The sequence below is a fragment of the Antechinus flavipes genome, chromosome 2 (assembly GCF_016432865.1).
Source record: "Antechinus flavipes isolate AdamAnt ecotype Samford, QLD, Australia chromosome 2, AdamAnt_v2, whole genome shotgun sequence".
NCBI lineage: Eukaryota > Metazoa > Chordata > Mammalia > Dasyuromorphia > Dasyuridae > Antechinus > Antechinus flavipes.
The window spans coordinates 453,355,522-453,427,610 of record NC_067399.1 but is presented as its reverse complement, the minus strand read 5'-3'; the positions used below and the strand labels follow the sequence as shown (position 1 = coordinate 453,427,610).

General features: G+C 40.3%; 1 protein-coding gene across 1 annotated transcript; it reads left to right on the top strand.

Moving 5' to 3' along the window:
- Positions 1-26,217: 26,217 nt before the first annotated feature.
- Positions 26,218-49,173, top strand: RSPO4 (R-spondin 4). The gene is made up of 5 exons (XM_051973723.1): positions 26,218-26,257; positions 33,335-33,523; positions 34,507-34,647; positions 36,374-36,562; positions 47,346-49,173. Exons 1-5 carry the CDS (start codon positions 26,218-26,220, stop codon positions 47,420-47,422), a joined length of 636 nt encoding a protein of 211 aa, XP_051829683.1. The 3' UTR covers positions 47,423-49,173.
- The last annotated feature ends 22,916 nt before the right edge of the window (positions 49,174-72,089 follow it).

The following is a 72,089-nucleotide window of genomic DNA, read 5'->3' as shown; positions in this document are numbered from 1 at the left end:
ACCCAATGCCCTTCCAACTGCATTCAATTTTATTCTCCCCTAGTCTCCCCCTAAGTCCCCCCTACATACACACCCAGAGCCTCTCTGTCAGCCATGAAGTGATGAGATTGATTTCTCAGCCCATGGGGGATTTACAATCCCCCAGCCTCAATCTTTGCCATTCATCTTTCCAGCCCTTCCCCTGGTCAGTTACTGAGGGATTGGCTTGATTATGAACATGTTTTGGAAATATTTTCACTGTTGTTTTTAAATTTTTTCCTTTGTTTGAAAGAGTGTTACAATGCTGACCACAAAGAAAAAAAAATAAGAAAAGAAAGCAAGGAAGAAACCGAAAATTCTAAACGTAAACCCAGAAATGGCCGGACTTGGTCATCAGGGTTGGAAAATGTCCCGCCGCAGTTTGAGGCCCTCAAAGGCCTGGCACAGGCGAGGGACTTGGGCAGCCAACACCAGGTCCATTGACATATCCTGGCTCCAAACATGCCTCAGTTTCATAGGATGTTGGCCTGGGGTCTCCACTCTCATACTTGTGTACAAATCCTCCTCCTCCCAGAGGTTCCAAATGTTTAAGCAGCCATAACACAGTGATTCATTCCCTTCCTATCCATTTAATGGATGGATGTAATGAGGTCCAGAGAGATTCTAAAACTGAATCTCTATCATAGAGCAAGTTAAAGATAGATTTGGGGATGGAAGCCTGGCATTAGAACTCAGCCTTTGGTCATTGTCAAGGTCAGTCTGGGATCAAGGTCTGGGTCTAGTCTAAAGCTAGAACCGGGACTCAGTGCAGGACCAAGAAATCATTAGATCAGCCTAAGATGAGCTGGAAAAAGATACCTCTTAGGACCCTCTTATATTATAATAGAATTATAGCATCTTGACACTAGAAGGGCCCCAAAGAGATCATCTGATCCATACCCCTGCCTCTGTACTTTCATTCCAGAAAGATGAGATTTCTCTACAATTTTTTAATGATTAGAACCCTCACTCTATAGAAAATTCTTCTAAATATTAAGCCTAATTATTTCCTATTATAATGCCTGAGCTACTCACTACATTTCTTTTACTCTCCCCATCCTGCTTTATGGAAACAGGCAAATTGTGATGTTAGCCACAGTTTTGTCTTCCATAAAACAAGTGAGCTGACCTAGATCTAAACCTTTTCTTTTCTTTTCAAGTCATGGACCCTTTGGCAATTTGGTAGAATCTATAGAACCCTTTCTCAGAACAATGTTTTTGAACAATTGAAGAAAATGCTAATTTCAGTTAGAAGTTCATGAAAAAAAAATTGTTATCCATCCAAGTTCATGGATTCTTTTAAATTTATCACTGGACTCCTTGGAAGTCCATGGATCCCAACTTAATAACACTTTGTCTACATGCTCATTATGTCCCCTTCCAGCCTTAATAGTCATCTGTGACCCTATGGCATCAAAGTGGGAGAATTTCTAAGAGCAAATGTATTTGGTCCAAGACAGAGGGATGCACTCACTGACCTACAGGAGTCTGCATCTGCTCCAGGCATCTCTGATTTCTTTCTCCCTCCCCTCGCAAAAAAGAAATGCCCTCCAAGACCATTCCTTCCCTCTCCGCCCACACAGGGATGCGAATGACTGGGGGATGAAAGCATATTAAGGCATTTCTTTAAACTTGTTTGTTTATGGAAAGAAGTTTCAAGCCAGCCGCTGAAAACCTGCATTTTACGGGTAATTTTTCAATTTATTTCACACTGGTATTAAAAAGGAAAAAAAATGCCAGCCATTATTCCAAGGAGGTATTGTATGTAGGGGTGGGGTGGGGAGCATTGACTGCTATGAAACAGTTCTCTTGACCAGATCAAACTTTCTGGAGACAAGTTGAAGTATTGTCTCTAGAGAAGACCAAATGAGGTGAAAAAATAAAGAGAACAGAGTGGCCAGAGAGAGAATTAGAACAGGACAGTGAGAATAGAAAGAGAAATTTGGGAGAAGTCTGAGAATATCAGGTCCAGAAGGTCCCTAAGAATATAGATTGTTAGACTGTTAAATCTAGCCAGAATCTTAAAGTGGAAAGGGCCATCTTGTCCCAACCTATACTTACCAAGAATCCCTTCTCCAACATATCCAACAAATGGCCAATGAGATTAATATGAGACCAGTCTCCTGCCTCCTATTCAATTGCTGTTTCTACTATTTTTCACTTTTTCAGAAACTATGATCCAATTCCCTCCTTTTTTTCTTTTTCTTTTTCATTTTGTCACACTACTCCCATTACTAGCTGCATGGCCTTAAGCATGTCATTTCCTTTCTTTAAGCTTTAGTTTCCTCATATGTCAAAGGAAGATAACAATTATTTTCCTGCCTATTATGGGGCTTATTGAAGGATTAAATGAGATGATGTGATTTGCTAGACACAGTCACAATTTCTGAATCTCTATAAAAATAGGAGTTGTTACTACTATTTTTATTATGATCTCCCTAGAAGTGCTGTTTGACATGTATCCATTTAGAAAATTAAATTAAAGAGTCCAATATCTACCTCTTGAAATAAAGTCTTTGAACTTCATGATTACTAAGATCACCCAGCTGGAACATTCTGTTTCTACTTTCTAAGAGCTCTTTCATTTCTGATATTGCATATTCTGTCATCTAAGGTTCTTTCTAGTTTTAACATCCCAGCATTAGAATGTGTGATAATTTTAGTTGGAAGAAGCATAGAAAACTTTTTAAAAGAACTTAGAACATAGAACATACAATTATAGAATTGTAAAGAGCCTTAGAACACAAAATGCTGCCATTCCTATAGTCTTGGGCACTAGAGAGGCTGAGTGAAAGCCTTGAGATACAGAGTTCTGAGTTGCAGTGGGTTTAGGTGTCCATTCTAAGTCTAGCAACAAAAAAATGAGCTTCTCTGGAGATGAGTGCACTAGGAGGGATGAACCTGCTCAAGTCAGAAATGGAGCAGGTCTAAGCTCCCAGGGTGATCAGTAGTGGGACTGTATCCTGCACTTCCAACCTGGGCCATATAGGGAGACTTGATCTTCAGAGACAGAGACAGAGACAGAGACAGAGACAGAGACAGAGACAGAGACAGAAAGATAGAGACAGACAGAGGAACAGAGAGAGTCAGAGAGAGAGAAACAGAGAGATAGAGTCAGAGAGAGACAGAGAGAGAGAGAGAGAGAGAGAGAGAGAGAAAGAGAGAGAGAGAGAAGAGAGAGAGAGAGAGAAAGAGAGAGAGAGAGAAAGAGAGAGAGAGAGAGAGAGACAGACAGACAGACAGAAGAAGAAGGAAAGGAGAAAAGAAGGGAGAAAGGGGAGAGAAAGGGAGAGAGAGGGAGACAAGAGAGACAGAGAAAAACAGAAAAAGAAACACAGAATATTAAACCACAGAACATTAGACTATTGAATTAGAGACTGGGACTTGCCCAGACTACACATGTATTATGTACTATGTGCTGGAGGCACTCTTTCCTTGACAGTGGGATCCTTATTATTATAGATTTATTGACAATGTACAATAATCAGAGGCTTGGACACATCTACATTTTGAAGACTTGCCTAAAGTCATGGAGCTGAGAAGAAACAGGGCCAGGACTAGATAATAATATGACAGATCTGGAGCTTATAAGTCATTTTGTAACAATTTGTAATTGTAATGATTAGAATGTGTGATAATTTTAGTCTAGTAGAATCATAGAAAACTTTGAAAAAGAATTTAGAATATAGAACATATGTTCTAAGGACCTCACAAATCATTTATCTCTATCCCTTCATTTTACAGATGAAGACACTGAGACTCAGAAAGATTAAGGGACTTGCCCTATTTCACACAGGTCCTGTGGTTCTTGTTACTATTCCTTTATGACTAAAATCTTGGTAGTTTTGCAGTCCAGAACTCAGGAATTTGAGTTTCTTGTCAAAAAGGACAATTTTCTGTTCTAGGTAAGGCCCTCATGATCTGCTGGACATCAGCTGGGTTACTGACCAGTCTGTTGGATGAGCAAGAAGTCAACTTTTAAAGAGCAAATAAAAAAGAAATAAGTAAAGAAAATAAAAATAAACCCCCTGGAGATAAGTTTGGAAAAAACAAATGCCAGGTTGGCATGAATCACACTGATTCACATGGGGCTGAAAGAAGCTTTTTTGGTAAGAGTCTGCCATTTTGTACACACACACTCACACACACACACACACACACACACACACCCAGCAGAGCCATGGAGGGACACCCCTGCAAAGAAAAATAGAGATACAGATGAATATAAAAGGTAGGAAGGCTAAAAGAGATAGACATATGCAAAGAGAAGCAGATACAGAAGAAGAGAGACACACAGAGAAAAAAAGACAAACGTACAGAGGGATAGAAAAGCAGGAGAAAAGCAGACATAGAAACAGACAGGTGGGAGAGGACCTGAGAAAAAGAAACAGGTCAAGGATAGCAAGGTAAGAGAGACAGAGACAACTTAAGCACAGAGCCAGAGAGAGATGAACAGACTGAAAGCTAGACAGAGTAAAGCACAAAAAGATGGGGAAAACGGGGAGAGGGAGCAGCCTACCCAGAGAACAGAGCACTGGGCTAGATGTCAGATCTGAGCGTGAGTCCTAGCTCTGCCATCAATTGTCTGTGGGACTTGATGAAAGTCATTTCCTCCCTCTATATATTGATTCCATCCTCTGTCAAAGTAACATGTGTAGGAATTAGAAGAGGTAATGAAATGGTATATGAGATTGAGATATAGAAGAGACAAAGTCACAGGCAGAAAGAAAAGAGAGAGGAAGGAGAGGCAGAAGAGGGACAAATAGAGACAGAGACACAAAGACAGAGACATAGAAAGAGACAAGAGAGACAGAGTCAGAGACAGGGATAGAGAGAGACAGTGAGACAGAGAGAAGAGAGAAAAGAGGAACAGAAAAGAGAAGAGAAGAGAAGAGAGAGAAGAGAAAGAAGAAAAAGAAGAGAAGAGAGGGACAGAGCTATAGAGGGAGGAAGAAGAGAGAGGGAGAGACAGAGACAAAGAGAGGTAAAGTGGAGGAGAGACAGAGAAGAGAAATAGAGCCAGAGAGAGTAAAACAGAGAGACAGAGAGAGAGAGAGAGAGAGAGAGAGAGAGAGAGAGAGGAAGAGGAAGAGAAGAGAGTGAAAGAGAAGAGAAAGAGAGGCAGAGAGAGAATGGAAAGAGCAGAAAAGAGAAAGAAAAAAGGAGCAGAGACTGAGAGAGGAGAGAGGAACGAAAGACAGATGAGGTGAAGAAAGGAGAGAAAGGAGAAAGAGAGAAGAGAGAAGAGAAACAGAGGCAGAGATAGACAAGAGACAGAGACACAGAGAGAGGGGGAGAGGGAGGGAGTGCTCACAGTTAGACTGTGACTAACAGGCACAAACTGCTCTGGGGCCAAGGCTCGGGAGCTGGGGAGGAGACTTCTAATTCAGTTGAGAGAGAGTTAAATCCCCAATTCCTTGACTCCACCCCATCATTTGAGTTCAGTGGTCTCCTTACACTCCTACTGTTAACCTGGCTCCCGCCTCAGGCGGGCAGGCAGCAGGACGGGGGGCTCAGGCCAAGCCTGACTGAAGAGCAGCCAACAGCAGCCAGTCTGGTCCCAGGTTTGCCCTCCTGAGGGGTGGCTGGGAGCCGGGTGGGTGGCTCAGCTTCTCCCCTTGGGAAGTGGACTGGAGGAAGGCTTGGCTTATAAAGCCAGGGGATGTGGAGAACAGACTGACCATAGCCTTTCTAGGGCCCTGCAGGCCATGCCTCCCAGAGGTGCTTGATAGCTAGCTGCCCGTGGCCACCCCACCCTCCATGCCACCCTGAGCTCTGGGTCCCTCAGAGTCCCCTCCAGAGTCAGACCCACCCTCTGGTGCCGAGGGCTTCGTGAGAGCCCCCTGGGCGAGCCACTCACATTAAAGCTCCCTTTTCTACTGCCACCTCTCCCTCCCTCTGGCCCTCTGTCAGCATCTGGCAAGAGCCCTCCCACCCCTCCGCCCGCCGACTGGATGATCTGACTCTTCCCCTGCCCACCACGATTGCTGTCCAGATGCCCTGGATCCTGCTCACACTGCTGCTATTCGGGGACGCTGTGGAAATGTTCGCCCTAAACCACAGCAAGAAACAAGGTATGGTCCCTGGTCTCGGGACAACTGGGAAGGGGGTCCAGGACCTGTTCTCTTTTCACATCCTCACTCCTTCCCTCACCTCAACCCTGCCCATCCCTTCTCCCACCCCATCAGGGAAACGTGGAACACAAATCTGCTGAAGGCTATATGCCGTAAGCGGGGGCCAAGGTCAAGGGAGCTGGTCCCAGCATCCAGTGTAAGACATAAGCAGGGTGGCTCAAAGGAGAGAGTCCTAAGTTGGGGGACAGGAGCCTGAGCGCCTGTACCAGGTGAGCTAATTCACTCTGTGATCTTGGGGGAGGACTTCCCTCTCTCTGGGTCTCGATTTTCTCCTATGGAAAAGAAGGGAGATGTACTAAACCAGATCTTTAAGGTCCATTCTAGCTCTGATATTCTGTTTTAAGGTTTCTTATGATACTAACTTCTATGTTCCAAGGGCCCTCTGGGCTCCGATATTCTGTACTTTATGTTTCTTTATGACATTGATATTTTATGTTCTAAGGTCCCTTCAAGCTCTGACATTCTACATTCTTTGAATGTGGATTCTAAATATTGCAAATGAGTTAGAAGTCAGTGGGGTCAGTAATAATCCTTAACGTTTGTATAGCACTTTATGGTTATAAATATTCTTAAATTCAGCATTCTCTTTACTTCTCTTCAGATGAGCAAGACAGATACAATTATTTTTATTTTATAGAAGAAAAAACTAAAGAAGAGAAGTGGCTAAGATCACTTTTATGTCAATGAAATAATGGAGCCAGGTTTGGAACCCAAATGTTCTGAGTCCTCATTCAGAACTTTTTCTACTGTGTTAGCTGGGCTGAATTGAGGAGAGGTAACTGGAGCAAGAGAATGCATATATATATATATGTGTGTGTGTGTGTGTGTGTGTGTGTGTGTGTGTGTGTGTGTGTGTATTACTGATTCCAAGAATGACCCTTGAAAGAAATGAGGAAGGTGGTTCCTTTTTTAAAATTTTCTGTTGAGAATCTGGGATCAGCAGGGGGACGGAGTTGCCAAGGTGCCTGAGACAGGAGAAAATACTTGGTGTGTCTGATCTTAATTAGTTTCGGGTGTGAAAGATTAGATACATATACAAGATGCCTATATATAATGTGCAGCCTTATTTCAAGTAAACTGATCAAAGAATTGTGAAGCTGCTGCATCACAAGTACCTGGTACAGAGGGGTGGAAGATTAATTAATGTGCTATAATATAGCATCATGGTGCGGTAGAAAGCCTATTGCTACTTAGAGTTAGGATCATTTACAATGATAGACTTAGATCCAATTATCCCTCTGCTATCTAGTCACTGAATGATTCTGGTGAAGTCAGAGGGTCATGGATTTGATGCTAGAAAGGGTTCCTGAGGTTAATTAGTTCAACTTTTTCATTTTCTAGAGGATGCCCATTAAGTTTAAGGGACTTGTCCAAAGTCAGGCAGTTTTTCCTGATTCTAGATTCATTACTTCTCCCACTAGACCTACAAATCTTTGCGTGTCTTTGAGAGTCTCTATAATGGGGGTAATACTCGCGTCAGTGTCCTCCTTACAGGGGTGAGGTGAGGAAGTCGATATGGAATTTTTAAAGTACTTATAGAAATGAATACAATTATTAATAATGACTAAGCATCCTGTTATGCATAAGGTATTGTGGCAGTTGTCTTTCTTATGACTTTGTCTGATGGATAAGATAAAATATATATGATTCCCAGCTTTCACAAAGCCCAGAGTCCACTTGGAAAGAGAAAGCTAACACTCAAGAAATTGTCATAAACCACCCAAAATTATGCATAGTAGTACATAGTGGGTCCTGAGTGAATGTGTATTGTTGACTTTGCAGGACCATAGGAATCTAATGGGGAGAGTAGTCACTAGGGAAGAGAGTGATTAGGGAAGACTTCCTGGAGTGCACCTTGAGAGTCAGGAGATGATAGATAGCATCATGCAGTGGAACTGCAAGGGAACTCAGAGACCATCCATTCTTACCCCTTCATTTTACAGATGAGGAAATTGAGACCCAGAGAGTTCAGGTGACATAGTCACACAGGTAGTAAATCTCATACCAAGATTTGAACCCCGGTCTGTGATTGTGATTTCACTCCAAATCCAGTTTTGCTCTTTTTCATTGTATCATGGCAGCCTTGGAATCAGAAGACTTGGATTCATATCCTGGTGCTGACATTTGCCATCAGTGTAATCCTTCAAGCCCAAATTAGTCTTTGTAAAATACAAGATTGTTGGGGGGAAAAATGCTATGGAAAGGGCAGTACTTATTACAGTCAGTGATGGATAAGGATGGAAAAGAAGAAGGGAGGGCTTGAGGCAGGCCAGAATGATAATAGATCACATTTCTTTAGCACTTTTAGTTTTATGAAGTACCAGGGATTACCTCATCTTTTGTACTTACATCCCCAGAGCCTAGCACAGTGCCTGGCACATGGCAAGTGTCTAATAAAAACTCATTGCTTGATTTCCTCACTCATCCCTCATCAGAGATAATGGAATTGGATTGTTCCAAAGACAGCCATAAATTTGGTTAGGAGACCTGTCTGGCTGCAGCACAGGGTGTGTTTTGAACAGGAGATTAGATTAGATTGGAACCCAACAGGGCTAAGTCTGGAATTACATAGAGATAGAGATAGAGACAGAGATAAAGATATATAGATATAGTGTGGAATAGGCAGCCTAGGGAAGAAATATTGGTATCCTAGGTAAGGACATTGCAAAGTAATGGAAAATTAGGCAAAGTTTCCTGAAAAATACATGGCCCAAGGAAAAGAGCCAGAGGCTGAGAGACAGAAGACCTGAATTCTATCACTATCACTGACCTATGTAACCTTAAACAGGTTACATAAACAGGTTCTCCTCATGATCTTCATTTTCCTATCTGTAAAATGAAGAGGATATCCTCGATTATCTCTAATATCTTTTCTCGCTTTGATGTTCTATGCTCTAATTATCTCTTCTATCTCTGAGATCTATCAAAAAGAATAAAAGAATTCTATTCCACTTTCCTTAGAGTTCTCTGGGGATTATGGCATGATCAATATTTCTAGTCTCATCCTTTTGGAGGGGGAGTTAAGCTGTCTCTCATTCAACTGATATATTGTCCCCAAGAATGTTTCATGAATCCACCCCCACACACACACACAGTCCTAAGCACTTTTAAAAATGTTATGTAATTTTTTCCTCACAACAGCTCTAAGAGGATAGTTCTATTATTATCCCCATTTTATAATAAAGGAAAACCGAGGCACAGAGGTTAAGTAGCCTGCCTAGAATTACACAGGTCACATTTGAACTTAAAACTTCCCAACTGGAGGTCCAGCAAGTGCTCTATCCACTGCACCAGCTAGCTGCCTCTAATAAAAAAAGATTTTGTTGAGGTTAATACTTATTATGGATACTACTTCCCCTAAATTTTGTGGCCTGATCATCTGATGGAATGTCAGAGCTGGAAGAAATCTTTAGATTACAGAACTTGGAGCCATGAGAATTCTTAGATGTCATTTAGTAGCTGAGTAAATGGACACAAGTAAAGCAAAGCTGGGATTATGAATCCCCACCATCTGATCCCAAACCTGCAACATGCCCCCCACTGCCAATATCATCTAACCCCAGATCCCCCTCCCTTTTTTAGTAACAATGGGGAAATAATGCAGAGGTTCCGTCACTAGATGAAGTTTATGTCGCTAAGTTGTTAGTAGCATTGGAACTTGAATACAGGTCTCCTGACTCTGAATCCAAGGCTTTTTCCACTCTCCCACTCCCCACTTCCCTTCATCACATGGGCATTAGCCCCCAAATGTCACTGTGGTTCGATCTGGTTAGAAACCAACCCAAATTCGGAAGGAATGACTTGTGTGTGCCTTATGCAAGAGACTAGGATGACGCCAAACCCATACCCATAGAAGCCTCCTGGGTCCCTGATTCCGGGTCAGACGTGAGACTCCTCGGCTCAGGAGTCATTAGTAGCTGGCAAAATGAAATTTTCTGTTTCGAAGACAAAAAGACTTGAGAAAGGCTGCTTGGAACTCAAGTGTCTCTTACAAAACAACATTTTGATGACTTAAGTGTGAGTTAATGAGAAGCAGATGGATCCATTTCCCTTGAAATATGCTGGGGCTTCCCAGGGATGGGAAGTCAAGCCTGGGTGTAAAATGGGGTCTTGTTTGCCTTCAAACCTGATTGTTTGAAGGCTAATTGAGGGGATGGAAGAGCCCCAGCTGGGGTTTCCCCCCAAGCCCTGGGGCAAAGCCAACGTTGTCACAAGGGAATAGCATCTGGGAAAGGGGATTTGGCAGTGATTGGCGTGGTCCCTCCGGTGTCAGTTGATTTGAAATGCTCCAGAGGGTTTCCGAATCTCATCACATCCCACCACAGCCCTGTGGGGTAGGAAAAGAAAGGGAATCATGCTGATGGGGAAATGAGTCCTAGGAAAGGGAAGTGACTTGCTTGCAGTCACATGAGTAAAGTATTTGACAAAGCCCAGAATAAACACTCAGGTGTCCTAACTCCTAGACAGATTAAGAACCAGAAGCCATAAATCATCAGATCATAGAATTTAAATTTGTTTGCTGCTTATGGGCCGTCAAATCCAACCCTCTTATTTTATAGATAAAGAATATTAAATAGAAAACGCAGAAGTCACTTGGCCAGGTCACATACTATGGTATCCTCAATTCCATATGCCTGACGTCACAGGGGTAATAAGAAAGATAGCTTAGGAAGCCAAGCTTTCTGATAAAAGATCTAATCTGACAAAAGATCTGATAAAAGATCTAATGCTCTTTCTAATGTACCACACTGTCTCTGTGTTCCTTCCATGTCAATTTGTATCTAACACAATCTTTAACAAATAGGTACAATGTATGTTCATGAATTTGGAAGGATCACAAAGGCATAGAATTTAGACCTAGAATAGACCTTAGAGATCATCTACTCCAATGCTTTCATTTTATAGCTTGGGAAAACTGAGGTCAAAAGGGGTAAATTACTTGTCCAAGATTATCCAAGTTTATTTTTATTTATAGGACTTAAACCTCAGATCTCTGAGTGCCTGACTTTTTCTCATGGGTTGTGGGGAGGAGGAATGAGATAAGACAACTTCTGTTGTACTTCCACTTCTATATCAATGATCTTGTGAACCCAAGACCTCCCTGTTGGGGAGACATGCACTCAACCTGACAATGAGATGATCTTCTCCAGAAAGGATTTGCATTTGAACCTATCTCTAACTCTTTCTGTGGTCCCTCCTGTTTATCAGGGTGATATGGTAGGAAGATTGTTAATCCTGGAATAAGAGAACTGGATGCAATTTCTGGCTCTAAGTCTTCTAGTTATCATGGAGAAGTTATTTAAGCTTTTAAGGCTCAGATTTCTCATCTGCAAAATGGGAACAATTAGGGGCAGCCATGTGGTATGGTAGGATAGAACACTAGATAGGTAGGATAGGCCCTAGAGTTAGAAGGAACAGAGTTCAAATATGGCCTCAGAAACTTACTAGCTATGTAATCCTAGGCAAGTCATTCAACCCGATTGCCTCCAAAAAAAAATTATTATACTTGTTCTGTTTACTTTAAATGGTGAGTAAAAAAAAGCACTCTGTAAATTTTAAAGAGATAAAGATGTTGTTGTTATTGTTCTATGTGGGATAGAAACCAGAAACTGCTTGATTTTCTTCTCCCAGATGGAATAAGCTTTCATACCTGGAATGGCTCTCATGAAATTCACCTTTCCATTTTCTATTCATAATAAAACTCCTTGATTCCCTACTGCCTTTTTTCCCAGAGACTTTTTTCCAGACTCCTAACATTTCCATGGCCATCACTGCCTAATTTCTTTTAAATCAGAGGTTTCTGGGGAACGACCCAGCAATGTGGTAGCAGAGGAAAAACACTAGACTAGAAGTCAGGGTGCGTATGCTTTTGTCTCAGATTCACCACTTATTATTCTATGTCACTTATCCTCTCTGGGTTTCAGTCCTCTGTAAAATGGGACCCCAGTATGAATTACATGATCTCCGAGTCTCTTCCAGTTCTAGCATTCTCTTTTCTAAGATTTCTACTAGCTCTGACACTTGTGTTTGAAATCCTTCTAGCTCTAACATTTATTAACAATAATTGCAAAAAACAAGAACAACACAATATTAATGAAATATTGTCCCCAAGACAGCTATAGAAAGATGAATAATTCTCCATCAAAAAAGAGAAAGAAAACTGATATAGTAGCAGAAATACTTGGACTTAGAGTTAGGAAGACCCAGGGTCAAATCCTGTCTCAGAGACCTACTTGTTATGTGATCTTGGTCAAGTCAATTAACTACTCTGTGCCTCAATTTCCTCATATGAGGGGGTTTATCTCAATGACCTCTAAGGTTCCTTCCAGGCATAAATCTTTGATCTTATGTTCTCAGAACATCTGACAAACTGATGAACAACTTACATAATACTTCTGAAATTAATAGACAACTCACCAAGTAAGGTAAGGTGAGCAATCAGTGCGTACTGTTGGATTTGTTGAATGGAACCTGAAATGATCTACCTCTGGATGAAGCATACTAAGTGACCAACATCCAAGAGTGAAATCAAAAGCCCTCTTTGAGCAGCATCTACCATGAATGGACAAAGAGGCATTGAATGAATGGCTGAGTAATGCAGACTTGTTTATAGAAAGGAAGGAGTTTGTGATAGTGATTAAGCATCAGATCATTGCCATCAGAGATTACATTATCATTAAGGAGCCCAGCTTTATTTATTGACACAGATTGTTCAAGGAAAGAAAAAATCGTGCAACTTGTCACTGCAGGATACAAAAATAAATACTATCTACCGAGTAATTAGAAAGACCCATTCAGGGAGCCAGCAGAAGCTTTTTATCTTTCATAAACTACCAAATATGCTACATCCCTATGCTACAAATGCAGACCCCAAAATTGCTTGAAAATTCAACAAATAAACTGGACTGGAAATGAACATATAAACTGTTGCTGATAATTGCCTGAACATAATGTTAATCTGTAAAAATTTAAGAAGATTTTTTAAAACTGATGTCACCATGATGAATACTCATTATCTCCAGACTACAAGGAATGAAAAGTATTCAAGTTATAGAGAACTAAGGGAAGAAATCAAAATCATGTAAAAGTTGGATGAGAAAACACACATCATCCCTGTCATCCAAGTAGCTGGCAATGCAATGAATAGAGATCAGGGTTTAGAGTCAGGAAGACCTAAATTCAAATCTGGTCTGAGATGTACCAGCTTTGTGATCCTGGGCATATCACTTAATCTTCTTCCACATCAGTTTCATCATCTGTATGTAGAGATTGTAATATCACCTACATCCCAGGATTGTTGTGAGGACAAAATTATATATTATTTTAAAGCACTTTGCAAATCTTAAAAACTATGTAAATGCTAGTTATTCTGTCATTCAGTTTATCCTAAATTTGAGGTTTTTCAGTGAACCTTACCACAGTGATTTTATACCCTAATCCATTTGATCAATTAAGAAATAATCATTTTATTTACATGTGAACTAATTTGCAGAATACGAAAGGATAATATCAAGAAACATATTGAGTGTCTTGAAAGGTGAGCACTAGATGATAATAATAAGAATAAAAAGGAAGAGAAGAAAAAAGGAAGAAGAAAAGGGGGAATAGAAGAAATTATATAGCTTTATAAGGCTTGTTAAATTTACATTATTTCACTGATCCTCACAAAACCCTGTAATGAAGGTATTACAGTTATTATTGTCCCCATTTCACTGAGATTCAGAAATACTAAATAACTTATCTGGAGGCAACATGACATAATAAATAAGGTAGTGAAATTGGAGTCAAGAATACTTTGGGTTCAACTTCCAAATCCCACCTCAGATACTAGCTAGGTCATCTTGAGCAAGTCATTTAGGCTCCATGTATTTCAGTTTCCTGAAATACCCTGAATATCTTGAAATACCCAGTTTAGTTAGACTAAAAGATCTCAGAAGTCCTTTCCAGCTCTGAATCTATGATCACATGACTTACCCTGCTCATACAGTTAATAAGTATCCAAGGTGGACTTGGACCCAGGGGTCCTGCCTTTCTGTATATTATGATCCCATTAGCCTCTGATGTCCTTCTAAGTTCCTTTCAGCTCTGACATACTATGTTCTCTTCTTCAAATATTTGTTAATTCATCTGTCGACAAATAGTTCAAGGTCCTTTCTAGTTCTGTGGCATCCTGTGGTCTGTGTTCTAAAGTCTCTTTTTTTAAGTATGAGATTCACATTCTGTGAATTGATAAATCTCTATCATGTTCTGCAGTACCTGAGCTGGGAGATTGGTAGAAGCACTCTGGGCAGAAAGTCATGCTGCAACATTGTTGCCACAGAATCCCAGTGTTGGAAGGACTTTAGAAAATATCTGGTCCAACATCTTTCTGAGCAGGAATCTCTTCTGCAACATCCTTGACAACCTGCTATCCAGCTTCTTCCTGAAGACTCTCAGTGATGGAAAATTCACTATCTGTTAAAGCATTGCATCCCTGACCAGCCCATTTATGGAGGCAGAAGTTCTTTCTATTATATTGAGGTTAAATTGACTTCCCTGTACTTCCCCAACATTGGTCCTGCTTCGCTCCTGTAGAACCAAACCTTACAAATCTAGAAACGCTGAGGTACTTCCCCTCTCAGACTGATTTTTTTATGCAAACTAGGTAATCTTTTGTCTCAATGCTTATCTAGTCCTTACTCACTGAATAGGGATTGCTTCAGACATAGTGAGATTTGAGAAAGACTTTAGTTTAAAAAGGGCAAAGTCACCCACTGAATCTTGGACCATCTCCAGTCATCTTGACTTTTGTCTTGCCACTGAACTACAGTGACTCTGAAGGAGAGAGTGAGGCTGACTTTGTGCAACTCTGACTCACTTAAATCCAATTTACATGCAACTCAAGACATCAGCCTTGTGATTTTATTGGTCGTTTTTTGAGAACAAAGGATGAACAACAGCACAAAAACAGTGGTCACATCTTAGAATCATGCACTCTTAGAGTGGGAGGGAGTCTTAGAGATCATCTAGTTCAACCCCTTATCCCTTCATTTTCCAGAGGAAGACATTAGACTTCAGAGGGGGAAAATAATTTGTCCAAGAGCATGCAGTGAATGAGAGACAGAGCCAGGACCAGTGGGCTCCCATGCATGCTATTGCTTTTCTCAGAACTTCAGACTTATCCAGTGAGTCATTCTTATAGTTAGGACAAGGCTGCCTGTAGGGCATCAGTTGACCAAGACACTCATTCTATCTAAATCTCCCTTCACCCTGAAATCATGAGTTCATGGCCCTTTCTCTTTCCACTGACCAGGCAGTCATGCCCAGCCCATCTCCCCACTTCCTCCCCTTGCAGAGAAATGCTCCAGGAGGGACATCAGATGACCATCCTAGCAACATCTGGACCATTCTGACCGTCCTTTGCCCTCTGTATTTCTTGAAGGATTAATCCAAAGGAAAACCAAGAGGCCCAGAAATGGCCTTCAGGCTCTTGATTTGTCCAGAAAAAGACTTGGATTAGGAAGCAGGAGACCTGGCTCTGAGTCCTAACTCAACTGTTAACTCATGGCATGACAAGCTATTTCCTCTCTCTACCTTAGTTTCCTTCCATAGGAAAATAGAAATAGTTGCACCTTCTGCCTTACAAGGCTGTTAGGAAGAATGTACTATTTAAGTTGAAAAGTGCTATGGAAATGAAAGAGAGATGTGAGTTAGAATCCTAGCCCTGCCTCTAGGTTATCACAGGGATAAGTTTCTTTCTCTCTAGGAATCTATGTGTCATTCTCTATAAAATGAAGGTGATGCATTAGGCAATTTCTAACATTCCTTCCAGCTCCGGAGTTCCAAAACTAAATCTTGCTAGGATTTCCCAATTCATTAGTTTTTTCATTTTGATTTCATAGAAAGAAATGGGCTTTTTCCTCTACCTTCCCTAGACAACTTCCAGACTTATTCTTGGGTCCCCCATTCAGAGTCATATGTCAAGAGAAAGAGGAAGAGAAAGAAGAGAAGAAGAAGGAGGAGGAAGAAGAGGAGAAGAAGAAGCAGAAGAAGAAAAAAAAGGAGGAGGAGAAGAAGAAGAAGAAGAAAAAGGAAGAAGAAGAAGAAGAAGAAGAAGAAGAAGAAGAAGAAAAGAAGAAGAAGAAGAAGAAGAAGAAGAAGTAGAAGAAGAAGAAGAAGAAGAAGAAGAAGAAGAAGAAGAAGAAGAAGAAGAAGAAGAAGAAAATGAAGAAGAAGAAGGAAGAGGAGGAGGAGGAGGAGGAGGAGGAGGAGGAGGAAAGGAAGGAAGGAAGGAAGGAAGGAAGGAAGGAAGGAAGGAAGGAAGGAAGGAAGGAAGGAAGGAAGGAAAAAAGGAAGGAAAGAAGAAAGGAAGGAAGGAAGGAAGAAAAAGGAGAAGGAGGAGGAGAAGAAAAAAAGAAAAAAGGAAAGAAGAAAGAAGACGTCTTTAGTTGAAGCTATGATGAAATAAAAGCACAACATAAGGGATGATTAAAGGGAAGTTATGGGGCATTAGAGCCTTCCAAGTATTCCAGAAATCACATTCTTCTCTAGTAAGTCTGGCTCATGTCCAGTTATACAGGAGATGGCTCCACAGGAGTCTCTTCACAGAGGTCAATTGATATTATCCCAATGGGTCCTAACTCTCAACAAGAGGAAACTTAAGTGATATGGACACACGACAGAGGTGTGAGAACATAGAGATAATTCCCACCTTGGCTGTCCACTCAGCTTGTGTGATCTTGAGTCAACAATTGGGAAGCCACTGGATTTGAATTTAAGAAGTTAGAATCCTGCCTCAACCATAAACAGATTAAGTCACTTAATCTGTCATAGTCTTAGCTACTTAGGTTGTAAAATGAGGAAGTTGTACTTAATGAACTTTAATGTCTTTTCCATATCTAAAGCTGATCTTGTGGACACATGTTAAATACCTAAGTGACAAGCACTGTATGACATGTTAGAAATAGAAAAAACAAATATGAGAGCTTTCATTCTATTTCTCTGTTATAAGAGGAAGTTGACTGGATGGATGATCTCTAAGGTCCTTTGTAGCTCCAACATTCTTTGTTTAATATTAGTAGTTGCTTTCCAGCTCTGGTTGTTAATTAATATTCTAACTGTTCTATTCAAAAACATCAAGTGCCTAGGTTTGGAGCACAACTAATTCTCTCTTCTAGAATTCCCTGTGCAGTGTGGGTATGGGAGAACATCAGTTGCTCTAATGAAAGGTCGATATGCGATGATGATGATAATAATAATAATCGACATGTTTGTAGCTTTTAAAGTCTGCAGGGAGTTTTGTGTATATTATCTCGTTTTATAGTGAACTGCTACTTAGGCAAAGAATCTTCTCCAGTTTGATCTTCAAGGGTTTAAGCACCAAATTAAAGACTTCCCTAATCTATTTTCCAAAGAAAGTACCAATGTATCATGTACCAGAAGCATGAAAAGGTCCATCCTTCCAAGAAGCTATCCCCACTGATCCTGGGCTATCATCAGTCATCTTGACCTTTGTCTTGCCAATGGATTCCAGTAACTGGAGAATAGAAGGAAGCTGTTCACTTTGTGCAGCTGCGCCTCACTTAAATCCAAATTCACTTGTAAGTCAAGCTATCACCTTTGTGATATCATTTTTGAGAATGAAGGTTGAACAAGAATTAGGAGCCATAGGAGGAAGCTGCAGAGACCAATCTCAGCTAAATACACAGAAAAATTTTCTAACAACTAGACCTGTCCCTAAAAGGCAGCTTTCCCACCAGAGAGATAGTGAGCTTCTTCCTCCATTAAGACTAAAAGACTTAATGAAAATTGAATGAGTGTTTATAAGTAATTTTATACAGAGAATTTCTGTTAAACTATAATTAGATTAGGTGTTTTTTATGTCGTCCATCTCTGAGAATCTGTGAATAAAAATGATAGCGTTAACAATGGTAATAATCACAACTAGCTTCTATATAGGTTTGCAGAGCATTTTATATGTATTATCTCATTTGTTCTTTACTTTGTAAAGTAGCTCATTATTATTATCTACATCAAACAGATGAGAAAATTGAGACTAAGTGACTTGAATAGAATCACACAGCGATCCTAAAGCAGGATTCAGACTCACTTCTTCCTACCTACAATGCCATTGTGCTTATCCACCTTGACACCTAAATCAGCTAGGATCAGCAGGCAAATGAGGGTCTGATGGGGTTCTAAAGGAAGGCCACACAAACAATGCTTAGGCAAAGCTCTTGGCCAAACCAGAAGCAAGATGGTTGCTGGGAAGGCTAATTGATAAGGAAGGAGTTAGCCAGAAGTAGTAGCAGCAAGGACCTGGCATCTCCTAGAGTCCCAGGACAGCTATGGGGCCACAGATATGTCTAGGAGAAGCCTTGAACTAAGCAGAGCACCCCTTCCTAACTCCCTGAGAGGCCACTCTAGGTCCTGCCCTCTGGGAATCCAGCAGGATAGACACTCCACGACACCATGTACCAATATGAGCCCCACCAAGGGCTCAGGGCAGAATCTCATCAAGCCATTTCTTCCCCCCCTTCCTCCTGCCACCTTCACTTTTGCTCATGTTGGAAAGATAGGTAGAGATTGGCCTGAAAGGGGCTAAAACTTACAGCTGGATATTAATTAGGGCTGTCTTTGTGGAAGATCAGCCTTGTCACCAACTGGCTGGTTAGCCTGGTTCTCATTTTTTTTTAAAGGAGACTGGACACTGGTCACTTCCAGTTTTACAATTCTTTCAGTTTGATATTTAAAGCTTTTCACAGCATGGTCCCTTCCTATTTTTCCAATCTTTTTACTCTTTAATATAGTTTCACAAGGGCTTGTTTCTGGTTCTAGCACTTGTCACTGTATCTCCCAGCTCCATTCCTTTTCACTGACTGTCCAATAGACCTGTAATGTTCTCCTTTCTCACCTCGCTACCTTCCTTCAAGACCGAGCTCAAAATCCCATCTTTTGCAGGAGGTTTTTGCTGCTCTCATTATCTCCTGATCAATCCCTCCCTGAGTGTTTCCCTCTGGAATTTTCTTTTCTTTCTTTCCTTTCCTTTCTTTTGCTCTTTCTTTCTTTCTCTCTTTCTTTCTTTCTTTCTCTCTTTTTTCCTTTTTTCTCTCCCTTCCTTCCTTTTCTATCCTTTCCCTTTCTCTTTCTTTCTCTCTTTTCTTTTTTTCTTTCTTTCTTTCCTTCTTTCCATGTTTTCTCCCTGTTAGAATGGGAGCTCCTTAAGAGCAGGGACCACACTATTGTTATACAGTCTTAGACACCTTGCCGCTGCTGTTCAATCATTTCAATTGTGTCTGATTCCTTATGAACCCATTTGGGGTTTTCTTGGCAAAGACACTAGAGTGGTTATCCATTTCTTCTTCAGCTCATTTTACAGATGGAAAGTGACTTAGCCAGTGTCAGACAGCTCGGAAGTGTTTGAGACTTCCTGATTCCAACACTGTAATAAGCACCATTAATATAAAACCAAGCTTTAATATGGGGATTGGAAGCTCTTAATAAATGCTTTTTCACTAACTGATTTCACAGAATCTTAAGAGTTGGAAGGGTCTTCTACTTGTTGAGGGTTTGGACCCTTTGGGATAATGTTGACCATCTTTAATACAGAAAGTTGTGTAGGCCCACTTCCTAGGCCTGAACAAGGATTCCTCTCAAGAATACAATGAAAAAGTGGTCATTCAGTCTTTGCTTGAATCAATCATCAAGGAACATTTATTAGGTTCTATATATGCAAGGCACTGTGTTAAGTGGTGAAGACCTCCCAAGAAGAGAAACTTGTCACTTCCCCAGGCAGCTGATTTCATGCAGGGACAATTTAATTATTTGAAAGTTTATCCTAACATCGAGCTGAAATTTGCTGCTTCTTCTGAAGTCTGCTCTCAAGGGACATACAAAATAGGTCTAATTCTTTTCCAACATCAAATCCTATCAAATACCTGAAATGAACTGTCAGGTGGCTTAATAAATGCTTTTATCCTTCCCCTTTTTAATCTGTCTTGATATAACATCATCTCAAGGTCTCCTATGATCCTGCTTACCTATCTCTGGGTATTTTCTAGCTGATCTATGGCCTTCTCAATAGAATAGAATATTCTAGAGATAGTTTGGTTAAAGAGTGCAGTGAAATCATTAGCTACCTTGTCTTAAACTCTATATTCTTCCTAATGCAATCTTGGATCAAGTTATCACATTGCTAGCTCATATTGAGTTTACAATCCATTAAAAATTCCTAATCTTTATAGACAAACTACTTGCCCATCTATTCCTCTCCCCATTGTCATGTCATCATCCTTTTCATCTTCCTTGTCTTCTTCTTCCTTCTTCTTCTTTGACTTCTGGTATTAAAATTTTTAATTATTTTAATAAGATCACATTTATTGCTGTTAAATACCATCTCATTAGATTCAACCCAAAGTTTTAACCTAGTAAGAGCATTTGTGATCCTGAAGGTGTCATCTAATGTGTTAACTACCCTTTCTAGCTTTGTGTCAACTGCATTATTTGACTGCATTCTCAAAATAGGATTCATGAGTTTTCATCTTTCTAGGTGTGTTCAAATTAAAAGTAAGAGTAGAGAAGACTGGGAGTTTATGTCTTAAGGAGAATAACTGAGAATACCCAGCTGAAGCCCAGCTAAATCAGACACAGAATAAAGTCAGGGCCTAGGAGAAGGAGGCTAATTTTTTAATGGAGCCTCTTTTTTAAAAACAATTTTTGACCTTATTGAAACAAAACAGCAAACAAATGCTATAATTGTTTTCATGAAGTAATATTATTAACAATTCAGATCAATTTCTTTTTAAAATAAAATTATGTTTTTACATGTAAGTTGCATGTAAAAACTTTTTTTTTTTTAACATTTCTGGTTGTGGAGTTTCTTTTTTTGTTGCTGTTGTTTTGAGTTCCAAATTCTACTTCTGCATCTTTCCTGTTTTCTCTCTCCCTGAGATAGTAACTAATCTAACACATATTATATTTGCAATCATGTAAACCATTTCCATATTAGTTATTTTATAATAGGAAAGAGAAAGAAGAGAGAGAGAGAGAAAGAGAGAGAGAGAGAAAGGGAGGGAGGGAGGAAGGGAGGGAAGAAGGAAGGGAGAAGGAAAGAAGGGAGGGAAGGAGGAAGGGAAGAGAAAATACAGCTCATGTCTGTATTCAGATGCCATCAATTCTTTCTCTGGAGGCTAATAGCATTTTTTTATCATGAGTCATTTGGAATTAGCTTGGACCATCATATTACTGAGAACAGCTAAGTCTGTTGAAATTGATCATTCCACAATATTGCTGTTACTGTATATAATGTTCTCCTGGTTTTGCTCACTTTGTTCTGTATGAGTTCATATAATTCTTTCAGATCACTTTAAATTCTGAAGAAAAGGTATTGAGACAGCATGAGGGACCTAGATATCTGGTAAGGGTAAGGATAAAAGGGGCTCAGAAAAAAAGATGGGTTACTTCTTATTTTAATAATTTAATTTAATAATTAAGTTACTCTTTTATTTTACCCTTTCACCTCAGGACAGCTCTACATAATATACTTTTAAATATTTTTATTTAAATTTTTTTTAATTATCAAAAACCATTTTTATATTTCACCTCTCCCCACAGAAGGAAAAAAAAAAAGAAAATACTGGTAACAAGTATTCATAGTTTAACAAAACAAATTCCCGAATTTGTCATGTCCCAGAAAATATATGTTGCATTCAATATATGGAGTTCATCACCTCTCTGTCAGGAAGTGAGCAATATTCTTCTTCACTTGTCCTCTGTAATGTTGATCAGAGTTCTTTTTTCAGAGTTGTTTCTCTTTATCAATTGTTCAATTAATTCTTCTCACTTAACTCTACATCAATATTCATAAAAGTCTTCCAGGTTACTCTGAAACCATCTCTTTCACAGGAATATTCTATCACAATTATAGACCATTTTTTGTTGGGCCATCCCGGTGAATGAGCACCCCTTTTATTTATTTGTCACCAGAAAAAGAACTGCATTAAATCTTTTTGTACATTTGAGCTTTTCCCTCTTTCTTTAATTTCTTAGGAGTTTAAATCTAAAAATGATATTGCTGGGTCAAAGAATATGCACAATTCAATTGTTTAGGGTACATAGATTCAAAACCCCTATGAGAATAATTCATAACTCTACCAACAGGATATTAATGTAATATAATATGTAATGTAATAATCATTTCCCCAGAGCTCTTTCAGCATGTCATTTTCCTTTTTTTGTTATCTTTGCCAGCCTAATGGGTGTGAGGAAAAACATCATAGTTGCTTCAATTTGCATTTTTCTGTTATTAAGAGTTATGAAAGATGCTAAGGTGTTAACAGAAAACAGTTGTCTTAATTTCAACAAGTGTTTATTAGGTATTTATTGTGTATGGCACATTTTGTGAAATGTCAGAAAAGATAGAACTACAACTAAAACTCTATTCCTTTTGTGAGCTTACAATCTAAGGGGTACGGTGGAAAGACCACCACACTGACCTACTTCAATTAGAAAGCCTGGATTCCATCTTGGTTCTGATATCAATTATATAACATTGTGTTGTTCACTTGTTTAAATCATGTTCTGACCCTTTGAAACCTCATTTGGGATTTTCTTCGCAAAGATACTGGAGCAGTTGGCCATTTCCTTTCCTAGCTCATTTTATGGATGAAGAAACTGAGGCAAACAGCTTAAGTGACTTGCCCAGAATCATATAACTAGTGTTTAAGATCAGATTTGAACACAGGAAGATGAATCTTTCTGACTTGGACCTGGCACTCTATCCACTATGCCATATAGCCTTAGAGAAGGCATGTAACTTCTCAGAACCTCAGTCCCTACCTATGAAATGAGAATTTCCAACTTGCTACTAACCATAAGAGTATTATAGGAAGCTGAGTATAATGGGAATTGTGATAATCCCAAAGAGGTAGCCTTGAAACTGAGCCTTTGGGAATTGGAAGAATGTCAACAGATGGGATGGGGATAGAATAGGGTGAGAATTAGGAATGATGTGTGCAGAGACACAAAGATATGGGCTATGTCCATAGATAGTATGAATGGTGAATCGTCCAGATTAAGACATCAATCCTTCTCTCTGGGCTCTGGCTTCAGTCTAAGGATGTAGTACTACCAAAATTTCTTTTCCCCATGACTCTAGGTTCTAGAAGAATGCCTGTTTCTTCCACCACCACCCCCAAACAAGAACCAATTTGCCATCTGGCCTCCTGCACCTGACACCATATGTCTCTTTGGACTTGACCTCCTCAATCCTTCCTGCCCCCTCCCTATTCCTATTTCCTGGGATGGATAAACTTGCTTTGAGGTCTAGACCTAGAAAGACATCTCTGTGACTCATCCCTGAAGTTTGAAGAGTGACTCAGGGCCACCCCAGAGAGAGAACCATGATGGAGACCATTCCTGAACAAGACCTTCAATCTGGAGCCCATTGGATTTTTTAAGAACTAAAATGCATCAAAAGGACCTTCAAATGTAATCCCTTCATTTTAGAAAGAAAAAAACTGGGGATTACATAGGAAAAATCATTTGATCAAGTTTATGCATGTAGTTAACAGAGCCAAGACCTGAACTTGGGGCCTCTGACTCCAAATTCCATGATCTTTCTACTATGCAAGAATTATCTTCTGGGACAGCTAGGTAGAGCAGTGGATAGAGCACCAGCCCAGGAAGATCTGAATTTAAATTGGGCCTCAGACACAACACTTCCTAACTGTGTGACCCTGGGAAAGTCACTTAACCCCAATTGCCTCAGGGGAAAAAAATTATCTTCAAGTGACTGAGATCTCAATTTCTCTCATCTTTAAAAGAGAGAGAGAGAGAGAGAGAGAGAGAGAGAGAGAGAGAGAGAGAGAGAGAGAGAGAGAGAGAGAGAGAGAGAGAGAGAGAGAGAGAGAGAGAGAGAGAGAGAGAGAGAGAGAGAGAGAGAGAGAGCCCTCAAATAAAAATAGAGAATACTCCCAGAAACAAGAATATGTGTGGTCATAGGAGATGGGGCCTTGGACTGGAAGAAAAGAGGCCTGGTTTTTAGTCTCACATCCATCTGCAACTCACTATGTAACCTTATAACCTTATTTCTCTGTTACGCATTTACTTTCTCTGTACAGTGAGAATTACAAAACCTGTCTTGCTTTCCAAACAGGACCATCACATGTCTCAAATTAGACTCAAAATTACAAAGCACTATACAAACTAGAGAGGCAACAACAAATCAGAAAGATCTGAATTCAAATCCAGCCTCAAACACTTACTAGCTTGTGACCCTGAACGAATCATTTAAGCTCTGTTTGTAGAAAGAAATGGCAAAACGCTCAAGTTATCTTTGCCAAGAAAAATCTCATGGGCATTATTGGCATGCTATGGTTCATGGAGCCCACTATGATACGCAGGATCATAAAGAGTGAATGCAACTGACTGAATAACAACATACAAATATAAAGTAATGTGTATAAATTATATTATATGTGGTACAACACATCCAGTACACATGTAACATACACACACACACACACACACACACACACAAGTACGATATAGAAATTAAGTAACATAAAAATGTAAGTGATTATTATTTCCTGAATAATAAAAAAAACCTTAATACTTTTATTCAATTATAAAACTGTTATTTTGTTCACATGTTCTATTTCTCCCAAATAGAAGAATAACAATTATATCCCAGGACTTTAAAAATGGTTTGAACGCGATCAAAAGATGAGAATGAGACAATCATGAAGATGAAATACTCAACAATATATCTACAGAAGTGTCAAACAAATAACTAGATCATGAAGGTTTATTCACAGAAGTGGAGGAGATTATTGGTACCAATTTAGTAATTAATAAAGAGTGCTAAACTAAAACCAGGAAGACCTCAAATGGGACTTCAGATACTTTATATGTGATTATGGGCAAGTAATTTAAGCTATGTTTGTCTCATCTATGTCTAAGCTATGTCCATCATTTGTAAAAATCAGTATTATAATAGACCTTACTTCCCTGAGTTGTTGTAGGAATCAAGTAAGATAGTGGTAGAGTATGTATCACAGTAGGTAAAAGCTTGCTATTCTTATTATTGTCATTGCCACCAGAAATTCCAGAAGAGCTATCCTTTCAGATCCAGGACTTAGTGGTCATTACAAATTATGTAAGAAAATGGTAGAAACCATGCAACGTCATTGCAAGCTGCTAAAATTTAACACTTTTTGAATCCCTAGCAAGCCAATCTTTTGGCAAAAATTTTACAGTAGAAGCACCATATCTTTTGCAAAATATTAGGTTATAAATGCCCATATTATAAATATAGATTTCAAAATAATCTTGAGAATTCCACAAATAAACTATATTGAAATCTTATGACTTTTACAGACAAGATTGTTACCCACAGTCACGCTGATATAACACTGATCTTAAACATTTAATAATGTTTTAATTGATGTTGCTATGTAAAATATTTATAATCTCCAAGCTATGCAGAATTAAAAGTTTCAAAATACAAAGGTGAGTTGAAGAAATCAAAATCACACAGAAACAGGATTAGATGCATATTATCTGTCTCCTCCTCTCTTATGGGAGTTGTACCAGGGATATTTTCTCTACATGTACAGAAAAGCCAACACTTTTATTCAACTACAAAAAGTAATCATTTTATTGCCAGAAAACATTAAATGTAAAAGATCTAGGACTGTTTTGATCTGAACTCTATTTTAAAAATATGAGAAAAATGAAATTATTATTAATAACAACAATAATAAATTCATGACAAAAATAAAATATTATGATGATTAAGAGTTAATGTAGAACATAGAATAACAGAGTTGAAAGGGACCTTAGAGAACATCCACATACTCCATTTACAAATAGGGAAATTGAGGACCAGGGAGAGGAAGTGATTGTCCAAAATCACCCAGAGAGTCTTTCTCCCATCTCCAGCTGGTGCTACAATGAGGAATCAAAAAAGAATGTTTATTTTTATTGTAGCTCTTTTTTTTTTTTATTAAGACACAGCTGGTAAAGCCTTTGGGATGCAAAGGTTGCAAGCATTAAACCAATGTGTAATTGAGTCCAGAGCAATCTAATGGGTCCAAGGTGGATTGTTAATGAGAGGGAAAAGCAAAGTCTTGAGAGAAAAGAGGAAGGACTGAGGCTCCCAGACACAGAAGGACACCCTTCCAGACTGTAAATGTTACCCCAAGACTCTGGAGAAGAATGGACTAGAGGGTTGATAAGAGATGGGTCACTGAGCTACTGTTTCTGCCCCTAAATAACTCCTTGCCAACCACCTCCCCTAAGATGCTTATTTCTTTTTTATGTAATCTCACACACATTCCTTCACATGATCATTCTCCCCCCCTTTTTGTCCCCCACAGAGCCTGGATGAGCTCAACCACCCGGGTGATTCTCCCCCCACCCTAACTCCTCAACTACCTCTCATTCCAACCATGCTAAGGGGCAAGGATGTGGAGGAAGAATCTGAGCTTGTGTGTCAGCTTTACATGCTACCCTTAGGATATGATTTGAGGGGACCCCAACTAGGGGTCCTCCCTAAAAAGTCCATCCAACTGCCTTTTCTTCCCCAATTGCTCCATTTCATTCTACTAGATATCTGGTAGGATCACAAATGTGGTGAAAGAACCCTCAGCAGAGATTCAGGAAGGCTGAGTTTGAGTGCTGCCTCTGCCATTAACCTGATGTGTGAGTCATTGACTCTTGCAGTACCTCAGTTTCTTCCTCTGTAAATTGAAAAAATTGGGCTAAGACATTTATAAGATCCTTTCATGTTCTAACAAACTTAATTCCTAAGTTCTTTCTACAGTTTGTGTTCTGTGTTCTAGAGTCTTTTTTCCCTGTGACATTCTTTGGTTTTTTTGTTGTTGTTGTTCAAGGTCCCTTCCAATTTAAATAATTTTGTATTTTAAGGTTATTTTCATCTTGAATATTGGCCTGCATTTTAGGTTACCTGTCTGCAAATTCTGACTTTCTTTCCTGTAAAAGTTCTTTCTACTATTTTGCTTTCTATATTCAAATGGCCCTTCCAGTTCCCTAAAAGTAAGATTCCTTTTACTTCTCAAAGTCACCAGTCACAGCCTGCTTAGGATTATTAGTCACTTTTTGCGTGTAAGTGAATTCTGTTCTCCCAGCTAAATTGTAAATGGGCTCCTGGAGGTTGGGTTCATCTTTATTTCTTTTTTAGCCCAAAGCAAAGGACTCAACTCTCTGAAGACATGAAAGTAGTGATTTGATTGAAAGGTTTTTGTTGTTGTTGGTAGTGAATTTTTCTTCTCAAATCAGACTTTAAATGTCTGCGTCCCATGAAAAGTTCCCTTGGATGGAATGAGGACCTAACTTTGACTATATGATCCTTTGCAATCATTTAACCTCTGCTTGCCACAGTTTCCTCATCAGTAAAGTGGTGATAATAACAACACATCACCTCCCAGGGTTTTTGTGAGCATAAAACAAGATAATATTTGTAAATAATTGTAAGTTTTATAAATAAATAAAAATATATCTCTATATAAATGTTAGCTCTAATTCATATCAAATAGACTTTGAATAAAACAATCCCAACCACTTAGTTCCCTTTCTGGGGACACAGTCACCCACTGGCATGGAAGTGCAAGAGGCATTCAGTGTCACCATGCCAAAAGATCCCTCCTTAGCACTCCAAAATATTTCCCCCAAAAAACTTTGACATTGGATTATTCAATATCAGGGTTGGAAGAGACCTTAGGAAGAAGAATACATAATATTAGTCTTAGAAGACTATTGGTCAGTGAAGGTGATTCAATCCAACTTCCTCATTTTAAAGACAAAGATATTGGCTCCTTCTGAGAGAAAAAGGGAGTTCAGAATTACACAGCAAGTCAGGGGCAGAGCCAAGAACAAATTCTAAGTCTCCACAACCTCTCTCAGGCTGAATCCCTCTGTTCCACCCTCCTAATTCTCTCTTTTCTGTGAGTCGCTTTCTCCCTGACCTGCAGGTCTGCAGTTCTATTTCTGCTCTCCCTCCCTTAACTCCTCCTGCTTCCTTCTCTCTCTAGCCATTGGGGTCATTTTTGGCTCCCTCTTCCTCTTTTTCTGAGGTTCCTCTTCCTCCTGTGCTCCCTGGATTCTTCAGATTCCATTTAACCTAAGATGTTGAATCTTATCTTTGACACCCTCTCATCTCTTTTTAAACTCTTATCCCCAACTCATCTCATTAGAGACTATCTTAGGGGACTTTGGGAGTCCTCTGCCCAAAGTTTGTTGATACATTGAAAAAAACAAGCTCTTGGGTTTTATATCAGCTATCTCTCCAATGGAGCTATTAAAAATAGATGGTATTTTGCTCCCAGGACCATTTGTACTTTCAAACAGTCTTGAAGACCAAAAGGATGAAACACTGATGATAGAATTTCAAATAATGGGACATTTGGTTGGGGAGATATTTGGGGACAGGTACTCTCTCTTTGTTGTTCCTTTTTTAATCATGACTACTATTACTCCTTACTTATAAATTTTTTTTTAGTTATAATTAGATAGCTAATCTATCTTTTTTGATCCTTGCCACAGGCTCATGAGATTGGCGGGGCAGGGATTTTCTCCTTATTTTATAAAGGAAAAACCAGAGATTCAGAGAGAAAAGTAACTAAACCAAATCCTCACAACTAATAAGTGACATATTTAGGGCTTTCATCCAAGATTGTTACTTCCAGGTTTTGTTTTTACCAGATGATGTAGCATGGTGACAAAGTGTTCTATTTGCTTCTGGCATCACTTAAAGAGCTGGGCATGGAATGGAAGAAGGAGATCTTCCGCTTTCTCTGACCTTATTTCTGTTTGAATTTTTTTTTTTTTTTGCAAGGCAATTGTGGTTAATGACCTGTCCAGGGTCACATAGTTAGCAAGTGTTAAGTTTCTGAGGTCAGATTTGAACTCAGGTCCTCCTCTCTTTAAGGCCAGTGATCTATCTGCTACTAGATGGTGAGGTAATATTTGTATATTTGTATATAAATGGTTGCTAGATGGTGCAGCCTGGTCGATCCTATTTTTTATGAACAGAAACTGATAGACAAGTAATGTTCTGGTCACCAATGTGCACACCTGGAAGCAGGATTACCCAATAGGTCTTCAATGCTGGTACCAGGGTTCTAGAGTTGAAACCCACTCTCCTTAGTTACAAGAACCTTCTACAAAGTGATTATATCAGCAAGGTAATAACAGAGGTGGGAACCATTTATATAACATCTACTATATTTCAGGCAGGTGGCTAGGTGATAATGTAGAAAGAACATTGGCTAGTGTCAAGAATATTCACATTCCTGAGTTTACTAGCTGTATGACCCTGGTCAAGTCACTTAATCTTGTTTGCCTCAATTTCTTCATCTGTAAAATGATCTGGAGAAGGAAATGACAAATCAATCCAGTATCTTTGCCAAGAAAACCTCAAGGGATCATAAAGAGTGGGACACGTTTAAAAAGTGATTAAATAACAAAAATAAGCCTGGCCATATGCTACGCATTTTTTTACAAATATTACTATTTTCAAATATTATAAATATTTACAAATATTACCTCATTTCATCCTTACAACAACTCCGTGAGATAGGTGCTATTTTTATCCCCATTTTATAGCTAAAGAAACTGAGGCATTAAATGATTTGCCTGTTTATAAAAAGTCCAGCTTATGAAGAATTGGTGTTCTGGAGGTTTGGAAGAGTTCCCATTGCCGTGTGAGACATCTTTCCAATGCAGTGTTATTGCTCTGGAAAATTCAGAGACAAATGGGAACAACATTTGTTTTTAGTGATTATGTCCTTTTAATCCTTTAAAATAAGTAAAGTTATTTTTATTGCCCCACCCAAATTTGCCTAAGGTTACATAGCTTGAACGTGTGTGAGGTTGAATTTGAATTCAGGTTTTCCTGATTCCAGCCCCAGCACTCTATCCATTGTACCACCCTGCTGCCTCCAAGAAAATTGTTAAGGGCTTTGGCAGCTTCAGAAAGAAATAGCCACTAAATGCCCCTGCTACCAGCTCTTCCTCTTCATGTCCTGGTCATCAACCAAGTTCAAACTCAGTAGCAGATAATGTCATCCACCAACCTCAGGAGCCGGGTAGTCTATTTAATTAATGCCATCTGGAGTTAACTTTAGCTGGCTCTTTTAACAAAGAGTTAAAATTCACCTCATCCCAGTCCTGGAACACAGCATTTACCTTAAGCATTGAGACGCTGATACTCTCACTTGGTATCTAGGTAACACTCTCCATGCTAGTGTACAGGAGACCGGGAAAGACAAGAGAGACCAAATGGAAGAAATGTTTCTGTGTGGGACTAATCTCTGAACCTTGTGTGCACATGGCTGTCCCAAGGAACAATTTCCTTGATACACCAATGCTTTATATTAAGCAAAGATGATTTGAACATAGCTCTTGGACTCCAGCAGATAAGAGTCCTGGCTTCCTGCTAGTATGAAATTCAATTCTCCTGGGAGATATATTTCACTTTCCCTAGGGCCATTTAGAAAATTCATTGTACTCTCCAGGAACTGGAATTACAAAAAAAAGGTAGATCTCTTTGGAGGCCTAGACAGAGAATTGGTCTAGATTTCTAGGTATTGCCTTATTGGTCACTCTTTTTTTAGAGGACACATGCGCTGTAGAAACTGGCCAAAGAACTAGGATATTGGGCCCATAAACCTAGAATTAGAAGGGATTTCAGAGGACAAATCATCCAACCCCTTCATTTTACAGAGGGGGTAAATGAGGTCAACAGGGATGTAAGCAAGGTATCCAAAATCACACAAGCACTAAGCATCAGAAATGGGATTTGAATCCGGGTCTTTTGTTTCTAGAGCCCCAAATCTAAAAAAATTAGGTTCTAAAGTGCTGCTATAAAATTCTATGAGTTTATATGAGTTTAAGTTTCTAAGATCCATGATCCAATGTCCTTGGGAATAGACCCGGCCATATTCCGAGAACTCTTTAAATTGTATTAAGACAAGAGGGTCAAATCAGTATTTTTCCTATCAAAAGATGGTATTGATTGAGAGACAGCAGAAGTTAGGGGAGTGAATGAATATCACAGATTAAGGGAAAGAGTCTCATGGGACCACAATCACATCTGTAGCTCTCAGAACACTCCGGGAGGTTGCAATCAAAGTTACAAGGCTGTTATTAAAAGCACACCTCACCAATGAGGAGCTGTCTGTGTGGGAGAACTTTCCAGCCTACATGAGAATAAAAACCATATTCTCTTGGCTTTTGAAAAAGTGATACAGAGACAAGAGCCATCATTACTCAGAGTCTACCCAGTCCAGGGGAGCTGGACAGGGGATAAGGGAAATAAATGTATGAAGGAAGAAAGATTTTCTGACAAATTTTTTGAGTCTGTGATTAAAAAAAGCAATATCATAAGCAATATTGTGACCTTAAAAACATAAAGTGATACTACAATGTAGAAACATATAAAGGCAATCCAATCAACAAGAGTTCATTGAATGGCCTGTCAGAGCAGTTAGGAATCTCAGGATGTAAAACACAGAATGAGAGATCTGGGAGGGATATTAAAACATAAAATTAATATTAGAGTTGGAAAGGCCTAGAACCATCAGCATGTTTGAAAAGAAAGGGATCTTAAAATGCCAGATCTGGAAGAAACATTAACATATAAAGTATTAGAACTAGAAGGAACCTCAGATAACATTTACTTCTACCTTTTCATTGAACAGATTTAGACATTAACTGAGTCTTCACATTGCCTGCTACATAATAGGTGCTTTAATAAATGCTTAACAACTAGATAGGTGAAATGATCTCAATATGATACAACGTTTTGGACAGGGAAATAAATCTATATTAGGAAATGAGCATTTCATCTATTATGTACCAGACACTATGCTAAATTCTTTCATCTTCATAACAATGGTAGGAATTCTGTTATCCTCATTTTACAGATGAGGAAACTGAGGCAGACAGAAGTTAAGTAGCAACTCAATCACCCCCTGGAGAATTCTAGACCTGTGGCGTAGTAGTTTGTATCCAAAGAAAATGTGCATCACACCAGATTTACCTTGAAAAAGGATTAGATCAGCTCTAAAAAGGTTATATAAAATCACAGCCTTTTGCTATTTGTAGAGCATCATGATAAATGAATTGGAATTATGATAATGTTGACAATTATTTCCTTTAGTTGTACTTCAGTATGTCTTAGACTTCTTTTCCTGCTGTACTTAAAATCTTCTCTGTTTTTTTCCTCCTTCCTTACTTGTTCATTTGATAAATGTTATAGGTAAAGAGATGGGGATACCTCAAAATTAATTTGCAACCATTCTCTCAGACAAGAACCAAAATGGTCTTGTCTAGACACAGGTTTTATCAATTAATGGCTGCTCTTTCTAATATGGCCAATTCAGACTCCCAACTTTCTTCCTACTGCTCAATAGCAAACACAAACCAACAAGTTCCTTCTAAGGAACCTCATTTCTTCCTAGGAAGCATGGTTGTTGTCCTTCATAGCTGAAAAGGAACAAAATTATATCACTATGTTGGGGTCAAGATAGAGTGTGTCCAACTATGGCTGATCAGACCAATGTGAGCTTGGAAAGCTCTACCACAGGTCGGGCACAAATCATCAATACAAACATTTGGAGTGGAGAAGTCTCTAAATTTGAACACCTCACATTACTTTTGAGCTACGACTATTCTGTCTTGCTTATAGATCCTTCTTTGTTGCAAGCATGGAACAATATGCCAGTCATGGCTCCATGCCCAAACGGGGACTTTCTGAGGGAGACATACCAGCTCATCTAAGTGAACAATCAGATCGGATACTCCAACACCGTGGATCCCACATAATGGCAATCTGTCATTCACAGAACCTAACAAGGTTTCTTTTCAAAAATAATTTGTCCTTCTCCTAAAGCTAAGGCTTGGTCATATCGAGGCGTGGCTATTGCTGGTGCTTAGAGGTTACTGCTTGGTGAGACAAGGAAAAACATCCTGTCCCATTGATGGGGCTATGTTTCTTTTCCTCCATTCCCATATAGTTGTTCTCTCTATATATTTTGATAAAAGATGCTTATATAATTCTGTATCCTTGCATGGCAGGGGAAGAAGAGTTGACGTGGCTTTTACTGGGCACATATGTTGCTATTGAGTCTGGACATCCCTGATTCTCTTTTCTCTCACCCACCCCTTTGTTCTCACTGCAGTGGGAGTTGGGCTGAAGGAGAATTGCACCGGCTGTTTGATCTGCTCCGAGGAGAATGGATGTTCCACCTGCCAGCCACGACTTTTTCTCCATATCCGTCGAGATGGCATCCGCCAATACGGGAAGTGCGTACACGACTGTCCCCACGGCTACTTTGGTGTACGTGGCCATGAGATCAACAGATGCAAAAGTATGTGGGGTTTGTGGCCAAGACCGTCTACTCTGTATCATCCTCCTTCTTCCCAGCCTAGGTCCCCAGAAAGATTCTTTTTCTCCTTTCTCCCTGATCCTTCCTGACATGACCCTGTTTACAAGAGTGAGTAGGAAGAAAAGTTACCTGGGAATCCAAAGATGGGTGTTTGAACCCAAGCTCATTTTGTCCTGCACTCAAATGAGAGCATTATCTTTGCTTCAAACAGCAGCTCATGGAGAATGGAGGATCAGTGTAACACTGTAACACTAACACTGTAACTGTAATGGAGGTGTCAGTGTAGCACACAGGAAAAAGCTACAGGCTGGATTTTCAAGTCCAAATTCATCTCCCACCCACAATGTGATTTGGGGGAAATCCTTTCCTTTCTATTGGACTGAGGTTCTCCTAGGAAATGAGACAGTTAAATTAGAGGATTCCTAAGGCTCCTTTCAGCTTGATAATTTTTGACTAGAAGTAATAATGAAGTACAATAGAAAGGACTTGTGGTCAGGCAGACTTGAATTCAAATCCTGTCTCATTCAGACACTTCAGAATTATACAACCCTGGCCAAATTACAGGATCATAGATTTAGAGCCTTGCAGAGATGCCATTGAGTACCATGCCCTAACTTTGCAGTACAGGCCAAGATCATAGAATCAGTTACTTAATCTGACAGCCTCAGTTCCTCAGCTAGAAAATAGAGATAAGGATCTGTACTTCACAGAATTGTTGTGACACTCAAAAAAGATAACATAGGTGAGGAACTTTGCAAACCTTATAGTGTTATATGAAAGTTAAATTATCATTATACTTTAATTTATGATAAGGATCATTTAGGACCAATCCTATTGTGTTTTGCCCACTTTTTCAAAGATCCTTGATGAATAGTATATCCCTCCTCTCCTCCTGCTGGCTACTGGATCAGGGTGAGGGAGCATCTACACTGTTCCTCATTGCAGAAATTGTTGCTATATTGCAGAATGTGGGTCCACCTGTGAAAGCTGTTTCAGTCAAGACTTTTGTATTCGGTGCAAAAAGAGATTTTTTTTGCACAAGGGGAAGTGTGCTACCACCTGCCCAGCAGGCACCATTGCCCACCAGAGCACATGGGAATGTCAAGGTAAGCCAGAAGTCAATAAGATTTCTGTCTCCCCCTTCTCTCCAAGTCTATTTTTGCTGAATGACATGAAACCGAGACTCAGCCCTACCATCTAAATCTCAGACAAATCACTTTTTTTCTAACCCTGTTTCCTTTTCTATAAATAAAGGGAAAATCATATTTGTGCTCTCTTCTTTCTAGAACTGTTGTGACAATTCAATGAGAAAATAAAAAGAAAAGTATTTTGAACCTAAAGAATAATGATTAATTCTTATGAATAGAAGTTATAATTATTATGATTATTAATAATGGTTATGAATTTTCTATTGGAGGAGCTAGGAGATAGTTTGCCCTAGAGAAGAAAAGACTTGGGGAACATGATAACTGACTTCAAATATTTGAATGTTAGGCAGACGCAGAAGAAATGGGTAGAAGTTAAGGAAACAAATTTAGGCCTAACATCAGGAAAAAGCATTATAGCTGCCCCAAAGTACAATGAATTACCTGGAGAGGTGATGAACTTTCTCTCCTTAATAGGAAAAACTTGGTAGATGACCCCTTGTGTATGTGTTAATGGGAATTCCTTTCATCTATGAGCTAGATTACATGACTATTGAAATCCCTTCCAAGTATCAAATTCTGGGATAAGTGATGGGAGAATATTATCCCCTACTCAACATAGTGTAATAGAAAAAGCATCAGACTCAAAGTTGAGAGGGACAAAGACTGGACTTGTAATTTCATTGGTATAGAGAATTTTCAGGTGAAGAAATTCTACTACTACTCTATTAATACAAGTTGATACCTTCTCCACAATTTGGCATCTTAGAGAAGATATATATAATCCCAGAGCACTGAAAGGTTCCCTTATGACATACAACCATTACATATCAGAGGTGAGATCTGAATAATAGTTAACATTTATATAGTACCTTTAGCATTATACTAAACACTTTACAATTATCTCATTTGATCCTTACAACAACTCTGGAAGGTAGGTGCTATTATTAGTCCCCATTTTACAGCTGAGGAAACTGAGGTAATCAGAGATTAAGTGATTTGCCCAGCATCATACAGCTGGGACTGTGCTGAAACTGGATTTAACTCAGATCTTCCTGACTCCAAGTCCAGCACTACAGATCTTCCTGACTTTCAACCTTATCCTCTATCTACTAAACTAATCCCAATTCTGAAATTTATTAGTTGTATATCTCAAGTCACTTAAATTCTCTTAGCTTCAATTTTCCTCTCTGTAAAATGGGTACAATAATATATATCCCATCTCACAGAACTATTACAAAAAACACTTTGGGAAGGCACAAAAGTCCAGTGGAAAGCAAGATGATTTTAGAATTAGCCTGATTTTGAATTCTGGATCCATGACTTATTGCCTTGTGTGACTTTAAATAATTCATTTAACATCTGTTGAGCTCATTTACAGAATCAGAGGACTGGGACAGCTAAATGGTGCAATGGGTAGAGTCAAGAGGACTTTAATTCAAATCCAGACTCATATATTTAACATTTACAGGCTGTGTGACCCTGGACATGTCACTTAACCTTAATTACCTCACAAAACAAAACAAAATCAAAGGACTGCATTAATTAACCTCTAAAGTATATTCTGGTTCTTAACTCTTTGATTGTAAGTCTTTCTTTGGAAGTGTGAATTATCAGTCACTTTTATTACTTTCTTCCTCTCCTCTGCTTCTTCTTTCCTTCTATTCTCTTATCCCACCCTATGTAGAGGAATGTGAATTTGGACCCTGGAGCATCTGGAGTCCCTGCAGCCAGGATGGGAAAACCTGTGGGTCAGCCTGGGGGCTGGAGACTCGGGTACGTGAGGTCAGCCGAGGCAGTCGAGAGGAGGGTACAGCAGCCTGCCAAGCCCTATCTGAGTCAAGAAACTGTCCCATCAGGAGGCACTGCCCCGGAGGTGAGGACTTAAGGGGACCCTAGCAAGCCAGGCTGCTGGAGGCTGAGTGAGCCTTAGAATCATAATCAATTAGGAGAGACTTTAGATTGTCAGAGATAAAAAGGAGCCTGCATCTTATCTGCTTCTCAAGTTATAGATAAGGAATCTGAGAAAGAAGAAATTATTTACCTAAGGTCACAAAACCAGTAATGGCACAGCAAGGACCAGAATCCAGCTCTCCTGACTCCTAGCACTAAGAGGTGTCTCTAACACAATTCAAAGCTCCTTTCTTTTCACAAAATCATAATTGGGCCATATGAGCCCCACTATAGCCTCAGGTAATTATCTGTGTGAATGGTCTGCAGGAACCTTGTTTTTTTTATCTTGGGTCAGGAGGTGGGAGTGATTGACATAAAGGAAAGGCCTGACCTAGTTATGAGTAGGAGGAAGCCAGGAAAAGTGGATCACATTCTTGTACCTGATTGGCTCAGTTGTGATAGTTCCAATAAATGCCCTCTTTTCCTGGCAAGAGGAAAAACTGCAAGAGTTTTTGCTGGAACCACATTAAAAATGGTTAATGTCCTTGATAAAAGCACTTTAAAAACTTAGGACATGGGCTGTAGGAATCTCCTAAAATAACGCCATTCCTTTTAAGCTTACCCCTGAGCAAGAAAGAGATGACCAGTTTTATTGTGGTGAAAGGCTCTAGAAGGAAGGAAACAAGCATTTTTGGTTTTTTGTTTGTTTTGGTGAGGTAATTGGGGTTAAGAGACTAATCCAAGATCACAGAACTAGGAAATGTTAAAGGTCTGAGGTAGGATTTGAATTCAGGTGCCTCTGACTCTAGGGTCATTGCTCTTATCCACAGCACCATCTATCTGCCCCAAGAAATAAGCATTTATTAAGTATATCAATAATGTGCCAAATTCTGTGCTTAGTGATTTATCAATATTTTCTTACTTGATCTCAACAATCCTGAGTTAGATACTATTTTTATCCTCATTTTATAGGTATAGAAAACAATCATGCACAGTTTAAGCAGCTTCCCCAAGATCACATAGCTAGTGAGTATCTGGGGCTAGATTTGAGCTTGGTCTTGACTTCAGATCCAGTGCTCTATCTATTAGAACAGCTAGTTGATTATTAATATTGTTATTCATCCTTCATTTCTGAAGACTACCAATGACTTTCTGGGGTGATGTCTTGATTTGGGAACTGGATTTAAGTGAGACAGAGTTACATACAGTTATCAGTCTACCTCTCTTTTCCTGAGTCATCAAAGTCCAGTAGCAAGACAAAAGTCAAGATGACTGGTGATAGCCTGGGCTGTAGTGGATGACTTATGTATCCTTGATGAATGTCCAAGCTCTAAGCACTTCACAGCACTTGCTTCAGCTGCCTTCATGGATTTGAGACAAATTATTCTCATTCACCCATTCCACCAGCAGGAGTCTTTGTATACTTGGGTAGGCATTCCCCCTAACTCATTGATGGGTTTGTAGCCTGTCAGTTACCTTCAACTGGGTTTAATCCATCTACCAATTTTACTGGGGTGTGGCTGCTGTGCATACTAGAACTTCTTGGGACCAAAGATGAGAACTAGATGAAAATGGACACCAAAAGTGGATGAGCGACCCTGAAAAGGTCTCAGCAAGTCTTCATATCAGAGACACTAATCCTGCCAGAATACCCCATAGACCTTAGATTGCTGATGGGTCAATAATGGAGAAAGGTCCTGGTATAGCATCCCAAGGCTTGTCAAACATATTAACACTATTTACTTCTGGTGACTGAGATGGCCACAGATGATATGATTAGAAGGATTCTAGGAAGCATTGCTAAAGATGATAAAGTCATGAGCAAGAAACAGAGGAGAGAAGATGATCTTTTCCTCACTGCTATAGATTGAAGGCAAGGACTGCAGAAGGGAAAAATCTGCTTGAGGAAGTAAAAAGGGTATCTGAGGATGGGATTTGAATTTCTGGACCACATTTTAAAATCTAGAAATGACAAGTTTTGGTTAAACATATAGTATGTTTTACTCTCTCCTATGGCTGCAAGAAGCTGTAATATATGTAATAAGTCACCGTTCCACTCACCCCCCATCTCCCCTGTCCCCAGATAAAACTGTCTAGGCAGATGGGCTAAGCCAAGTCGAGAATAAAAATCTAACAATATCCCTAAGGGTATTGTCTATCCTCAAACATGTGAAAACTTCCTCTGGTAGAATGGGCAGATGAGAACACTTTGTTCCAAAGGCCATGAAATCTTCTAAAGTAGGTGGAGTATTTACAGCTTTGTCAGACATTAAGGTCATCCATTGCATCCGGGGTTATCACCAGTCATTTTGACTTTTGTCTTGCCACTGGACTCTGATGACACTGAAAGAGAAAATGAGCCTGATGACTTTGTTTAACTTTGCATCACTTAAATCCAATTCCCAAATCAAGACATCTCCCCATGATGTCCTTGCTACTCTGGAAAAAAAAAAAGATTGAAAGACAACAGTATGGCTTATAAAATCAAGTTTAAAAATGTAATGAGTTTTAACAATCAAATCAGACCAGGTGATTAAAAGAGTTTGAAATGAAAAAGAGACAATATAGAAATAAATAAAGGCAGTCATGACTTGGGAAAGAGAGACACATACCTGACCAGGTAAACTCATCATTGAATGAATAGACTGAGGGGTGCTTAACAGCTGCTCTTATCTTTGGTAAAATCACAGATCTGGTACCCTCCCCCCCCCCAAAAAAAATAAGCACCACACTTGAGTGAAGGTAAGTGATAGTTGGGAGGGTGGTCCTCTTACATAGTGTTCCTTCCCTGAATTTCTAGGACCACTCTCTTTGATGTTTCCTAGACATTTATGTTAACGTATAGTGATGAGAGTCAGTGCAGGAATTAAATGATATTGAGATCACTATTTATCAATTTGATCATAACCTTAGGATCATAATCTGTATCTTTCCCATTCTTGAAAACTCTTTTTTAATTTGTGGAGATTTTTAGAGTAATACATGATATCACCAAAGGGAATCTAGAAAGTCTTGCTAAAAACAACAAAACAACATTGGACATGAAACTGAAAATCTTCAGACCAGGGTTTTGAATCTGGGTTTCTTGGATCCCAAATGAATACATAATTAAATTTTTGGATGGGTGGCTATGAGCTTGAATAGAGAAAAAATTGCATCTTTATTTTAATATATTTTAAAATGTTTCTTTTATAATCCCACATATTTTGCTATACGAACTACTTTAAGAATTTACGTATGAACCACTTAAGAGTCTTTCAGATGGCCAAAGGGTTAAGAACTCCTGCTTTGGGGCAGTTAGGTGCCATAGTGGATAAAATATTAATCTCCCGGAATCAGGAGGACCTGAGTTCAAATCCAGCCTCAGATACTTGACACTTACTAGCTTACTGAGCAAGTCACTTAACCCCAATTGCTACACACACACACACACACACACACACACACACACACACACACACAATCTCTGCCTTGAGAGCGCTGATAGTGTTTTCTGCAGTCCTTCAAGCTATGAAATGGGTACAAAGAGCAGTGGACTGGGAGCCAGAAGTCCTGGATTTGGATCCCATATCTGTTACTCACTAATTGTGTGACCTTGGCAAAATGCCAGAGTTTCCTCTTTGGACCTCAGTTTCTTTCTCTGTAAAAAGAGGAGGCTGAATCAAATGACCTCTCCAGTCCCTTCTCATCCTAAATCCAATGAGTCTCCAGGAGACTTCCTATTTTCCTGAAAGAGAAAATGTAATCCTCCCTACCTTCTCCACTTCTCCCAAAGTGCTCTTACAAAGAGCATCAAAGGGTATACAAAATGAATGAGATTTGAGCCTTGTCTAAGAAGTACCTACAATATAGTTAAAGGGCTATAGTATGACACAATTAATAATAGTAACAATTTACCATGTTGTTTAGTTATTTCAAAATCTTCAAAAAACCTCATTTGGAGTTTTCTGTGTCAAAAATACTAGAGGAGGGGCAGCTAGGTGGCGCAGTGGATAGATCACCAGCCCTGAATTCAGGAGGGCCTGACTTCAAATCTGACGTCAGACACTTAACACTTCCTAGCTGTGTGACCCTGAGCAAGTCACTTAACCCCAATTGCCTCAGCAAAAATAAAATAAAATAAAATACCAGCGGAGTTTGCCATTTCCTCCCCCAGTTCATTTTATGGATGAGAAAACTGAGACAAACTGTGTTAAGTGACTTGCTCAGGGTCACACAGCTAGGAAGTACCTGAAGTTAGATTTGAATTCAGGTCCCCCTGACTCTAAACTTGGTACCACTGTGCCAACTAGCTGCCTCAATAATTCACTATAGTGAATTAATAATAATTCTAGAATAGTTTAAAGTTTATAAATTGCTTTACTCACAAAAACTCTGTGAGTTTGGTAGTACAAAGCTCATCACTTCTGTGAGTGTATCTGGATCCATCTGTGTGCATGTGGGTGGATGTATGGAAGAGATAGCAAGTCATTTCCCTCTGTGACATGGAGTAGCAGTGTCTGAGGACAGTCTGTCTTTCTAAGTGACAAAGAAATTTGACAGGGGACAGCAAGACATTTTCCTTTGACTGTGACATGGAATAGCAACACCTGAGAACAGTCTCTCCTTCTGAGTGACAAAGAAGTTTGACAAGGAAGTCTGAACTTAGCAGAAACATGGAGGCAGCTGGCACTCATTAAGGGGAAACTTCTCTCCCTTAACCACTCACAGCTCCTCCTCCCTCCTGCTCTGTCATTAAGATAGAAGTATATGAGCAAAAGAGGGAGAATGTGGGACTCCTACCGGACAGTCAGTGGCGGGGAGCGGGGAAGCCTGTGAGTGTGCCATGCTTCTGCCTATGTGGGCAGAGATGTCCTGAGGAGGCTGAAGAGGCAACAGAGGCTGATTTCCCTGGTCCTATAATTCATTGATTTTGCTGGTTATACTGGCTGGAGATGAGGATAAGGGAGGAAGACAAGGTAGCATGCTGGAAACAGTCTTTGGGATCAGAAAATCTGTATTCAAATCCTGGCTGTATCCCTTACTTGCTGTATTGCCCTGGTCAACCATTTAACTTTTCCTGGGCTGTTTCCCTATCTGTACAAAAGAGATGGGGGCGAGAGAAATGAGAGACACATTGAAGTAGTTGTCTTCTAGCTCTAAGAAGCTAAAGAGATTCAGTGACTGATCTGGGGCACAGCCTGTTTCCCTCTCCCTCTTTCCCATCAGCCAGCTTGTAAGGCCTGTTTGGATAAAGGGGAATCAGCCTGAAGAGTTGGGTCTACAGTCTCCATCATCAAATCTTTATCAAGTACCTACTGAATCCAGAGTCCTAAGTTAGCTTCTGGGAGAGATATAAGGTTTAGATAACACATAAACTCTATCTTCTGAGTGGTCAGTGTCCATGATGGAGATGAAATAAAAATAGAGAAGCAGGACCAAAAAATAAAATGACATTAAGAAGATACAAAGTACTATGCCATATGACATAAAAATGGCTTAGTAATTACCAGCTGCAGAAATCAAGGAAGGCTTCAGGAAAGAAATGGTCTTTGAGCTGAGCATTAAAGGATCGATAGAAATTCACTAATCCAAGATAAGAAAGGAGGAGATTCCAAACATGAGGAAAGAAATAAACAAAGATAAGCAGGAGGGAAGATAGGACTAAGAATATGTTGGTTAAGACTCCAATCCAGTTTAGCTATAGCAGAGAGTGTGTGAAGAGAAGTCACATTAGCCTGGAAAGGGAAAGAAGTACCAGACCATGGAAGGCTTTGAATGCCAGGCAAAAAGTCACTAGCTCTTTCCTGGAATTCCTGGGATAGAGGGTGGGGAGGTAGCTCTGCATCCCTGACCCTGTTCTATGGGCAGGAGTAACCTACTTCATGTACAGACATCAGCTTGAAGAGTGATGAGAAGGGTATTGGAGTCCCCTATTAGCATTTCAATCCTTTGAGCTAAGTTTTGATCTCTCTAAGGCTCCTCTTTAAAAATCATGAACTCTTTGGGGGAAAGAGCACACGCTCACATGCTCCACCATCCCGGAATCTGGCTTCCCATTATTTGTGCTCATTGTTCCTATTTCTGCCCTCAAAGGTTAAACAGTGCTCACCTAATTCCTTGTCCCCACAACAATTCTTCAGATACTTAATACAGTAGCCTAGCCCCTAGTCTTCTCATCTTTCCAGTTGTTTTTCTTTGGACAGCTCCATTTTCAGAGAGGTTAAGTGATTTGCCCAGGGTTACACAGCTAACTGATATCTGAGATGGGATTCAAGAATAGTCCAGTTTTTATTTCAGCAGAAGCAAGGGGATGAGCTTCAGAATATCACATTTGCTGAAAGACTTAACTCTGGCCAAGTCTGACTCGGGCTCTGGGGTGATAGAAAGACCCGGAGATATTTTTGTGGGACTGGACAACTTCCTGATTTTTGGAGTAGAAATATATGCAGAAGAAACCAATGAGTTTCTAGTGGGATGTGATGTGACCCCAAGAGCAGACCTCCTGCCTGAAAATGTCCCCCTTGCCATCCACAGTGGCCAGAATTCTACCATTTTAAGACTTATTTCTTCTGAATTATAATAGTAATCAAAGGAGACTAGGTATATCAAATACTTCATAAACCATAAGAGACTATACAAATGGAATTCTGGTTCTTATCCTTTGCTGATACTTCCCTGTGGCTCAAAGGTTTCTCAAATGTCAGAGCTGCTTCCAGTATGATTCCAGATTCACTGTCCAAGGACTCTCCTAATTAAAGATTACTGAAGATAGCTAAGGCTCCAGCATGAATTCTTTGATGATGATTATGAACTGGCCCCAGGATAATTAACAATCCAAAGTCCTCTAATACTTGACTGTGCATATATTAATTAGACTCATCTGGGAAAGGCAGAGAGAATGGCCTTGTAGGGATAAATGAATGAATAAGCATTTATTACAAATTTAATATTTACGTGCTAGGCAAAGCATCGGGATATAAATACAAGAGAGACAGTTCCTGTCTTCAAGGAGTTTGCATTCTAAAAAATCAAGATAACACATCTTGGATGGAGAGTTTTTTGAAGGATTAATTGGAATGAATGGTGATTGTAGTCATAATAAAGTTGATTGACAAGGGCTTTCTAGGAATGATAGTATTGAATTAATTGCTGTTCTCAAAGGTAGAAGTGTAAAATGGAAGTAGAGTTTGGGGAAAGGGAGGAAGGGGAAGAGAATGCATCCTGCATCCAGCAGAATGTTTTGGAGACGACAATTAAGTGTCCTGGTGGGTCTGAGAGAGGGCAAGGGAAGGTGGGCATGCCCAATCAGAGTCCAGGATTAGATGGTGAAACCTTCTGGACAAAGGTGGAGGCTGGAGCTCCAAGTTCAGACTTGGAGATGTTCAGGTCTGGATGACTAAGGAGAAAAACTCATTAGACTGAAAATTAGAAGACATATTCTCTCTGGGGAAATCCTCTATCCAAGGAGGCAAAATGAGGGATCGAAGCAGAAAGAATCCTAAAGTTATAGTCAAGAGATCAGAATTCTAATCCTAACTCTGACACTAATTTGCACTGGGCAAATTACCCCACAGGGCTAGCATAAGGAAAACATTTACCTTATAGAAATGGGAATTAACTGTCAGGATTTAAAACTACACAGAGATTATTAGTATATCTCCTAAAATGAGGGTATTAGTCTGCTTTATTTTACAGAAGAGGAAGCCTAGTCTTAGGAAAGTTAAATGTCTTATTCATTGTACTCATTGTCCCTTGGTTGATAACCTCTATTCAAATCATAGAAGAAGCCTTAAAAAATAAGATGTCATAAAGCAGAGGGCACTGAACTCATAATTTTCATCACAGAGATGAGAGATAAAAACGGCATTAAAAATCAGCTAGTCCCACCTCATCATTTCTAGATGGGAAACCTGAGGCTGAGGGATTCAATGCCCTCTCCAAAATCACAGTTAAGCTGTTAGCTTAGCAGCTGAACCCAGGTTCTTTCTTCTAGGTAAGCAAATAGAAGGCACTGTGGAGAGAGCCCTGAACCTAGAATTAGGGGGACTTGAGCTGAATCCTGACCTAGACCCTTCTTAGTTGTGTGACCCAAGGCAAGTCTCTTAACTGCTCCAAGCCTGTTTTCTCTTCTGTAAAATGATAATAATAACCTCCCAGAACTGGCATGAGAAAAAAACGAGCTAATATATGTAAAGCACTTTGCTAACCTTAAAGTACCATATAATGCTATATATTATCATTACTAAATGCTATGTATCATTATTACTCTATATATCGCTATAAAATGCTATATACCATCATTACCATGATTCAACCTCCTCACTTTATAATGGAGGAAGAAGAGGAAAGTGAATGAGCATTTATATAGCACCTACTATATTCCAGGCTTTGTACTAAGTACATTACAAATATTACTTCATTTAATATATACAACAACCCTGTGACATAGATGTTATTATTAACCCCGTTTTACAGTTGAAGAAACTGAGGCAAACAGAAGATAAGTCCAGAGTCAAAGAGTTATTGTGTCTGGGCTGGATTTGAACTTAGATTCGAATCCAGCATTCCCCACTGGGCCATCTAGCTACCTAATGAGAAAATTAAAGGTAAAGTGTCCACAATCACATAGCAAATCTTGGCTCTTAGTTGAGTGGTACATCCATTGTACCGTGTTCTTTCATGTGTGTCTCTTTTATGGGAAGGAAATGCTTATGGATGGCATCAGACCCTTGTAGACAATGCTAAGTGGGTGAAGTAATAGCAGCTGATTTAACCCCCGGACTGAGCTGTGTCCCCTGGAGATCCTTCCGTCCTTGGCTGTGCCTGCTGGCACTTATGTTCTCCAAGACGCCTCTCTTAAAGTGGGATTCCTGGATTTTTAAAGGAACTTTCCATGTCTCAGATCATAAAAGCTAAGGGTGGGGAGACTTCTCTTCTCTGTGCCAAAAACAGTAGCCAGGGCAGGAGCACTGGAGGCGTCTGTCTAGACTGGCAGAATGGGAGACAAAGCAAAGTAGAATTATTTACAGACCTCAGAAATCCAAAGTCAGGGGATAAAGACAAAGTCATTAGGTCCATAAGTGAAATCAGATCCCCAAAGGAGTGTATATTTTCTCAGCCTAACTTCATCCCTGCCCCAACCGGAGGTAAAGTAACATTGGGGAAAAGGTTCTGTATTTTACTGAGGGACAAAGGTGAGTTTGAGTAGAAATGAGGTGTCTCACTTTACTCAGTAAAAGCTTAAGAACATTAGGGTTTTAAAGGGTTTTAGAATCTGTAAGAACCTTAAAACACAGAATGTTAGATGGGAAAGGGATCTTAGACCATAGAATGTTAAAACACAGAATGTTAGATGGGAAAGGGATCTTAGACCATAAGAATCTTAGAACATAGAATGTTAGATGGGAAAGGGATCTTAGGCCATAGAATGTTAAAATGGGGAAATGACCTTAGAACGTGGAATGTGAGAGCTGGAAGGAACATACCACCAAATGTAAGGTCTAGAAGGCATCCTGGGGATCTTAAGTAGAAGGGATCTTAAGGCAAATAACATAGAAGGTTAGAGCAGGAAGAGATTCTAAAGACCATTACCTCTAACCCTCTCATTTTGCAGAGGAAGAAAGGAAAATCTAGAAAGAAAAAGTTATTTATTTGTCCTAAATCATTATAATTGCCCAGGCTAGCCCATGGCTTATTTAGCCCACAATACTTTCTCTGACAAGTGTCTTATAAGAGGATAAAATGATCTATCTCACCTCACCCCAATCATCTATGGAAAGAATTTTAGTTTCTTCATGTATAATATGAGGAGATTGAACTAGATAATTCCTAGAGTCTAACATTTTCTTTCTCCTCTGAATTTCATACTCACGGATATTTTCTTTCTTTTCCTTTCATTAAAGAAAAACAAGATAAGAAAAAAGAAAAACAGAAAAAGAATACAAAATAAAATAGAACAGAACTGTCCTGTGTCTAGCAGAACACCAGAGAAGATTCAAAATATATAACAATAAATTACCAATTCAAAAAAAGATATATAATAGTAGCAGAAATTATATTTATGACTGTCCATCTTTTCCTTATTTCCTTGTAGGCTGTTCTTTTGTTCTCTGCTGTGTACCTTTTTCACTTTATTTTTTTCCACTTTTCATTCCCCCTCCCCATTTTCCCTAAGCAGGCTATAGTTAAGCAAGGATATATTTATGTATACATATATAGATATATACATACATACACTAACACACACATACACACACATACATACACATACACCCATATCTTTCCTGTCCCTGCTAACTGTGCTTTAAATCTACTCTTTAACTTTTCTTGGTATTATTTCACTTCCCCCTACCCATGGATCCCTCCCTTCTCTTCTCCCCCCACCCTTTGCTTTCCCCTCCACCCATCCCTCCTCTCCTAATTTCTTTATAGATTTTGGAAGGTGCTATACTCTTCATGGTATAGATGGCTCACAGATATTTTCAGTATCAACTTTAAATGTATCTCCTTCTATACTCTGCAGCTCTCAGAGATAGTAGATAGAAGGAACTCATCTGGCTTTCCCATTTTACTTGGGCACAGAGAGGTTCAGGGACTGATGATCACACAGGGAAAGAATAACAGCTTAAAATTCAAATCCAGTCTTCTGACTCCAAATTTGGTACTCTTTGCATCACACCAAAAAAGGATGTGACACATTTTGTAAATCATAAAACATTGGAGGGATTATTATCTCCATGCATGTCATTCAAGGAGTGATATGGTGTTCTGTGTTTTCCTTTCAGAAAAAAACCTGACCCGAAAGCGGGGGAGAAAGGAAAGAAGGCATCGGAAAGAGCGAAAGATGGAGCGTTCCCATTGAACATCACTCTCCACGACATCCCCCGCCCCAATCTTGGTACAGAGACATCTGGACTAGGGAAAAGAAAGGGGAAGCACTGACTCAGCCATCGGGGCTCCTCACTTACCTGGCCCTTTCCTTCCAGGGAAAACTGAACATTTTTCATTCCGCCTTTATTTTTCTTTCCTGCTCCTTTCTTCTTTTCTTTCTTTGTTTTCCTTCCTTCCTTCTTTCCTTCCTTTTTCATTTTTTCTCTTACTGCTATACTTCATTTCTACTCTGTCAACCTTCCTCTTCTACTCCTTCTGCTTACCTCCATGTTCTCTTCCTCTTTTTTCTTCTTTCTATTCCCTTGTTTCTTCTCTTCTTTTATTCCCTTCTTCTCTCCTTTCTTTCATCAGTCCCTCCCCTTCTTTCTCAACAAAAAGAAATAAGTTTACAAACTTCAGAATTGATCTTTAACAACACTCTTGAAAGATTCAAGTCCATCGAGAAGCTCCTTCCTGATGTTCCAAACAAGCACAGGAAAAAGCTCACTCTGTTGTCCATGCTGGTTACAACCTTGGGAGCTATAGTGAAAGAACAGGTATCATCTCCAGAGGACAGAGACAATGGATTTAATTCAGTTGTCCAAGGCAAAGGAGCAGGAGACGCATTACCAGAAGACCTCAAGCACTCCTTTGTCAAAGAGACTCCATAAGTCTCTTTCTCCCCTTATGTACAAACCCCACAAGTCCAGCTGCTCTCCATGAGAACAGACCCTCACCCAGCATGGGCTTTCAGCAGTCATGCATCTGAGTGTTTCAAAGGGTCTTTGATCTGGGGTCACAGCTGATAGAATGCCAGAGCTGGAAGGACTCTTGAAGATCATTAAGTCCAACCCATTCAATTTACAGAGGAGGAAATAGAGGCCCAGAAAGGGCGAAAGACTTGATCTCCTATCGCTGAAAACTTAACATTTTAATGCCAAAGAAGCAGCCATAACCTCTCTCTGGTAAAAGAGAAGGTTAAACTCATCTTGTGGGGACCTTGGGATGTCTTCTACTCAGCTCCACACAGGCAGGATAAGGTCATGAAAACCTATCTTAAGCCTCTATCCCAAGGCAGGTCAAATACTCCTGAGATTCCTAGAGAGGCTTGCATTCTTTCTACTCCATCAGGAGCATCCTCCTTATTGTCCCTTCCAGCTGTTTCCACATGTTTAATTTGTTTGTTATGACCAGAACCCTGGTGGCTATTGGGAGTAGAAAGATTAGGTCAGAGAACTTCTCTTCCCTGTAGGACCAGGACACCAATTCCAGTCCCAACCCAATCCCCCCAACAGAAACACAAATACTCTCCACAATCCTGTCAGTTGCAGAAGAAACCTGGAATTAAAATAGGGATGGATTGGGGTAATAATCTAGCTATGGACTCTTTTTTCCCTTATTGGGAAGATCTTAAGAAAATAGGAAGGTAGCCAATGAGATCGGGAATATTTTCACAGCTCATTGCTTTAAAACTAGAAGGGATAGTGGAGATCATCTAATACAATACTTTCATTTTACAGAGCAGGAAAATGTATCCCAGAAAGGAGAAATGACAATAATAATTATAATAGCTGACATTTATATAGCGCTTTAACATTTACAAAGCGCTTTACATTATTTCATTTGAGTCTTACAACCATCTTGTGAGGCAAAAATACTATTATTATTCCCATTTTACAGATGTGAAAACTGAAATTCAGTTTCAGTTAAATGACTTGCTCATGGTCCCACAGATAGCAAGAGCCAGAATCAGGATCAGAACCTAAATTCTGATTCTAAATTCAGTACTCTTCTGTGGGTGCCACTCTATAATCTCTTGATGAAATAAATCAATTTTACTGATTCTGTCACTATGACTTCATTTCTTTTTTCCTAGAAGGTTCCTCTGTTTCCTTGGGGTTTTGTATTAAGAAGTAAATACCCTTGGGAGAAAGAAAAATAGAACAGAAATTAGAAGGGATCTCAGAATCTAGAAGATAGAATGTTAGAATTTAAAAGGAACTTAGAACATAGAACCTAGAATGGCAGGGGGCTTAGTGACTATCCAGTCCAATACTTTCATTTTATTCAGAGTTGTTCTTTAACTCTGTCCCAAGGAAGGAAAGGTCGTACAGCAAGTTAGTGGTAGAGCTGGTATCATAAGCCCTGAGCTCCTGATGACCACCTCAATGCTCCTTCCACTAAAGCTTCTTTATTAGCCATTAACACCTTAGTTATCAGTTAGCATAAAGGAGAGATTAGGTGACCATCATTAGAGAAACAAAGATAGGACATAAAATAGAAGTATGGGGGGAATAAAAGAGAACTCAGCAAGAGCATCTTGGGAAGGGGAGAACCATACCAACCGGCCACCAAAGAAATTCCACCTCCTGCACCAATGTGTTGAGGGCTTGCTCAGCCTCTATAAGCTGCCACTCAGCCCAGTATCTGATTCCTAACTACACTAGGAGAGGTCCCCCAAGTCCATGCATGTCTCTCTCACCATTCCTTAAGGGCCACAGCCCTCTCAGTCTCAGAAATCTCATAAATGCTTCTAGAAGGTTAGAGGAACAACTTCACTGGAGAGATGGAGCTTCAGAGGGTTCATGGCTCATTAGGGCTAGAAAGGTCCTTCAGTAGTATACTCCATCCACCTCCTATCACTTATGAAAAAAATGGTCCAGAAGGGGGAAACACATTGCCTGGGACTGCAATGGGGGACTTCTGTGCCTTCAACACCCTAGGCCTTGATTCTGATGTAATGGGATGAGGGGACTAGAAAATGTTTTTATCATTGCCAGCAGGCTCTTGGTTTTCTCTTTTTCTTCAACACAGTAGCTTTTCAAAGTTTCTTGTTGTAAAGAATAGAAAAATAAAAGAAACAGAAAACCTTTTTGGTTATAAGTGAATGTTATACTATATAAATAGCTGGGACCCTGAACATCTGGAATCCTACGACTTCAGCTACACTTTGTTCATCTGAAGTAAACAAAGATTTGATAGAACAAAGACAGATTTCATGAAGCTCAGAAGATTTGATGTCGTTGGGGGAAAGAATTGAAAGCTGAGGAAAGAACCTCTGACAAAGCCAAGTGGACAGAGATGATAATTCTCCTCTAGGTTCCTTTCCTCCTCTTATATTCTCAGATTCTAAGTGTCTTAAGGAAACTTGGATATAAATGTTGCCCTTGATGGAAAGTATTTCCTCCTCCACACAGCTCAAATTTCAGAGATAGAAACTGACTTATCTATGTTTAATTACCCAACTAGGACGGGATGCCAGAACCCTATTAGAGTACGAATTCCTCCTGACTTCTAGGAGTCCCTTCTGGTTTTTTCCCCAAACTAGTGACCTTCAGACAGTCAGGACAGTCAGGACAGACCTAAAAATGGACAATGAAATAACCTTCTGGACAGTGCTGACTGTTTGAAAACGACCTTCCTCATCCCAGATTTAACCTAGAGACTCAGTGGGGTACAGATAGCCTTAAACATCCCAGATCTGCCCAGATAGGATGCTGGGGACTCAGGAAATTCCTTCTCCTCCCCACTCCTTTCCCCGTGGTCTCTCTGGGATTAGACCCAAAGTGCAGAGGCCCAGAGGAGCTTGGTAGGACAGATAATGCTTAGACTGCCCTTGCAGTCTAATCTTAGCCTTGCAGAGTCCCAGCCCAAAGTTTTCCTCAGCTCATCCTTGTTCTTCCCATAAAGGGCCAGGAGAGGTCAGTATTCAGCCAAGCAGAGTCGTGCAGTCTATGAGTTAAACAGCCATCTCTCCTTCCCTCCTCCCATACCCTCCCACTCCATACACCTCTTAAAGAGTCAATACAAGTTTAATACATCCTTCCCAACTCAACGGAGGGTCTGAGTGTCACTATATCCAACCCTAAATATCCCTTCCTTTCCCAGCAAAAGATTTCCACTGTTTTCTCTGAGACTTTCTCCCTTAAAGAAACAGACAGTACCTCCACCAAAGCCCGTCTGCCATCATAGGATAATGGCAGTAATCTTGAGCTCTCAAAGTCTATATCAGTGAGTCTAAGACAAATTCTGACTGGTTCTACAGAGCTAGAACATTAGTCCATTGATGGATTGTGTCTTGGTCCTGGAAGGCACATGAGGAGCAATCCATGACCAAGTTGGAAATAGGGTGATGGGCTCTGGGGGAATCGGCAACAAAGACCATTCACTAAGTCACAGAGGACTTGGCAACATGGACACACCAATGGTCATTGAAATATTGGGCTGATGAGCTAGTGGCCAGTAGGTTCCTGGGCTACAATCCTGGGACTTACTAGGCGGCATTTAGTATATGGTTCTCTCAGTCTCGTGGCGGTCCACCAACCGCTGCCTTCCTCTGCTTCCTGCAGACTCCTACTTTCCCTCCTGCTTCCTTCTTCTCTCTCTCCTCACCCTCTGCCCTCTCCCCTACCCCTTCCTGCTCTCTCACCCTCTTTCCCCAGTTTTTATCTTGAACCTCCATCCAGTCTCTGATACACCCCCAGGTTGGGCACCCAGAGCAGGTTCTAGCAGAATGGCAGGGGATTTGTGGAAGGTCCCCTGGAGAATGAATAGATCTGAGGCAGGAGGGGAAGCTTACCTAGCTGCCAGGGCTGTTCCCCATCCTTAAAGCACTGGAATGATGCCCTAAACAGGAGGCTATTTGTACTACTCTCTGGACCTTGTTCCATTAAGGAGGCTTGTGCAAATAGAGATGGCAAGTGGCAAGAGGCTAAGGAAACAGAATTTTCAGTCATGCAAGGGCCTGAGAAACTTTCCAAGCAATGAAACCGGCAGGGGGCAGTGAGGCTCCACTAAAATCCTCCCCTAGGTTCCTTTCCACCGCGTACATTCTAAGACTCTTAAGTGCCTTAAGGAAACTTGGATATAAATGTTGCCTGAGATGGAAGGTATGGCTTCCGGCCAACTCTACTGACTGGGATTCAGGACATTTTTCACCTGCCCCCCCTCCCTGCCCTCTCCGTTTACCCTCTCCCCCCTTTCCCCCTTCCCCCTTCCTCCCACTCCCCCTGCCCATAGCCTAAGAGAATTCATGCTCCCCCCTGCCCTGAGACATGACAAGACTATCTCTTCCCTGATACCTGGGAACTGCGTTGCAGAAGCAATGGAGGAGGGTGCTTGAATCATTTGTCTTCCACAGGCCTTTCCAGTTCGAACAGTTTCTTATTAATATCTCTTACAGTTCTTACATAAACTCTGTCATAAGGTCCTTTCCACCTCTCCCATGCGAAGATTAAGTCTTTAATAAGGCTCTGGGCGTAAATGCTGCCCATCACAGAGAAGCCTCCTTTAGCAGTAACAGAATCTTGCCGGACAGCCTTAGACTTTCTCTACAAATCTTGTCTCAGAAGGATAACAGCAGCACAGGCCTGAGACTGCCAGTCACTACGCTCTTCACCAGGCTTCCTTTCCCAATCCCAACGACCTGTTGCTAACTAGTCCTTCTAATCTAAATCTTTCTTCAGGAATGGAGGGAGTTACAGTACCCAAACTATTGAGACTGTGGGAAGGGCAGGAATGGGGAAGGATGGAGAGTTATTTTGGGACAGAGATCCTACAAAAACAGGAAGCAGCAGCTGAGTCTTAGAATACCCTTCCTAGCCCACCTGATTGGGAAAAGAGAATGAGAGAGGGAAGGAAAGAGGATGTTGGGCTTCCTCCTCTTGTCTTAGGAATTGCCTGGTCAAGCCAGGCTTTAACTGGGATATAGCCTCGCCTCCCATGGTATTATGGGTCATAAAATGACTCTCTTGTGAGTTCTCTTTGGTTTTCTCCTAAGACTAGAGGCCCTCAGGGTATTGAAAAGGGACAATGAAGTATCTTTCTGAACAGTACTGACTGTTTAAAAAAGACCTTCCTGACCCCACGATTGACCCAGAGACCCAGTGGGATGGAAGAAGCCTTATTCTTTCTACTTTTGTACAAATGGGATGCTGGGGGCTCAGGGAATTCTATTATACTACTCAGTGGGAGACAAAACTAGATTATACTGACCCTGATTTAATTCTGGCCAAGTACTTGAGATAACTTAGTATGACAGAAGTAGAACTAAGAGTAGACCTCAGAAGCCATCTAGTCCAACGATCCTATTTTGTGAATAAAAAAACAGGCTCAGGAAAAATGAGGAACTTGAAGATTTCACACAGGTAGTAAGTCTCAGAGACAGTTTGAACCCAAGACCTCAGGCTCCAGAGCTTTTATCCATCCCACTTTTATCATTCTGCTTCCTCCTCATTTGAAGAATGAAGAGACTGAGATACAGAGTGGGAAAATGAAGACTATAAAAAGCTGTTTGGGGTGCCTGAGGAGGAGTAGCACTTCTAATGTGAAGGCTGCCAAGCCCTTTTCAGGACTGCACATCCACCTATCATGTGCACCTGGCACTCGACTCTTACCTGTGGCTCCAAGAAGCTGTAACGTGCAGTGGCCACACCCTGGCAAAACTTTCTAGACAGATGAGCTAAGCCAAGTGGAAGATAAGCAACAGCAACAGGAGTGAGATAGAAGAATATCTACCCCAAGGATGTGAAGACTGCCCTGTCTAAGCCCGTGAAAGCTGCTAAAACAGACACTGTGGAGTACGCAGAGCTTGGTCAGACACCAAGGTCATCCATTGCATCCCAGGACATCAACAGTCATCTTGGTTTTTGCCCTGCCACAAGACTTTGATGACTCTAGAAGTAAGATTAGGACATGACTCTGTCTCATTTAAATCCAATTTATGCTCCAGTCAAGACATCACCTTATGACTTGATCTCGATGGTCCTCTTCAAAAACAGTGGACAAATAACAACAAATAATGAGGTCAGGACTTTTACTTCAGGGTGCTCTGACCCCAAATCCAGTGATCTTTCTTTGAGACCACACTAAAATGTTTTGGTAGGTAGAGGAAGATTTTGAATACCGAGTAAGGCTTTCCCAAATAGTGAGGTTTTCATTTTGAAGGTTTCACTCCATATACCTGAAGCTCTAGTGAGGAGAATCAAGCATGGAAACAGGGAGGGATCTCCCATGTGTCTCTTCTATCACATCCCTTACCCAGGGACTTTCTAGGGGTGGTGGGAGAAGGGTCTGCTCCCTTTCTCCCTAACCCCCACCCCAAGATTCATTCAGAAACACTCTGGTTTCCCTAGCTGTTTTTGCAGCTTAGGGAAAGAGCCAGCATTAAGTGAAAACATGTGGGAAAGACTCGGGAGTTCCTGGTTCTCATCCTGGTTTAGCCACTTTCTATGTGACCATGAACAAGCCAGTTCCCAACTTGGATGCTCTGTAAATGAGGGACTTGCAAAAGGCCCCTGGAGTTTCCTTCCAGACACAGAAATAATCCTTTGAGCTTAAGACTTGATCTTTAAGCCTAGTTCTGTGTCCCGTCCTAGCCAAATAAATAAACAAATGCCACAGTTTCCTTTATCATGAAAGATATGGTGTGATGGGGAGGAGGAAGGGAAAGGCAAGGCAAAAGAAGCTTTGCCTTTTTATTTCTAAAAGTGAATGTAAATTAAATGTAAGTCATCAAGTAACTACTCAAAGGAATGTTTTGGTCTGAAATTTTTCTTCTAATAGTAATTTAAAGCATTAGATCTTAAAAAGATTATTTACTCCTATTAAGAAGGTCTTCACCACTTCATCCACACTGCAGCATCATAGGTTTTCTCATTTGAGCTCCATAGGAATCCTCTGAGCTAGGGGACAGGAAAGAAAGGTGGAAAAACTACCCCATTTGGAATTCAAAAAACCTGCAATGGAGATAGGGTGGAATTCACTCCTATTTAATATTAAAACTTAGTTGTTAAATTTTCAATGTCAACTTTTGTACCTTGGAAATTGGCAGATGCTTCAAATAAGGCTTGATTCATCATTTTATGATTGTCTAGATTTAAGAAAGTGATAGAGAAAATGTGACTATTACAGATTAAATTTAAATGTGTCAACAGAGAGCTGGTTGTAAAAATTTACCACCACATTACTGTACACATAGTCACATTTTCTTTCTAGATTAGAAAAAGATCCCACCTTTATCATCCAATGTATTAATGATTTCTCTTAGCTATCTGTAAAACAGGAATCATTGGAACCTAGTATTATGGCCTAAAAGGGATCCAAGATCGTTTAGTCTAGAGGAAACTAAGACCCAAAGAAGCTGAATAATTTGCTCAAGGCTACAGTTGGAATCCTTTCTCAGTAACTAGTTGGGTTAAAAAGTCACTGATGCTCCTTCCAACTTTGGATTTCTGTGAGTCTTTGATTTTGAAACTAAGGCCAGAGAGGGCAAGAGCTTTGTCCAAGATTGCATAGCAAGTTAATGACTGAAGTAGGACATCATCTGTAGTCTCTTGATTCCCAGGCTTGGACTATTTCCATTATTCTGGGGAAGTCAGCACTACACAGACTGGATCTTTAGCATAGATTGTTCTGTATAAGTCTTATATTTGTGCAGTAAGTGTCTATTATGTACCAGGCACTGGAGAGGCAAAGACAGAAACTAAAATAGTCCCTCTCCTCAAGAACCTTACATTTTACTGGTGGTGGAAGTGGGTGGGGTGGGAGGGTGCCAAGAAGTGATCTTTACATATGTGTTTGATGAGTTCTGCCAATCAATCTGTTGGAATTATAGGGTGTTGAAGGATGCTTCTCATGAAGATAGACAATGTCCTTAGCATCTTGCTGGATAACATAAAGAATATCCCCAAATGGAACTTTCTCCAGGATGACTGGGATTTTAGAATTAAAGGGATAGACTCTTGACAAAGGAGCCACTTTATCCCCAATAGTTGATAAATTGAGCTGTATAACAATGCGGACTTTTTGAACTTTTCTTGGACTTTTGGACCAGAGTAGAGAGTACTCAGTAAGACTGAGAAAGGTATTTTTTCTTCCCTCTTCAGGAACAGAGAAAGATAGATTTCTGGAGGAACAACTAGCAAGCCCTATGTGTTTGCTTAGGCGTCTCAATAGCCTTGGACCTGCTCAGATCCCTATATTCCTTCGTCTGCCTCCCTGGTTGTTTTCTAAGCATAAATCATTGCTGGGCTTCATGAAGTATGTGCTTTCCTTGTAAGTTGAAAAGTTCCCAAATGAATGAGAATTTCAGAATTTTCTCAATGGTATACTCCTTAGAAAAGGAAAAAGGTCACCCTGCTGCTGAAGCTCTGCCAGAGGGAACCAGAAGATCTGGAAATTGTCAATGCTCTATGCTATTGCTATGAGTTCCTCAGACGGTATAGGTCCGAGGTGAATGGTCAGAGATACTCAGTAGCCACAAAATTCTTTGCCTTCCAGGAAAGAGTCTAATGGGTTATTCAAGTGTTTTTTATTTCTAGATTTGTTGTGGGCTCCGGGTGAATACTTTATATCTTACAGGTTTATAGTGGGTAAAATAAAGGTAAATCTCTACCTGATCTCCATTTTTTTTCACCACTGAATATTGGGGGGGGGTGTCAAGGAGGCAGGTACCCTTTTATTCTACTATGGGAGAAACCTAAATAAAATGCCTGTTGTTCAATTGTATCTGACTCTTTGTGACTCCATATGTTTTTAAGGTTTTTTAATGGTAAAGATGCTGAAGTAGTTTGCCCTTTCCTTCTACAGTGGATTAAGGCAAATTAAGGTTAAATGACTGGCCCAGGATCACACAGCTAGTGAGTATCTGAAGCCACATTTGAACTCAGGTTTTCCAGGCCCAGAGCTCTAGCTATTGAGCCGCCCAGCTGTCTAGCCAATACAACACTTACCTGACCTTATTATAAAGCTTTTTCTGGACAATACTGGGTGATGATAATGACATAAAGAGGCCCTTTGAGGTAATTTCCTAGAACATAATCTGATTCCTCTGAACCTGGAGCCTTTAGGGACCACAAATCCCTAGAAATATAAGAATCAGGACAGGTGTCATATAGGATGAGAATTCAGGTCTAATTCCTATGTGGTCCATTTACGATAGCATAATTAACAATTCACAGAGGAGTCCAAAGAGATTGAACTTGTGTCTTCTGGGAAAGAATCTGGATCTGGAACTGAAGAAACCATGGGGGAACAAGAGAAGACCCAGCTCCCCGCCTTCAAGTTGGGCTTGTGTCAGAACGAGGTAAGAGCAAGCTTGACCTTCCCCCCACAGCAAGATGTTTTCTCCATTGGAAACTCAATTTACATCCAAAAGACAGCCGGGAATCCATGTGCTCAGGTCCTGAACTCAGATCCTGCCAAGCAGAGGATAAGGTTATGCAGGCAGTCTCCAGCACTTCTCCCCAAAGAGTGCTGGGAAAGGAATTCCCCAGCTGTCTGTCTTCTTTAGGCTGCAACCTCTGCTTCTTTTCAGAGTAGCTCATATCCAGTGACTTAGGGAGCTAGAGACCTGGGGAATGAGGGGAGAAAGGGAAGGAAGGAGGAAAACAACAAATGAAGAATGACTACCACAGAGCCTTAGAGTATTTGAGCTGGAAATCAGAATGTCAGAGCTAGAAAGAATGCAGAGCACTGAATATAGAGGAAGCTGGGTAGTGCAGTAAAAAGAATACTACTTCTGGAGAAAAAAGACCTGAGTTCAAATTCTCCGTTTCATGTTTACTACCCATACGATTTTGGAAAAATTATTTAATAACTCCCTGGGTCTTGGTTCCCTCATCTGCCAAATTAAGAGGCTGAAATAAATGACATCTGAGGATCCCTTTTTGTGGGCTTTAGAGCTGTGATTCAATGAATATTAGTGCTAGAAAGGGTTCTAGAATATAGGATATGGGCTAGTAGAGACAGATTCTTAAAACATAAAACCTAGTTAGTTAATGCTGAGAATTTAGTAACACACAAATTTGAAGCCTGAATAGACATAAAAGGTCTAATCCAATCCCCTCATTTCATAGAAGGAGAAACAGAAAAACTAAAAACAGCCCCATACTGCCACAGAGCTCACAATTTAATGAAGGAGACAATGAGCAAATATTTGATTTATATTTTGATTGTGGAAGTAATAGGGAGCCAATGGAAATTCTTGAAGTGGGGACAAAGTCAAAACATGTTTAAATGAGATCAATCTGGCAGCTAAGTTGGAGAATTGACTGGAAAGGGAAGAGACCTGAGTGAGGGAGACTAATCAGCAGACTTTTGCCATAGACCAGTTATGAGAGCCTAGATGAGAATCATGACAGTACTCAAAAAAAAAAAAAAGGCATGGTGGTTTTTGCCCCCTTTTGATCTAATTTTCTTGTGCAGCAGGGTGAATATGGAAATGTGTTTAGAAGAATACACATTTAACCTATATTGGATTACTTGTTGTCTTTGAAGGGAGGAAAAGGGAAGAGAGAGAAAAAGATTTGTAACACAAGGTTTTGCAAAAATGAATGTTGAAAACCATCTTTCTATGTATTGGACAAAAATAAAATATTATTAAAAATTTGAAGAAAAGAAAAAGAAAAGGATAAGTGGGGAACACATTGAGAAGGTAGTCTAGATAGGACTTGGCAATAGAAGGGATATAGGAGGAGAAAGAGTCAAAGTTTCAAGCCTGCGTAACCAGGATGTTGATAAACAGGAAAGTTAGGAAGAGTGCAGGGTTTGGGGAGAAAGATCATGAGTCAGCCCTGTTATGGGCCAGAAGTCTGAAACAAGGATTCTTACAAGGTGTTAAGTCAGTGGAAATGACTTAATTGTTCTCTAGTTCAGTACATATAGTTCCACAAGATTCACACCTATGATAATGGAGTACATAACAACTAGCAAAGGCTAAGAGAGATTCATTCCATCGTCCACCTTTGTGGCAGCTGGAGGCTGAAGCACAAACCTATGGACTCAGAGAGATTCATTCACTTCATCTCACACCGCCTTGGGGGCAGGCTCTCCTCCTTTGCTTCTCCACTGAAACCAAGATGCCGGAAGACCTCCAGAAAACTAGCTGAGCCCCAAGTGAAGGAGAGAGGACTTTGAAAGAGACAATAAAGGATTTGTACTTTAATCCCTGGCTGTTCTTGTGGTGATTACTGAACTGAAATGAAGGCTGTCCCCAGAGACCCCAAGAAAACCGAACCAAACCAAAGAACACTACATTAGACCTGTTGAGGGTTCTTGGGGAGTAAGAGTTGAACAATGACTTTCCCCAAGTCCTAATAAAAGCCAGGAGGAGACTCAGGGCAAACACTCAGGTCCCTGATCCTAGACTTCTTCTATTGCATCATTCCAAGATAGGGGAACTTAAAAAAAAAGAAAGAAAGAAAGAAAGAAAAAGAAAAATTACAACCCTCTAGAAATAAAACAGTACTTATGTTTATAATCCCAATCCTAGTCATCAATAGAGAACAAGCTTGAGCAGGAACTGTGGAGCTGGAAAGGTTTTGAGGACACACCTAGTGATGAATTTTGTACCTCTGGTACTGGCAGGAGCCTAGCCAAACTACAGGGATTTATCACTAATTCGGCTTCAGGGTAATGAATCAAGTTAGTCTTGAGTAACTCAAAGTTGACGTTTACAAAATCATACAGGGATCCCTGCTAGTGGAGGCAGTAACCTATTCCAATGAAATCATGTCTTTTACTCAACTCTTTAAGTAAAAACTCATCTCTTACCATCTCTTTTCACCTCAGTTTTCCTGTTAATAAAATGAGGAGGAGGGGATTTGAATTTCATTATCTCTAATAATCCTGCTTTCAGATTTTATGATTCAATGAGTTCATGGTACTCACACAATTAAAAACAGCAGAGACTAGCATCCAGTTTTAGAGATGAAGAAACTGAAAGCCCTCAGAGATTGAAGATGATTTGTCTAGCCTATCAGTTGGTGGCAGAGGAAGAATTAAAATTCAGTCTCTTGATCCCTGATTCTGGGGTGTTACCCAGAATAATAAAAAAAAAAAGTTACCACAGAGAACAACAGACAGACACATAGATAGACAGAGGGAGGGAGAGAAACCAAAAGCCCTCACATCACCTGTTTATTATTTCAAGCCTGTTATGGGAACTTAAGACCCAGGTCAGGCAGAGAGTTAGCACAATTGGCCTGAGGGAGCAGGAATAAGGACAGGTAGGAACTGAGGTGTGAACAAAGACATTCTAGAAACAGAGACAACAGCCCAGAAAAGGAAATGACAAAGCATCCGGAGGATCTCAAAGACTCTAGTTCAGAAGGAAAGCAAAGGACATGATGGGGAGATGATATAAATTTCAAATAGTAGGATAGTGCCAGATAGTGAAGGAATTTGATTATCAAGGAGTATCTGAATTTTCCTCAGTAAATGATAGGCAATGTTTGGAAAGGAGCAGCTAGTGAGTTCCATGGACAGAGTGGTGAGCGTGCAATTAGAAAGTCCTGAATACAAATCCAGTCTCTGATATTTCCTAGCTGTGTGACACTGGTTAAGTCTCTTAACGCTGTTTGCCTCAGTTTCCTAATCTGTGAAATGAACTGGAGAAGGAAATGACAAACCTCTCCAGAATCCTTACCAAGAAAACTCCAAATGGTGTTAGCAGAGTTGGACACAAGTGATAGACAACAAAAATATACCAAAAGGTTTGAGCAAAGGAATGATACATGGTCAGAGCTAAGTATAAGGAAGACATCTGACAGAAGCATGAAGGGTGATACGTGGGAAGAGGAAGAGAAGCAGGATGAGGAAAAACATTTAGAGGAGACTATTGAAATTATCCAGGTGGTGATGAGGGTTTGACCTGGGGCTGTCACCTAGGGTCAGGAAATGGAAGCTTAAAGTGGCAAAGGACTTCTAAAAGCAACTAATCAAGTCCAGTAATTTTATAGATGAGGAAACTTAGAGAAATTAAGTATTTTGCCCATGATTATCAAAGTCTTGCCAGAGAAATGATTCAAACTCAGCTCCTCTGACTTCCAGTTTCTCTAGTGTACCACACCACAATAGTTAATTCTTTCTCTTTTCCAATGGGAGAAATGAAGATAGCGACCAAATTTGTTTGGAAGTTTTAAGTCACAGCTTCTGGATTTGAATTAAAAAAACTCCCCTCCTTGTTTGCTCCATCAATGAATCCTCTTACCCAAAGATTCCTTTTTGTGTTAGCCCAGCTCAGGGCTGGACTAATCATACTATTCTTCACTCCTCACATGTCCCCTTTTCCCCAGCTCTGGCTTTGAATGGGTAGCGGGAGGAGAAGGGAGCACTAGAACCAATTCCCTCTCTAATTTCTCATGGACAGAAAAGCAGGCAGGACATGATAGAGGAATCAGTTTGAATTCACTGATTTTTTGGTTCTAACCTATGCTGAATAGATGAGCCCATGTTTCCAACCCTGGTCACACAGCAAGTCAGTGGCAGAGCTGAAACTTGGAGCCAGGACTACTGAGCCCTAATAGGAAAAGATGGAAGAATTCAGTTGAGCACTGAAGAAATTGGATTTTAGAGAGAGATTGTAATACCGTAGACAGTTGCTCTATCAGAGCACTCATGGGTCCTTTGAGAGTTTTTGGTTACTCCTGATGTCTTCCCTTCTCTAGAAAGTCTTTTCTGACCAACCCCAGTCCTCAAAGATCTATCTGTTCTAATCTTTAACTCCACTTGTCTAAATAGCCTAACTAGTACCTTATTATTCTCTAATGCCAGAATTGGGAGGACCCTTAAGACATAGAATGTTGGAGCTGAAAGGGAACTCAGTACAGAGAGCACAGAACATAAAATGTTACAACTAAAAATGGCCTTAGAATTTATGGGATAGAATGTTAGCTTTGGGAAGATCCTTAGAATGTCGAATGTCAGAATATTGGTCTATTTAGGCAATAAGTGAGTTGATCCTTGAGAGATGAAGTTGGTCAGGAAAGGCTTCCCAGAGGAGAGGAGTTGGGACATTAAGGATGACCAAGAAGTCCTAGAAAAAGACGTGTGAACACATCCCCTACAGAGATCTTTGACTTTAAAGGGAACTTGAGAACTTAGAACTTGGAATTTCAGAGCTGAAATCTCAGCACATGGAGACTAAAAGCTTGTTGAATTGAATTTAATTCTGATTAAGAGTTACAAAAACATTGAAGTTATTAGAGCTAAAGGGATTGTAGAAGGAAAAAGGAGGGAAGAAGGCAACATGGTGTAGAGGAAAGAACCCAGAGACTCTGGGTTCAAATCTTACCTCAGATATTTATTATGACTTTATGCAAGTCATTTAATCTCTTGTTTTCTTCATCTATTAAACAAAGGAGTGGGGAGTAGATTAAGTGATCTCTGAGGTTCCTTCTAATGCTACATCTATGAGCTTAGAATATAGAACATGGAATATTAAAACTGAAAGGGATCTTGGACTTTATTCCAATTCCATCAATTGGCAGTTAAGGAAACTGAGACAGAGGAAGAATGATCTGTTCAAAGTCACACAGTTAATAAATGTCATCTATAACTTCAACCAGGTCTTTTGACTCTCAGGTCAATGCTTTTTGCCTATCTCTAGTCCTTGGGAAGAGAAGGAGAAAGGGAGAGGTTGGAGGGAAGATTCCCAATCCTCTTCTCCAGTTGGCTTAGGAGGGGATCCTTTGCCTTAGCTGTGCCTGGGTTTACCCAGAAGCCTGGGGGCTCTGACTCCATAAAAGGGGATATCTACTATATCCCCCTGCCTTTCCTCCAAAACCCATTTCCCGCTCCTCCTCCTGGCTGCACAGATGTGTCTGGCCCCACGCCTGGGCCAGAGCTGAATATGTTGCAATCCATACACGGCTCCCCTACTGTCCCTCCCTGCCCTTGGACCTCAGCTGGCCACAGACAGCCTGTGGAGTGGAGCTCCTGCAGGGCTTGAAGTCAGGCCAAAGCCTGGGGGGGCCCAGCAGAGAAGGAGGAAATGGGGGGGAGAAATTCCAGTCCTGGGCCCCAGTCTGACCAGACCATGTCTGGCCTCTACCAAGGCTCTGATAGCTGACCACATTGGACCAGTCATGTAGCAGCCCGCCCGCCAGGGTCAAAGTGAGTGAAAGAACACAGCATGGCCCGCCAAGGGATGGCTTGTTCCATATGCTTCCAATTGGGGCTGCTTTCTGGTCCTGTGGTCTGCTTCTTGGGTCACACCCTTTACACCACCATGGATGTGGGGGGCCCCAGGATGAGTCCCCTGGCTTGTGTCTCAGCTTCCAGGCCAGGGATTGTCAAGACAAATGGCTCCTGCTTCTCTTCCCTGCCCTTTATTCTAACTCAGAGGGCACAACCCTGACATGGTACACAGTCCTGGAGTACACCACAAAACTTAGGCTAGTTACCTCCTTCCTCTGGCCTCAGTCTCCCCCTCAGTAAAATGAGATAGTTGGACTTAACAGCTTCTATGGCACTCTCCATCTATGACATTCCATGCTTTTAGAGATTTAACATTCTGTGATACCTTCTGACTCAAGCTTTCTGTGTCACAAGTTCCTTTTCAGCTTTTACATTTGATGTTTTAAGGCCCCTTCCTGTCCTAACATCTTTTCTTCTATATTCTAAAGTCCTTCCAACTCTGTCTTCCATGTTTCTATTTTTTTCCATCCTTGGAATAGGGGAAGCCAACAGGTGCTTAGAAATCTATAGAGGTAAAATGTGCCAAATTTCACCTGACATTAAAGAAATAAGAAGAAATCAGGAAGTGAAAAAATTGAATTTCCCAGGAAATAGACCTGGCTTCTAAGGTCACACAAATAACCAAGTTTAAGATGTAAAATAGACACAACTCTTCATTATCCACAAGTGGGTTATCTGAAGAGCAATGGGAGAATGGGTGGATGAGAACAATTTTTCCATAGCCATGAAAGTACTAAAGCTGTGAAATGTTATGGGCTTGGTCAGACATCAAAGATGTCAAGGTCACCCACTGCATCCTGGACCATAGTCAGTCATCCTGACTTTTGTTCTGCAGGAGAACAGAATGAGGCTCCTGATTTTGTGTAATTCTGCCTCCCTTAAATCTAATTTATACACAAGTCAAGATGTCAATAGTGATACCACTGATGCTCTTCAAAAACAAAGGACAATGGAGCAGCTAGATAGTGCAGTGAATAGAACACCCACTCAGGAGGACCTGAGTTCAAATCTTGCCTCTGATACTTAAGACTTACTAGCTGTGTGACACTGGGCAAGTCACTTAAGCCCAATTGTTTTGCCAAAAAGAAAGAAAGAGAGAGAGATAAGAGAGAAGAGAGGGAGGGAGGGAGAGAGGGAGAAAGGAAGGAAGGAAGAAAGAAGGAAGAAAGAAGGAAGGAAGGAAGGAAGGAAGGAAGGAAGGAAGGAAGGAAGGAAGGAAGGAAGGAAGGAAGGAAGGAAGGAAGAAGAAAGTTAAAGAAGGGAGAGAGGAAAGAAGGAAGCTCAGGTCTCCTATCTCCCCCTCCAGAGATAGATGTTTCCAGCCCCCTTTTGGCCAATCAAACCCCAGGGTCATCAGCAGAGGATGCAAACTCATTTTAATATCTATCTAAGCAAACTGTTTTTAGGAAAGTCAATTTCATTATGATATCATTCTAATCAGTCTCCTCTGCCCCTCCAGCACAACTCACCATGCTGCCAAGGCCATCTGATCATCACTCCAGTCACATCCCTCTTTTGCCCCCAACCTTTGAATGGTTCTCCAGGCCATGCACTACTAAAAACAGGACCCAGACTTTGCAGTCTTCTCTCCTACTGTATATACTGCTCTTCAGCTTGTACTTACTACTTGCCATCTCCTTGACAAGCTCACACTGTTCTACTTATGCCCTTTTTCTCCCTGAGGAAATTGGGGTTAAGTGACTTGCCCAGGGTCACACAGCTAGGCAGTGTTAAGTATCTGAGCCAGATTTGAACTCAGGTCCTCCTGACTTCAGGGCTGGTGTTCTATCCACTGAGCTATCTAGCTGCCCCTGCCCTTTTCTGTATTTCTGTAATTCTCTACCATTATCCAAGGCTTTACTCCAATTCTGCCTCTTCCAGGAAGTCCACCCTGTTTTGCCCAGACAGTTATATCTCCCTCATCTAATTTTACAATACCTTTTTATACTTTTCAAGCATGCCATAGTATAATGTATACATTTTTTATCTTTGTACATGACTTTAAGCTCTGAGTAGACTATAAGCTCTGAGACTTACTGATTTCTGTATGCCCTCCTTGGTAGCTAGCACAGCATCTTTGCTAGGAATGTTGAATAATATAACCCACTATCCAACAGAAAGAAATCATTTTATGTTATCCTCTCCATAGAACTGAATGTTACTAATGGGGTGAGCATAGCTCCATGATGAGCTCATCTGTGGTGAGGATTTTTTCAAAGATTTCATTGTTACTTAACTGGGGTTCCCTTTAAAGGGACATCAGAACAAGGCTTTGAACAACAGGTAGGAAGTCAACAGACAGAGACAGGAAAGTGGGAAGAATATCATGAGTAAAAGCATGGCAGCAGGAAAGAGGGAGAGAAAACCCAGGTGAGATTGACCATGTTGGTGAAAGACTTTGTAGACCTCAGATCACTCACTGTCCATTTCACATGGGATTAAAAGCCATATGGACAAGACAAGGACATGGTTGGACTATAGTGCTGATGGTTATAAGTGGTAATAATAATGGTAGCTCACCTTTCTATATAGTCAGAAAGTCAATAAGCATTTGTTAACTGTCGACTGTGTACGGGGCACTCTATTAAGTCATGGCGACAAGAGGAAAGCAAAAATGTGGTCCCTGACTCAAGGAGCTCACAGTTTAGTGGGGGAGCCAACATACAAAGAACTTTGTAGATGATAAGATATACACAGTATAAACAGAAGGTCATCTCAGAGCGGAGGAGAGCTCAGTCACATTGAGATGGATGACTTTCCTAGTTCTCTGGCTGACTCCCCTGCTCTGGTTGCTAGATTTCTTTCTACCTATTCCTTTGCTTCGCTCATTCTTTTCCTTCCTTCAAGCACCACCTTCTTAACTTAGCAGAGGAAGAAACTAATGCATAATTTAAATGAATCATTTCTAACATTTAGACTTAACTATTTCCTCTGTAACCTTCCTTGGAGGGAGCTAACATGAGCAGCACCACTGTTACTTTTCAGAGGAGGGAGCTAAGATTCACAGTGGTATGGAAAAATTGCAGAGCCATATCTAGAACTCTGGGCTCTGTTTCCCAGATGGGTGCTCTGTCACAGAATGCTGTCTAGTTTCCATTCCCTGTCTAGAGCAAAAATAAAAAGCATGGGTTCCATTCTTTCCTCCTCAGGCTAGAACTGTCAAGAACCAGGAAATAAACTGAGCCTAGGAGAAGGTTTGGGGTATATTAGGTCTGGGTAAGGGTTTTGCCCCTTATACCCTAAAGAGATACTAAAGAAGGGAAAGGGACCTGTATGTGCCAAAATGTTGGTAGCAGCCCTGTTTGTAGTGGCTAGAAGCTGGAAAATGAAAGGATGCCCATCAATTGGAGAATGGCTGGGTAAATTGTGGTAAATGAATGTTGTAGAATATTATTGTTCTGTAAGGAATGACCAGTAGGATGAATACAGAGAGGGCTCGGAGAGACTTACATGAACTGATGCTAAGTGAAACGAGCAGAACCAGGAGATCATTATATACCGCAACAACGATACTGTTTGAGGATGTATTCTGATGGAAGTGGACCTCTTCGATAAAGAGAGCTTTAATTGATCAAATATGGACAAAAGCAGCTACACCCAAAGAAAGAACACTGGGAAATGAATATAAACTACTTGCATTTTTGTTTTTCTTCCCAGGTTATTTCTGCCTTCTGAATCCAGTTCTCCCTGTGCAACAAGAAAACTGTTCGTTCTGCACACATATATTGTATCTAGGATATACTGTAACCTATTCAACATGTAAAGGACTGCTTGCCATCTAGGGGAGGGGGTGGAGGGAGGGAGGGGAAAAATCGGAACAGAAGTGAATGCAAGGGATAATGCTATAAAAAATTATGCTGGCATGGGTTCTATCAATAAAAAGTTATTTAAAAAAAAAAAAGGGTTTTGCCCCCAGGGCTCTGGACAATTATCAGATAGATGCTAGAATAGTCTCTGACTCCAGGAGAGGAATTTGGGAAAAAGCTGGATGGACTTGCATTGCCAAGTGGACAAAATTTTAATCCGCTGGGAAGGACAAGGGCAATCAGGCGCTTAGCCATTTGGACTTAGTGTCTGCTGTGTGCATAGCCCCAATTTAATAAGGTCAGCTCTATATGGAGGAAAAACTGCATGAGTGTGATTTAAGGGATGATGGAAAATTCCTTAGTCCCCAAATTTCCCCTATCAAGTCTAAAATTTTGCCATAGAGCTTTGTTTCTTTGGGTTCAGACAACTGAATCTCCAAGAAACTCCCAGTTTAGAATAAAAGTGTCCTCAGTCAAGTTAAGATGTCATCATTAACATCAAGAGCTCAAGATAATTTGCCAGCTGAGAAGATCAGAGTTCTAAGACTAAAAGGAACTTCAGCAGCCACTTAGTTCAAACCCTTCATTTTTGCAGATGAGGAAACTAAGGCCCAGGGAAGTGAACTCTTTTGTCCAACATCACACTGATGCTAGTATCAAAGGTGAGATTTGAATCCAGACTTGGACTTGGACTACAGAGCTAAGGCTTTTTCTACTGTGCCTCCTATTTAAACCAGTCTCCATGAAAAACAGAGTTAAGGGCTCTGAGGGAATTAATAGAAAAGGACCTGACTAAAGAGGAGAATTCTTAAAGACCTCTTACCTGTGGCAGATGAGCGCTAGTGAGATAATGTAGAAAGTGAGAGTGTGCCTTGATCCTTAATAATGCACTTAAATTTAAATTTATTATAGTTTGTTATAATTATGCACACACAACCTTATTCTATAAATTCCAGTGGCTCCCTACTATCCCCAGGAACAACTACAAAATTCTCTGTCTGGGATTCAAAGCCCTTCATAACCTAACCCCCTGCTACCATTCCAATCTCCTTTTTATTCCTTACTCTCCAACACTTACTCTTCTATCCAGTGGCACTTGTTCCTGGATATTACAAGTCTAGGACCCTCCATCTATGGCTGGCCCCCATACCTGAAATGCTTTCCCTCTTCATCTCAGACTACTGACTTCCCTGGCTTTCTTTAAATCCCATCTTCTTTAGGAAGCCTTCCCCAACCTCTCTTAATTCCAGTGCTTTCCTTATGTTAATTATTTCTTTTTTTATCCTGGAGACAGGTTTCTTTACATATATTTGCATATTGTCTCCCCCATTAGATTGTAACTTCTATGAGGGCAGGGATTGACTTTTGCCTTTTTTTTTTTTTTAAATAAGAGCTTTTTATTATCAAAATATATGCAAAGATAGTTTTCAACATTCACCCTTGCAAAACCTTGTATTCCAAATTTTTCTCCCTCCCTTCCCTCTACTCCTCCCCTAGACAGCAAGCAATCCAATATATGTTAAACATGTACAATTCTTCTATGCATCTTTCTACACTTATCATGCTACATGAGAAAATGTGCTCAACAAGGGGGGGAAATGTGAAAGAAAATAAAAAGCAAGCAAACAACAAAAAAGTAAAAATATTATGTTATAATCCATATTCAGGCCCAACAATCCTCTTTCTGGATTTTTGCCTTTTTTATATCCTCAGCACTTAGCACAGTGCCTGGAATAAATGTTTATTGATTGACATGTATACAAATAATTATATTATCTAATACATAACATAATGCCATAATTATATATAATATAGTTATGTATCTATATAGAGAGATATATGTATATATGTTTATATATTGCCTATATATACATACACATACACACACATAAATTTAGTTTGTAAGTGGCTTAAGCATTGTGACTAGATCTTTTTTGTTTGTTTGATTTTTTTCCCCAGTGCTACAAAAAGGAATAATCCTAATAATCTTTGTTAAACCACATTGATGTTAATTAGAACTTTAGTCATTGAGGATGGTGGAGGCAGGATGGGAGGATGTAGAGTGGGGGACAGAATCAAAAAGGAATCCTAGATTCCAGAAGACCCACGATGAAGTATGCAATCCACTTCCTGACAGAGAGGTGATGCAAAGATGCAAAATGAGACACACATTTTTGGACATGGACAATGTGGGAATTTGTTTTGCTTGACTATGCATATTTGTTAAGAGAGTCTTGTTCCTTTCTCTTTCTAATGGGAGGGGGAAGAGAAGACAAGAAAGTAAAAGCTTGTTAGCATTTAAATGTAATTGAGAATGTAATTGGGAAGGAATAAAGGAATGTCAAAGCTGGAAGTCAGTTCTTTCCTTTTACAGATGGGGAAACTGAGTTCTAAGCAATAATAATAAGAGTAAAAGAAAGAAAATAGCACATATTTCTCATATATTCCTTTAAGGTACTTTCCTCTCAACAATCTTGGAAGTTGGTAGGATTAGTATTCTTATCCTAAGTCTACACAAAAGGAAACTGAGAGTCTGAGTAGTAAAGTTTTGACATTAAATCACCCAATGCCAAATCCAGTGTTCTTTATGCCATACCAGATGTACTAGATTGAGAGATTTCTGGAGAGTCAATTCTACTCCTGGTCTTGCGACTAAGTCATGACATGATGAATCAATAAACCAATAAATATTTATTAAGTGCTTACTGTATGCTTGACACTGTAATAAGGCACCAGTGTTAAGCAAGTCATCTCACCTCCCCAGACCTGTTTCTTATTCAGTAAGATGTAGGGATTGGTCTAGACGATCTTTATATTTCCTTCCCAAATCAAGCTATGATTCTACCATTTGTCTTTTGAGTGGGCAGTAAAACGCTAAGTAGTGGTGGGGAGGGGGGAAAGGAGATGAGATTTGGGGCATGGGGGGTCTGAAATTGCATCTTTCTGTGTTATACTGGCCTTCAGTTTGAGCTATTGAATTTCCTACAGGCTGAGCTGTGTCTTCCCCTATCCATGGCCTTTTTCTTGATGGGGAGCAGATGCACAGATGGTCTCATTCACTCCCCATGTGGACTGGGAGGACTCTGGGCCCAGACCTCTCCAAGGGGAATTCTCTGGGAGAAGAGACTTGCACGAGCAAGCCCGTGGTCCAGGCTGAGGCTCTGCCGGGCTGTTTCCATTAGGGTAATAATGTGTTCCCGAGTTTGGTTTCAAGGACTCTTTCCAATGCTTTGGGAGGGGTGATGGCTTTCAGATGAGTTTAGAGCTGTTTTTTAACCTTACATGACTCCCATCGGGGCAGGGAGAGATCGTAAGACATTTGCAAGGCCAGTGTTTTGCTTCTCTTCTCCGTGCAGAAGACCACGCCACAGACCATGGATAGGGATGTATTAGTCTCACTTGGGGCCTTTTCTCAACAACAGATTTTGCTAAGGTCAGAGGTAGAGTCTACAGAGTCTAGGGTGGCAAGCCTGTTCCACAGATTCTCATTCTTAGTGCTGAAAGAGACCTTTGAACATGGAATGTCGGAGAGGGAAGAGAGCTTAAAGCATCCAACAGAGAATATCTGAGCTGGGAGGAACAATGAAATGTATAATATGCAAGCTGGGAGGGGCCCTTGGAGGTCCTTTCATCAAATTGCTTCATTTTATATTGGAGGAAATGATTTGTCTGGGATCACACAGTTAGTTAGTGACAGAATCTAGCTTGGAATCCAATCTGTTCTCTAGTCTAGGGCTCATGGGAATCTATAGCAAGAATATGTGCTACCTTCTCTGTAATTCTGATCTTCTCTGATTTGAAAATCAATTTGAAGTAGACCTCAATGGTGATCTAAGGGTAGTAGAGAAGGAAGGCCCACTCACCCAGTCTCATATCTCCTGTATATTGCTGGAAATTCCCATCTTTATATCACACAAACTCTGTTTTGTCTTCTGTCCATGGCCTTCTATTTCTAGTTATCTCTGCTACAGACCTTTATGCATTCTGCCTTCTATTATAGTTCTCCATGGTGCTATCTTATCTCCTAAGTGGAAGGACTAATGGATTTGGAGTCTCATACTTATGTGTAGAGTCTGGCTCTGCTCCTCACTACCTTGGTGACCTGAGCACCCTAATTACCTCTCCTCTGTGGACCTCGAGTTTCTCCTCATAAAATGAAACAATTGAACTAGATCGCTTCAAATGATCTTCTACCTCTAAATCTATCGTCTACTAGAGTGTAAGTTCTATAAGGGCAACTACTTTTACTTTTCTTATATCCCCAAACCTCTTAACTCTTACCTGTGAAGAATAGGACTTTGAATACAGCAGTCTGTTAATAAATGTTGATAGTGAAAAAAACAAAAAAAGCCTCAAAATGTCTGGCTTTCCACTGACTGGCTCTGTATCCATGAGCCTCTGGACCTCACTTTTCTCCTGTATAAAATCAGAGGGGAGGAATGAATGATCTCAGAGGTTTTTTCCAGTCCTGATGGTCTAAGTTTATGTTACAGGCTAAAATGACTCAATGTGAATTAATACATTAGAGTTGGTTGCCTTCTGGCATCAAAATGAGAAAAGCAGTTAAAGGGATTGGATTTTGAGATAATTTAAGTAAACTAACATTGAAGGAACATGAGTTTGAGGTTTGGAGAAGGACCCTCTCATTGAAAGAACAGGAATATGAAGTTGATTAAGGATACAACACTGAAAGGATAGAGCTACAAGACTTTGAGATAGTTTGGGAGCCTGGCACTAAGGAAATGAGATTCAGGAGATTCAGTGGTGAGGATGCTTTGGGCAGGATTGCCTCTGTGGTTGGATGGTCCTGCTGCCATGTGTTCCACTGGTTCCCATGGTTAGAGAGCTTGATCTAAGGGAGTCCTTAGGACATTA

Excerpts from the sequence above, each read along its gene's own strand:
- RSPO4 (XM_051973723.1), top strand. The coding sequence starts at position 26,218 with ATGGGTCCAAGGTGGATTGTTAATGAGAGGGAAAAGCAAA. Across the intron at positions 26,258-33,334 it reads TAATGAGAGGGAAAAGCAAA|TGGGAGTTGGGCTGAAGGAG; the intron begins GTCTTGAGAGAA and ends TTCTCACTGCAG. Across the intron at positions 34,648-36,373 it reads GAGCACATGGGAATGTCAAG|AGGAATGTGAATTTGGACCC; the intron begins GTAAGCCAGAAG and ends CACCCTATGTAG.